The 71685-nt window shown below is 40.1% G+C and overlaps 3 protein-coding genes across 9 annotated transcripts; 1 reads left to right on the forward strand and 2 right to left on the reverse strand.

The window, feature by feature from the left end:
- Nucleotides 1-1145: 1145 nt before the first annotated feature.
- On the reverse strand, nt 1146-17157 carry MTNAP1 (mitochondrial nucleoid associated protein 1). Of its 6 annotated transcripts, none has more exons than XM_069076515.1 (5): nt 16894-17157; nt 9385-10880; nt 3082-3177; nt 2473-2586; nt 1146-1244 (listed from the first exon to the last, which is right to left on the reverse strand). In XM_069076515.1, exons 2-5 carry the CDS (start codon nt 10871-10873, stop codon nt 1216-1218), a joined length of 1728 nt encoding a protein of 575 aa, XP_068932616.1. In that variant the 5' UTR covers nt 10874-10880; nt 16894-17157; the 3' UTR covers nt 1146-1215. The 6 variants fall into 6 exon arrangements, with proteins under 6 accessions (XP_068932616.1, XP_068932614.1, XP_068932613.1 ...); XM_069076513.1 differs by having other exon boundaries at nt 9385-10877; nt 16766-17157; XM_069076512.1 differs by having other exon boundaries at nt 16766-17157.
- A 387-nt stretch (nt 17158-17544) lies between these two features.
- On the forward strand, nt 17545-41247 carry VCF1 (VCP nuclear cofactor family member 1). Its single transcript, XM_069076518.1, is given in 4 exon segments — nt 17545-17804; nt 20835-20931; nt 37353-37415; nt 38832-41247. Coding segments are annotated over 4 exon segments (651 nt in total). The 5' UTR covers nt 17545-17559; the 3' UTR covers nt 39078-41247.
- COG1 (component of oligomeric golgi complex 1) lies at nt 40120-54742 on the reverse strand. 2 transcript variants are annotated; one of them, XM_069076510.1, is made up of 14 exons: nt 54334-54741; nt 50448-50683; nt 50093-50274; nt 49769-49939; nt 48879-49035; nt 48445-48655; nt 47025-47804; nt 45231-45377; nt 44234-44395; nt 42673-42800; nt 42109-42217; nt 41512-41621; nt 41358-41436; nt 40120-40317 (listed from the first exon to the last, which is right to left on the reverse strand). In XM_069076510.1, the coding sequence occupies exons 1-14, from the start codon at nt 54676-54678 to the stop codon at nt 40180-40182; spliced, it is 2955 nt and encodes a 984-aa protein (XP_068932611.1). In that variant the 5' UTR covers nt 54679-54741; the 3' UTR covers nt 40120-40179. The 2 variants fall into 2 exon arrangements, with proteins under 2 accessions (XP_068932611.1, XP_068932612.1); XM_069076511.1 differs by lacking the exon at nt 41358-41436 and having other exon boundaries at nt 54334-54742.
- Nucleotides 54743-71685: the final 16943 nt, after the last annotated feature.

The following is a 71685-nucleotide window of genomic DNA, read 5'->3' on the forward strand; positions in this document are numbered from 1 at the left end:
ATTGAAACAAACATACTCTCTAATAGATCATATCATGTGTGAACTAGAGTATTCTGAAACAGTGATGGTCTTTTTACTATTGACATAGACTTCTATTGTAACATTCATGGCTAGGCACTTGAGTTTAGCAGTCAGTCTTTCTCTTGAAGGTTAAAAAACAACATTTACTATCCTAGCCTTTAGCTAATACAGTGGAGTTCCCTAACACAGCTGGTTATATGTTCAGGTAAATGATGTTGTGATTTTTTTTTTGAGAGGCACCTCGCTAAAACTACATTTTCTTTAGTCTTACAGTGCCAGAAATTCCCAGCATTTATCACTCCTTTGGGCCAAGGGGTTAGGTCTTGAGAAGACCTTTTTTAAAAATATAAATATTAGATCTAGAATTGTTGGATTATATAGGTCAATGGAGAGGTGCCAGAGGAAGGATGGTATAGTAGCATTATTCTAATGTGAGAAAGTAAAGGACTAGAACACATAAATTATATAGATGTGAAACTGGGGGTTCCAAAGTACTTGCCTTAAAGATTATTTCAAAAATTCCTGGTCTAGGGAGAATGGTCATAAAAATCTTCCTAATATGGAAACCCCATATAGAAATATGGAAGGGGCTGGTAGCAGTGGTCGAGGTCTAAGGGGAATTCGAGGGGAAAGCATCTATTTTCTTGGCTAAGCCCTAGTAGGAATTGTAATTACCATGATTTATCTGTTCTTCCTTTTAAAACTAAGACTCCAACACACCGGTTAACTGTAATACAGTACACCAGAGTAATAAAATGAATACTTATTACTTTTCTACTCCACACCCTCTATTCAGGTGGGCCAAGGAAGCCAATCTGTGATCAGGCACAAATTTAATTAGACTATTTTTTCTTTTCAGTAATTTCCAACTAATAAGAGCCTAGCAATTAGAATAATATTCCTATAGCACTATTTTTTTAAATTATATTTATTTTTCCAATTACATGTAAGAATAATTTTTAACATTCTTTCTTTTATTTTGAGTTCCAAATTCTCTCCCTAACCTCCTTTGTAAAGGCAAGCAGTTTGATATAGATTATACATGTAGCACTAACATTTTAATACACTTCAGGAACTTAACTGTTCCTCATCCTCTCTTCCCAATTGAAATTTTAAGTTTTACATAAATCGCAGTGTTTCTGTGTCTCTCCCCGTCTATCAGAAGAACTCTTGACGTGATACATGGTATCCAGATCAGTGGTGTTTGCGCCAACGCTGCAACTCTTTGGGTAAAGAAGAGAAAAATAAGTAAGGTTTGAGAGGCAACAATTATTTACCATAAGATGAAGTAAAGTCCTTTTGTAGAAGTTGAGACTCAAAGTCCCAGTTTTCAAGCCTAGACCCCAAACAGCTCATTAAGTCAAAAGCTCAAATGATACTTTGTTCCTGGTGCCTTCCCTTCATAGGCTACCTCCAACAAGGAAAAAAAAAAAGGAGGAGAGGAGGAATGTGTTGGCAAAGTTAGGAAGCTTTATTAGTAGGAAATACCAGGCTTACAAAGAGTGAAGTGTGTTGGATTAAATGTCAGGTTGATTTAACTAGGTCTTCAAATAGCCACTGTGTCTAACTTTTCTGACTTACCGTGTTTCCTCGAAAATAAGCCCTCTCCTTACTGTGTAAGATTCCTCTAAAATAAGCCCTCCCCCGAAAATAAGCCCTATTGAGATTGCTACTGTAGTGAAGGTGATCCCCTGTGCTACACGCTACATTATGGTACCCTCTATATGCACCGTCCCCCCCTCCCCCCCCCGGGTGAAACGCACGCCACGCTCCAAGCTGCATCCAATCAGAGCTGCAGCAGTGAGCGCATCATCCTGTTCTTCCCCAGTGATTTGCTTACTGAATAAAGGTACATTTTTTTGTTCACATTTACCTGTTTATTAAAACTGCTGTCAATGTTCATTAAAATAAGCCCTCCTCTGAAAATAAGCCCTCTGGTGTTTTTCTGTCCAAAAAAATTAATAAGACAGTGTCTTATTATCAGGGAAACACGGTATTGGTCTGAAACCATACTCAAGCCTCAAGGCATGGTTGGGTAAAGGGTTCTGCTTTTAGCCCCTCGTCTGGACTCAATCTAGATCTACAAAGGGTTCATTTATCTATGTCCAAATGTGAAGCCTGAAATGATGACTTCTTTCCTTTGGGTGGGATTACTCTTTCCTAAAGGACTCAAGGTTCATGTATCAAAGGACCTAAAAAAGTGAGTGGGCAGGTGTACCTGAGATCAAAATACTCAGCAAGTAGGAGAAGCCACATGAGCATTATTAGAATACTGAAGAATCTAAAAAGCTGCTGAGAGGCAAAGTCACCTTGTATGTGTAAACTTTGTGGAAAATAAAAGGTCAGAAGCACAGGGCATTACTTGGTAAAGCAGAAGAGGAGTCAATCCCTAATATATTTTACTGACATTTAAGGGTCTGTAATTCAAGCCCAAAAGCCAGGAAGTCTTACTTAGGTGCTTGAAACTCCAGCTGTAGCAAAGGACCCAGTATCCAGCAAACAGCATGGTGATGCCACCGACGCTACCCTTCTTCAAGTTGATATATTTTGGGTATTTAATCCAGGCTGTTTAAAAAGAAGCATGAGTCTACTTGTTAGTGAACTCCAATTCTGGGACTTTTTTTTTTCAAGGTCTTTTCTCTCAAGCTATTGGTCAGGGAGATGAAGGTGTAACTCTATAAATTTCTCTCAGAGGGACCTTAAAGAACTAATATTAAAGAACTAAACTTGAAGAATTAATTTAGCTCCTCCAAATGCCCAGAAAGGCTAAATACTTACCTTCTCCAAAGCAGTTTTTATTCTTCATTAGGAGATGAGGTCAACTATTTCATGGGGAAACATCATTATATAGTATGAGATTTTGGATTCTCAACAGGTATCAATTACACATGTTTACATGCTAATTCGTAACCAAGAGTAGATAAAAGAGATAGGGTTAGGTTCTTACACACAAAATGACAAACCCAGTGGCAGAGACACCACAGATCTATAGAGATTTCTAAAGAAAGTTTGTAAAATCATCCAAACCCAGTAAGTGAATTGTCATTAATCTAGTCTTACCTTTTTGTACTTTTCCCAGCAGTCCCATTAAAGAGAAGTTGAAGATTGTAAGCCATGATGGAAGCTTTCCAATCTTTACATCCTTCAGACTTCTTTCTAAAAGAGGAGTTATGAATGCAAATAGAATTTGCTGTTAATATGTCATCCAATTTCACCCACTTTGTCCTAACAATCTAATTTCACTCTCTCCTCCCACCAAATCTTCCTAGGAGAGGAACAATTTAGTATCTTTAGTGGTGAAAGTTCCCCAAGATGGGCTAGAGAAAAGTCATGATTCTAGGCAATAAAGAGAAGACTGACAGGCAATACTCTGCACATCTGTCATTTAAACCCTGATACAAAGCTCTTTTCAACTGGGAGAATCTTCAACAATCTGAGGTATACATATATACACACATCTATATATATATATATACATGTGTATCTACACACACACACACACACACACACACACACACACACACACACACACACACACACACACACTGAGTGATCTTGTCCACATAGGGAACTCTTTGTACTAAGTACCTACTTGCTGTTCATTCTTTCCAATATTGCCCAGACCATGCTTTATAATTTGTCTGTTCCCCATGGTCTCTTTTGCATGATCTCAATACCTACCAATGCCCAAAGCTATTCCCTTCAATTGTCCCATCCTGAAGTCACTCAGGTCTTTGTCCTCGTACTATACTGAGCCTTTTCCCTAGAGCTTCAACTGAGTATCAGGCAACCTCTACACTTCTTAGTAGTTCAAAGTTGGAAAGGACATGAACAATCATCTAGATCAACCTCTATTTTAAGGATGAAGGACTTAGGTCCAGATGTCAAATGACTTTGTGAAGTGGTCATCCAGGCAGAGCCAAGATCCCATCTTGGGTTCTCTGACCTATCAAATCCTATGAGTTGCCTGAGCCACAGAGAGATGAAGTGACCCTTGTCAGGGACATAGAGCTTGTAAGTGTCAGAGGCAAGAGATAAAATTGTTGTCAACATTTTACCTAAAACAATATTGCTCTACTGCACTACAGCATTAAGAAATACTACTGGTCATTATATTTTCCATCTGTCTGAACTATTTCACTCTCACTAGTTCTTAACTAGCAACCATTACTTTATCTTATTTTCATCTGGAACTCAAACCAACAATTACTTCCCACCCATATTTCATATGTAAATAAAATGCAGGTGTGTCAACTTTGAAAAGGGGAAGTTTATGCTTTTCCTGGACCTGTGTTCAGCCTTGTCCCACATCCTTCCTAATCACATGAAATGAGTAGAAAGTGTTCTCCGGGGTGGCTAGGTGGGGCAGTGAGTAAGAGTGCCGGCCCTGGAGTCGGGAGGAGCCCGGATTGGTTCTGGCCTCAGATACTTAACACCCACAGAAAATAACTGGCTGTGTAACCTTGAGCAAGTTACTAAACCCCAATTACTTAAAAAAAAAAGAAAAGAAAGTGTTCTCCCCCATTACTCTATGATCCAGTATTATCATCATAGTTGGAAACTGTATAAATTAACTCAATAGGGTAGAGTGTGATGTCTCTAAAAACCTTTACAGGGGAGATGAAAACTGCTAAGCAAGCATAAATTTATATAAAAAAATCATAATGAAAAGAGCTAGAGCTATCATGGACTTCAAGAAATATCACTTAAAAGCATCACAGTGATGGAAATGAAAAATAGCCAGATGAGAAAGGGATCTTAATTGGAAAGAAAAAAAAAGGGTACTCGCCAACCTGGGGAGAAAATGTTTTTTTTTGTGAGGAAGAAAAATAATGTAGGAAGAGAAACAACTACAAACTACAAACAACTACAACTTGCAAAATTCCACAAATATCCTGGCTCCCAGATTTCTTCCAACCAGGTGTGCCTGCTCAAATCCAATTGTGGATTCCATTTCCACTTTCATAATACTTTCATACTGCTAACTGGGTCTCATTTAAACTGTATTATATAGTATAACACAGATAGTCCCCCAAACTGAGCTCTGGTCTTACTCTAAACTCCTGGATGCTGTATCCTGCCTATTTACCAAGAACCTACCTTCCATCCATGCCTCCCATTTCAGCCCAAATCCTGGTGGTCTTACTTAAAACTCTGCAACATGCTCAGCCTTTTTGGACAATACAGAACTGTCACACTTTCTCATCACCAATGCATTTGGCCTGTTCCATCCCATGGCCACTCAGTCTTGGCATTTGAGTCTTTTCTGTAGATTCCATTCAAAGCAACAATACACACATTAAGTGTGTAAACCAGCACCAACATACCACTCAGCTAGCTGGCCTGCAATTGGAAATAAAGGGTTGGCTTGAACCCCTAGTTCCCCAACACTGGCCTGATTTCTAGGAGTCTTAGCAATGCCACATTGAACTAGGAATTTCTTCCCTCAAACTTTGAAGCTTGATAACCTTGTTCTGTCCATACTACCTGGACTCTAGTCTTGGTATCAGCTGGGTTCTAAGAAGTCACCTATATATCCTAAGGTCCAGAAACCTGGGCCCTCTGGACTCTAAAACTAGTCCACAGAATCCCTTTGGATCCAGGAGTCCTAAATATCACCAAAGTCCTAAAAGCATTTCCTTGATCTTTAGAAACGTATTCCTATTGAAAAATCTCAGAAACATGCACATTCCTTCTGAATTTTCCCTTTTTCCTGAGCCTCAGATGTCTGTTTTTTCCTAAAACCTGCCTTTCTATTATTTTTAAACATGTAAAAACTCCTTTTTTTTCCTGAACTTCAGAGAATGGCCCCTGGGCTCTGGCTCTTATTCCTGAAATCTAGTCTGTGCCCTTACAACAACCAAGTCCGCCGGTCTATGTCCAACTCCTATTTTTCTAGAACCAGAAGAGTCTTCTTTCATTCACCAAAAATGACCTTTTGTCATTCACCAAAACTGCAGGAACAGGTTTTGGTAATTCCTTAACCCCAGTGAGATACTGACTTGCAAGAATCACAAAATCTAAGGTTAGTCCCTTATGACCCAACAGGCTTGATTGCTCCTAAGTAGAATTATCTACTCTCTGCAGCTCTAGTTCCATCCTGAACTCACTTCCCAACCTCTTACAATTCCAACCCTACCCCTCCACAGAAAATGCTCTCTCCTTCTCCCTGACTACTCTTCACAGTGTCTTTTGCCAGTTTATCATTCATCTCCTGCTCCCTACACATGGGTATCTCTCAAAGTTCTCTTCTTATTCAACACACACTCCTTGGTTTTTTATGATTTCTGACAGTAATACCCTTTTGGAGTGACCAGGTGTCCAGAGAAGCCAGCTCTATTACCCCCCGGGAGATGTTTCTAACCCTTGCAGATATACTAAACAAAGTAACTTGGTTTATGGAGGAGACAATGATCACTATCAATAACCCCCATGGGGCAGCACTGTACTCTAAACTATAAATCAAACTGAAGTCCCAGAATCTTTGAAGATATTGGTTATTTGGGAGTAGCCCCAATGTCTGCTGCCACAGTTCCTGACCTTTCACCAGAGCTCAAGATCCCTGGAATACCCACATCTCTCAACTTTGATCCAAAAACATTAGAGCCTGCTATGATGGCACCAAAGCCAACCATAGCCATTTTGGAGCTGATATCAGAAACTACTTGAGATGACCTAAGAATCAGACATAAAAGTTCAGTTGCAGTGGAAAAACTTGATCTTTTCTCTAGAGATCAAACTATAAGCAATATCCCCACAATGAAAGTGGGCAGGAATGGATATACACATTGATGAAAAGCATCTGAAGAGTTTTCTCAAAAGTTAGTATGATATTTTAGCTCAACAGTTTTGGATATTAATAGGTCTCTAATTAGTGAAGATAAAGTATCTAGTTTTAGCCCCCTCTTTTGAGTTCTTAATAATGATCTGAACTGGGGCTTAGAGGAATAAACTTATCTGTTCATAACATGTTTAATCTCACAGTATTGGCTACTTGATCTGCTCTGGTGAATGAAGCTGATGAAAGAAGTTAAGGCATGCAAGCAAGCACTAGTTATTGTATTCATGAGCCTGAAGTAAAGGGAATTTTCTCCCTACTGAGATGTTTAACCAGGTCATCTCTATTCCAATTCAATTGTCAAAACTGGGCAGAAAGACCTTCACTTGAAAAGGAAACTAGACAATAATAATAAAATAACAGCTAACATTCATGCAGCACTTGTGTGCCAAGCATAGTGCTAAGCAGTTTACAGTTATCTCATTTCATCCTCTCGACAGCCCTGGTTGAGAACTACTACTAGGCCCTCAGAGGGTACCAGAACACAGAGAAAAGAGCCCCTTTCCCTGCTATATCATATAACATATCACACTGTATTTACTATATAGAGTTATAAAATAGAAAGGAATTGGTGGTAATGAGACCTGTGTTGTAGTCCTGACTCCAGTATCATGTGCTACATGACCTGGGGCAAATAATTTCTTTTTTCTACACTTGTTTCCTTATCTATAAAATAGGAACACAATTGGTCCTGCCTGTCTCGGAATAATTTTATGATCAAAATGGAATGATTTATGTGAAAACTGTAAAGTGCTAATCAAATGTGAGAGAATGGTATTATCCAACAATGTATTGTTTTTAGAGAGGGAAAGAGTTTGAGATCTAAGACAACTCCAAAAGACTCATGATAGAAATGCTATCCACATCCAGAGAAAGAACTCTGGAGTCTGAATGCAGATGGAAGCATACTATTTGTTCTCTTTTTGTTTTGTTTCTTCTTTCTTGTGGTTCTTCCCATTAGCTATAATTTTTCTTTACATCATGACTAATGTGAAAATAAGTTTAATATGAAGTAGAACCTATATCAGATTGCATGCCATCTTGGGGAAGGAAGAGGAAAGGGATAGGGAGAAAATTTGAAACTCAAAATCTTATGGAAGTAGATATTGAAAATTAAAAATAAATAAATATTTTTTTTGGCTTTTTTTTTTTTGGAGGGAGCAAGGCAGGGCAATAGGGGTTAAGAGACTTGCCCAAGGTCACATGGCTAGTAAGTGTTAAGTGTCTCAGGCTGGATTTGAATTCAGGTCCTCCTGACTCCAGGGCTGGTGCTCTATTCACTGTGCCACCTAGTCGCCCCAATAAATTTTTAAAAAAAGAGTTTGAGACCAAGACTTCAAGAGATGGGTTATATAAAAATCTTCAATATCAGTATGTTGAAAGAGAAAACTTCTTCAGGAAGGTGGAAAACAATGATGGTATTAGCTATTAGTCTTCCTTAATAATAAAACATCACCATGTAGACATTTGTCTTGTATTCTAAAACGTGATAACTGCTGTATACATGAGGGTGCTTTGGAGGAAGGCACAATTAAGCAAGCTCATGAGGAAAAAAAACCTTTGATATTTATAAGAAACAAGAGCAATAATGACAGCTCACATCTATATAGAATGTAAGGCGTTTCAAGTTGTTTTCCTCTCCTCACAACAACTATATGAGGGGGCAACAATGTAAATATTATCCCTATCTTATGAAGAAACTGAAGTAATGAGAAGTTATTGCCCAAGGTCTCTTGTGAAATAAGTATCAGAGCTAGGATTCTAACCCAGGTCTCCTGTCTCCAAATTCAACCCTTCCTCCCCCTCTTACACCAAGTTACAAGAGTTAACTTGAATTTCAAGCCTATTAAGGCTCCCCCCCCCCCCAAATTTCCTGACAAAATGAAACAGTGAGGTATCTGAGAACACCAATGAAGCATCTATTGAGACAATGGACAATGCTTTCAAGTTCTGATCAGGACCTGGTAGAAGGGTCCTTTTAAGGAAAACCAGGAAATTCTATTGATTACAACTAGAGTTAGGTCCCATTTCAAGATAAAGACCAATTGTAATAAGTGAGGAGTTATCATTTGCCTAGTTCATCAGTCCTATATCCTCTTCCAGTTGGCTGGGCCTATTTGTGGGTTGATCACGAAGAAGGAGAAAGCAAGAGGTCTCTGACTCAGCTGACTGAGCAAGTTCAGGTGGGATAGAAGTCCTCGGTACTTTGTTTTTTTTGCTCAAGTTCTCTATGGTTAGGTGCCTAAATCCCTGGCATCAAATTCCTATTCTAAATCCACATACTCCACATTCATATTACATACCGAGGATTAACTCTTCCTTCTCCTCATTTCCTTTGATGTTATCAAAGTCTTGGCCCTAGAAAATGGGCACAGGAGGACTACCGTTTAAGGGGCAATGATAATTCTGTCAGGTACCTAGACTATGGAAAGGGATTAAGTTAGCAAAAATACTAACAAGAATTCAAAATTTTATCAGCCATATGCATCTATAGAGACCTGCAGGAGGGTTAAATATTTGTTTACCTTTTAAGAATACTTCTTCTTCTGGGAAGTTGTGGTAAGGCTTTTGGATCTCAATATTCCCCTTCTGGGATCTCCTTGGTAACACTCCCAGATGTAGATACCCACAATAGAGTTCTGGAAACCACTCTAACCCCAAAGATGTAGGTAGGTTTTTGCTGCCAGTAGCTTCAACATGACCACTGGTCAAGATTTTAGAAGCACAATGCCAGGATGGGTTTAAAGGCTGCTGATGACAGTTAGTGTGTGTTGCCCACTTGGGTTCAGGGTCAGGCTCTGAAGATACTGGTTTCTTATTCTCCACTGGATTAGCTGGAGTGACTAGAGCCTTGTACCCATCTTTCTCTTCTTGTAGATATTGTAAAACCAAAGTAGAGAGGCTTTGGCTACCTAAATCTGCCAAAGAAAGAGCCTCTTCATAAGCTAGCTTCCCTGAAGGTAACAAAGGTTTTGTTTTGTCATGGTGAGGTGTCTTTTCTGTGGCTAAATCATTATTAACTTGTTTCCTAGGGCCATCCCTCGTGTAATCTGATTTTGATATTTCTACCTCAGGTGATTTATTGCCTTCAAATCTTTTATTCCAACTACCCTTTTCAGCTGCCTCTAACCCAAAATGAAAGTCTTTTTTCTTAGCTCTATGTTTGATGGTTTTATGGTTCTCCATTCCTCCAGTTTGAAGTGTCTTGTACAATGAAGAGTTTATATAATTAGCTGAGAAGAATGATCCTCTAATTCTTCTCTGGGTATCAGAGTTATTGACAGTGTGTAAAGCTTCTGAAATGGGGTCCCTAGCTTTGGGGCCTCTTTCATTACTTTGTAAAGTTGCATAAGGATTCTGACTCCTATCAAGATTTGGAAAATTCTCACAAATACTGAAAGGCAAGTCCAATGTTTCTGTCAACAGTTTCTGTCCTGGGTATTCAATTCTGAAATCATTTATCAAATTTGAAAAATGTTTTTTATCTTCACTGATAGAAGACTGTTTGGAAGGGCTCCCCAAAAAAATTTCTGAAGGAATTTTGCTCTTGTCTTCTCCCGATTTAGGTAAATATTTTGTAAGTTTTGCTTTGGAATTTTTTTTTGCTGCAGAAAGCATATGACCATTTTCAGCCAGAAACACAACCTTTTTTGATTTAATAGGATTCTGTGTCATTTGGAGAGTAATTTTAATTTGCTTCTTCATATCTTCACTTGTCTGCACATTGGTTCTCATTTCTGAGTCAGCACCATGTAGTCTAGCCTTCATAAGGTTAGTGTTTCTTCTTTTACTTTGACTTCTTTTATGGGTCTCTTCACCATAGGCTTTTGTCGGCTTTTTCTGTAGCTCCTTTGGTTTTGGAAGTTGGAACAAAATTGCCTTGGAATGAGTAATGTCTGAATTAAAAGGAAGAATGGGTCTTACCTTCTTACAATAAGGTAAATGAGACTTTAACCGTTTAAATTGTTTCTTACAGTAGGGACACAGCTCCATTTGGGATAAGATGTCTGCCATCTTCCTGCTAAGAAATATAAATGTGACTTATTATTACAAAGAAAACAAACTTCCTTTTCATCTGTTCAGTTAGGTGCCCATTCATACTCATCTTAAATGTCAAAGAAACGAGTTGGGATTTAATGACTCTTCATTTCAAATTTTTGTGAAGGTAGAAAATAATCCAATGGTATTGTTTTTGTTTGAAAAATAAACTCAAGGGGCGGAGCCAAGATGGCGGAGTAGAAGCACGACCTTCCCACGGCTCCGGCTTCCACCCTCCCCAATCCATGTAAAAAGGGGACTCTAAACAAACTTTGGAGCTGCAGAACCCACAAAATGACACAGAGAAGCTAACCTCCCGCTGAGGACAGCCCCGCAGGCCTGCAGGAATCGGCCAGCACAGCGCTCTGGGAGCCGAGCCAGCCCCACCGAGGCTTTAGCCCCAGGGCGGGCCTGACCAGCCCCCTGCCAGAGGGACTCCTGATCAGCAGCAGCTGTGGCCGTTTCCAGATTTATCAATACATAGATGCGAAGGACAAGGTGAGAGGCCAGTGCAGTCTGGACTTTGGGACCCAGGAAGTGGGAGTGCATGGCTTTTACCCCCGGAGCGAGAAACCGCTGAGACGCCAGCACAGCCTGCCAGCGCCACGTGGCGGCTTCAGCTCCTGGCCTGCAGAGTGTAGGGGGACCAAGCACCAGTCTGAGGGGTCATCGCTCTTGCTTTAACCTGCTTGGATCTGGATTGCAGTCTAGGGTGGAGGTCCTGGGGTGTGTGTCCAGCTTGCCAGAGCGTGTGGAGACCTCAGAGAGGGCACCCATCTAATACCTCCAGCAGCTGAGAAAACCCCAGCGTTTGGGACGAAAACTCCCCTGTCTGGTGGCTGAGTCCTACTGTGGCAAAAAGCCCAAAAGTCAAATCATTGAGTGGCAAAATGAGCAGGCAAAGGAAACAAAGCAGACAGAAGTTTCCAACGTTACACTCCTATTTTGGGGATAAGAAGGAGCAAGGCATGGAACAGGAGGAAATCAATGAAGTCAGAACTCCTGCACCAAAAGCTTCAAAGGAAAATACAAGCTGGTTACAGGCCATAGAGGACCTAAAGAAGCAGATAAGAGAAGTGGAGGAAAAATTGGGAAGAGAAATGAGAACAATGCAAGAAAATTATGAAATGAGAGTCAACAGCCTGACTGAAGAAAATAATACCTTAAAAAACAGACTGACTCAAATGGCAAAGGAGGCTCAAAAAGGCAATGAGGAGAAGAATGCCTTAAAAAGCCGAATTTGCCAGATGGAAAAAGAATCTCAAAAGCTCACTGAGGAGAATCATTGCTTCAGAATTAGATTGGAGCAAATGGAAGCTAATGACTTTATGAGAAATCAAGATGCTGTTAAACAGATTCAAACAAATGAAAGAATAGAAGGCAATGTGAAATATCTCATGGGAAAAACCACTGACCTGGAAAATAGATCCAGGAGAGATAATTTAAAAATTATTGGACTGCCTGAGAGCCATGACCAAAGTAAGAGCCTGGAAAGCATCCTCCAGGAAGTTCTCAAAGAAAACTGCCCTGATGTTTTAGAACGAGAGGGCAAAATAGAGGTTGAAAGAATCCACCGATCACCTCCTGAAAAAGACCCCAAAAAGAAAACTCCTAGGAATATTATAGCCAGGTTCTGGAATTCCCAGATTAAGGAGAGAATATTACAAGCAGCCAGGAAGAAACAATTTGAATATTGTGGAAACACAATCAGGATAACCCAGGATCTGGCACCTTCTACACTGAGGGATCGAAGGGCCTGGAATGTGATATTCCGGAGGTCAAGGGAGCTGGGATTAAAACCAAGAGTCACCTACCCAGCAAAACTTAGTATCATGCTTCAGGGGAAAATATGGTCATTCAGTGCAATAGAAGACTTTCAAGCATTCTTGCTGAAAAAACCAGAGTTGAATAGAAAATTTGACATTCAGATACAAGAAGCAAGAGAAGCATGAGAAGGTAAACAGGGAAAAGAAATCATAAGGAACTTATCAAAGTTGAACTATTTTTTTTTTAAACAATCGGGGTTGAGTGGCTTGTGCGGGGTTGCATGGCCGGTTGTTGTTTCTGGGTGTGGTGCCGAGTGTCTGGGCCCGGATTTGATCCAGGTCGTCCCGGCACTGGAGCCGGTGCTCTTGCTCGCTGAGCCACCTGGCCAAAGTTGAACTATTAACATTCCTACATGGAAAAACAATAATTGTAACCTATGAAACTTTTCTCAGTAGTTGAAGGGATTAGAAATATATATATGTCTTTATATGAGGGTATGCGGGCATATGAATACATATGTGAATGTGTGCATATACGTTTACAGGTATACATAGATAGAGGGCACGGGACCAATTTAACAGGAAGGGATGATACTTAAAAGGTGAAATTAAGAGGTGAGAGGAATATAATGAGAGGAGATGGGGAGAGACAGTGGGGCAAACTATCTCATACAGAAGAGGCAAGGGAAAATGGTTACAATGGAGGGGAAGAATAGGAAGGCAAACGGGAATAGGTCAACCTTATTCCTATTGAATCTGGCTTGAGAAGGGAGGGAAATACACACTAAATAGGGGATCTCACCCTCCAGGAGAATAGGGGGGGAAGGGGATGTGAGGGGGGATGATGGAAGGGAGGGCAGGCTGGGGGGGAGGGAAGTTGGAAGCACCCACTTTTGAAAAGGGACAGGATCAAAGTAGAGAATAGAACAAGTGTGAGGTGGGATAGGAGGGAGGGAAATATAGTCAGTCTTTTACAATACATCTACTATGTTATTGTTTTGCATTAGCCACACATGTACAACCTATACTGAACTGCTTGTCCCCCCAGTGGGAGTGGGTGGCAGGCGGGGGTAAGGGAATGAATCTGGAATTGAAAGTTTTAAAATCAAATATTCAAATATATATATATATATATGTGTGTGTGTATATATATATATATATTATTAATACCATCTTACATGTAATTAAGAAAAAAGATATACAGGCACTGAGGCATAGAGATCCACTGGAAAAGTTGAAACGGGTATGGGAGAAAATATGGGAGAGAGCAGATTGGAGTTGGGGATATCCTGTGGGACTGCTGTTTTGGGGGGACGGGTGGGGGAAAAACGGGGAGAAAATTTGTAACTCAAAATCTGGCGGAAACGAATGATGTAAATCAGCAGTTAATAAAGCATTTAAAAAAATAAACTCAAGTCTCTGTCTCTAACCTCATTGAGGAATTTCATAATTCTCTTCTCCCCATAAGGCTTTAGGAGAAATTAAGAGAATTTCATTGTCAACCTTGAGTTCTACCTTCAGGAAAATGCTAAGTGCTTTAGAGAGAAGAGGATAACAATCTTAAACTAATGAATGAATAGATTAATAAGGAAGAGAAAAAGACATTTAAAACACAAGCTAAATATGGAATTTATCATTAAGCACTGAAGCACACCAGCAGATACTAGGGAAACATTAAGGCTTTGAGAATTATTAAATATTTTATTTGAAACATTGAATGTTAACACAACCAACTAAACTTCTTTACTAACTATTCATATTTACATAAATGCACATGAAGGCTTTTTAATAAAGACCATCATTTCATCATTCAAAGGAGAAAGGAGAAGTGTCCCCTAGGATTATAAGGTAGCATGGTATAGAGTATTGGAATAGCAATGGGGAGAACTGGGTTCCACTGTTTGTTAAATAGATAGTTTTGTGATGCTGCACAAGTTAATTAACTACTATGAGTCTTAATTTCCTGATCTATATATGATATGAAAAGACTGAACCAGATCATCTCTGAGGTCTCAGTTAATTATAATATTGATTCAGGGATCCAAGGATTTGCAGATACTTATCTTTTCACATCAGTGGCTTTCTCTCCCTCACCTCCCCAGTTAGACATGAGATACTCCAAATTTCAGGTGCAAATATCTTTTTCCTATTATCCCAGTCATTCTTTTTCTCTAGGCAAAAACACATATCTAATCTATGTAAGGTTTCATGGCTGTAATTATTTGTGACTCAAAAGCAAGGATAAATGTGCCAAGGCTAGAAAATACATAGTTGGGGCAAGCAATTTACATGACACAGAATAAAACCAGATAGAATTATCAATCCATTTATCAAGGTAATACTATAACTCCTTCCTGGGTGAAGTCAGGTAAAACAAAAATATCTTTACTGCCTAGACAAATGAGGTGGGAAAGGGGGTTTAGGAATAGTCTGGGTTTTGTTGTTGCTTTTTGTTGTTGTTAAAAGTCTCTTCTTTTGGGGGAAGAAAAAAGTTTGTTTCCCTCAAGGGTAGGTTTTTTCCCAGATATTTAAAACCTCAGTAGTTCTCTATTTAAAAGCCCCACCATAAAGAGTGTTTGGTAGTTAGTAGCTTTAATAATAATAACAATAATAATGGTGATATATAATAATAATGGTTTATGTTGCACTTTAAATTTTGCAAAAATGCTTTGAAAATATTATATATTCCATTTTATCCTCACAACAATCCTGGGAGGTAGGTGCTATAGTTTTGTTGCCTAGGGGAGGATGGGTTACCTTACATACCCATTTTACAGATAAGGAAACTAAGGTAGACAGTTTAAGTAACTTACCCAGAGTCACACCACTAATGAGTGTCTTCTGTAACATTCAAACTCAGCACCTTCTCACTCCAGGCACACTATTCACTATTTCTATCCACTGTTTTCTTACTCTTTCCTCCCTAAAATATTGCCACCTAAGGCCACAGCCAATTTTCTATTATCCACCACAACCTCTTTAACAAATTTTTATCACTCACACCAGAGACTACACCCCTTAAGCAATTTCCTGTCCTTTCTGATCACTGACTGGTTCCCTCGTCGGTTATTTTCGGAAACCTCAGATGTGTTTCACTTCATTACCCTCTCCAATTCAGATACCACAAACCATGATCAAATTAACTCTTCCAATGTTCTTAAACAGAGTAGCTTAGCTCAATCTCTTCCCCCTTTGGGTGCACTCGCCATTCCTGTAACTTATCAGAGCAAAGTGTTCCTCTCTGGTCACAACTGCTCTATGTATGTAGTCATCCGCCTTAAGAATGTAAGCTTCTTGTGGGCAAGGGACTGTCCATGCTTTTGTATCTGTATCCCTAGAGCTTAGCACACAGCTCCTGTCCCACGGTAGGGGGCTTGAGATGCTAATTTTTCATTCACATGCCGCCAACTTTAAACCATTGGGATTTCTTCTCTCCTTCCCCAGTGTTCTTCCTGATGACCTTTTCCTAAATTGTTGCTCTCTTCTTGGGAAATTAAAACTAATTTTCGGTATGGCTAAGGAAATCATAATTTGGAATATTAATCTGCAATACACAGAGTAAGTATACTTATTCCAGCTAAATAGAAGTGACTTTGGATTATCAGCTTTCACTATCATCAAACAACAAACGTTTATTACGCAGCTACTTACAGTTTGCTAGGTAGTGTGCCAGGCACTGGGGATTCGAAAACCAATATATCTAACGGTACATCTAAATACTCTCAAGGATGTCAACGAATTCTACTGGTGAAGACTACCTATATCATAGCATGCTGCCAGCATGTCCATTATTAGGGAGAAGTCCTTATATTTTCCTGTTGGTTTTCTTTCCCTTCCCGACATATAAATTCCCTTATCCCCTATTTCCTTCCTCTCCTCGCCATGTGGCTTGAACTTCTTGTCGCTTTCATGGAACTCTAGCGTCCCCCTTTTCTTTTCCCTCCCCTAGGCTCCACTACATCTTCTATCGATTCTGAAGGAAGGAATGGAGTAGGAGGAATAGGTGTGATGTAGAAAACCTAGGGATTCGGAGTCCGAAAACCTGGGTTCAAGTACTGGTTCTGCGCTAACTAGCCGTGTTACATTGGGCAAGTAACATTACCTCTCTGGGCCTCGATTTTCCCAAATGTACAATGACCTCCAGAGTTCCTTCCAGTTCTAAAGCCTAAGACCCTAAGGAGCCTTCTACGGCGTCCCCGTGCTGCATGTAGGTTCACGGCTTCCACATACCCTGCTCAGGGGCTGGGGCTTTCTCTTTTAGAGCCTGGATCCGTTTCCTACCACCGCCTTTAAACTCCAAAGAGGGCGGGAGTTAAGATTCCGGGGGAGCCTGGAGATCAAGTCGGCTCCCAGCCACCCGATCTATCTCCTTCCACTACCGGCTCTCCCTTTTGGGCGACTCCTTAGACCTCAGGTTTTCACTTGGAGAAGTCCTAGTCTCTTCTCTGGGTAGTTTAGGAAACCTTACAGCACGCCCTCTTTGGGGAAACTCCATTCGCTACCTCCAGGGGCTCCTAAGAGGACTACAAAAAAGGCCACCTCCTTCGTCGTTTGTCTCTTCAACTGCCGGATGGTTATGAGCTTTCCTTTTCCAAACGCCATGCCAAATTTGACTCCAATATTTTATATCGACATTATGGATTTCTTGTCTATTTGTAACTTGGGGACGTGAACTGTGTCCGCAATTATCAGGATGAGAGCAGGCGAAAGTTGGGGACACCTACACACAAGGACCCTCATCTACACTCCTTCCCCCCCTTCCCCCACCTTTCCCGAAAGGTGAAGATCAAATTTCTCAGCTCGCCACACCCCTTCTTCCGGTGGGTGGGATTGCGGAGCCTCTCGGGTTTGCTCAATTGCGCAAGCGCGAGGGGGCGGACCTATAGAGGCAGTGGTATGGGGCCGTGGGGGCGTCGGGGAGACGCCGGAAGTCGTCGTGGTACGGGTCCGGTGGAGGGGTACTCCACACCGACTGTGTAGAGGAAGGTGGTGGTGAGGGGTAGGACCGGAGGGGGAGGGCGTGGGGGCGGCGGTCGCCGCTACCGCCGCCTGATCCGAAGACCTCCCCACCGATCTCCCCGCCTGGCGACGTGCTGTCGCTCCCCTCCATCAGCTGCCATGAGCGAACGCCTTCGCCCCAGGTGAGAAAAGGGATCCCCCCACCCCCTTTCCCCGAGAGGCCGAAGCCGCGGGAGGCGGGCGGGAGCAGTGGAGCGGGGAGTCGGGAGGGGATTGACCCTGCGGGCGCTCCGTCAGTCCGTCCGTCCGCCCTGGCGCCTAGCAGCTAGGGTCGGGGGCAGCAGAGGAGGAGGAAAGATTTGATCCTGCGGGAGTCCGGTACTTCACCCGAGGGGGACTAATTGAGAGCCTTTCGGTACCCCATTCTCTCCCCTCCTCCCCTGGGTAGGAATTCAAGTGAACTGCGGCAGGTTAGGCCCCTGGCTTCTTTAGGGAGGATGGATAGCGGTAGATACTTAGTTTTGTTGCCTAGGGGAGGATGGGGTTACCTCTTGTTCCCTTCACGTCCGAACGAGAAGTTGTGCTTTATACGGCAATGGGGAAGCACTTTGAGGGAGACTTAAGGAAGGACTTCGATAGTGAAGTTGATCTAATGTGGTAGAGAGACAGATAACGAGGGGAGGTGGTGGAGTATTTTTCTGGGACAACATTAAAAAGAGGAGAGAAATCAGCTGTCCTGGGGTAAGTAGCATTCGGAATACACTGTGCTTGTCTTTAGCTCCAGTACTTGGCTCCCTCTGTGCTGGGTTTTTATTTTTCGGTTTGTGATTAGGATAGATGGGCTCAAGGAGCAAGTTGGATTTTTTTTTTCTGTTACTTTTATATCCCTTTCCTACTGCCCTTGCTGAACTACCTTTATACAGAGAGAGTCGTTAAAAGAATCGAGAATTTTCAGTGGCCACTACAGTGCAGCACAGTCTCATGTTTATTTGGAGGTGACGGGTGATGGGAAGGTGCCACAGAATGAAATAGAAAAAGATCCAGGTGTTTTGAAATGAAGATCATTCTTTTGGTGCTGATTTTTAGAACTAAAAGAGACTTTAGAAATCATATACTCCTACTCCCTCATTTTACAGGTGAGAAAATTGAGGCTTAGAAAGGTGAAGTGCCCTAAAATCTCAATAGAAACCCTTGATAAATTAGGCTTAAAATTTCATTGAGTTATTGGCAAGTGCTGTCAAATTTAGTATTTTTGTTAAGATTTTTTTTGTCTTTCATTAACAACACAGTTAACATAAGCTGACGCTTATTAAAAAATGACTTTATCTCCCCATTCTCAACTCTCAAAACCATTTCCTAGAATTACAATGATTCTATTTGGTCCAACCTCCAGAGAAGTGAAAACCTGAAATCCTTGAATATACACGAATGATTGATCAGAAAGAGAAACTAAGAGGTCAAGGATTGAATTGGGGCCATATAGAGACTACTTATATAGAAAGAGAGCATCATTTTAGGTCTGGGATGTTATACTTTGATGCTGTCATAACTTAGAATCAAGTTACCTTCTGTTGTAAGTGATGAAAATCTATTGTGTTTCTGTAGTGCTGTTCCTAAAGGGTATCTTTATGTATTGGTATGCTGTTGGGGCACTTCCCTCTTTTTTGAAAATTCAGACTTTCTAACAAAGAGTAGTAGAGTAGTGGTAGTAGAGAAAAGATTTCTCTACTCCAACCCATTCCTGCTGCCATAAGGGAAATACATATTGTTGGTTCATACCTGAAATGTCTTTTCATTCTCAAATAAATGATTTAGGCTTACCCTACAGTTCCTTGGATTTCCCCTTACACTAGTAGTTTAATAGGTGCCAAGGGTAGCAGTTTTTCAGGACCATATATCTGACAACTAAGTTTTTCCCCTACCTACTTAATGATAATGATAATAATACCTTAGTGTGGCATCTACCTCCAAGGAGTTCAAAGTATTACTGTACTGATGTGATATTCTTCACAGCACCCTTGAGAGGAAGTAGGGAAAACAGGGATGATTATTCTATTTTTCAGCTAGATAATTGAGTCTTAGAGAGAAGACTTGGCCCACAGAATATTTAACAGCTGAAAACGTCAGTGTCCACCAGACCAGGCAGAAATTGAGATCATTATCTGTATTAACAGGGTTTACATTTAAGAGGGAGGACATAATTCAAGGACCTGAGAGATTTAGGACCCTCGGTCTCATTCCTTATTTTAAAATGTTTGTACACATTTCTAAAGTCAAGCATCCTTAGGGAGAGAGTGTGGCCAAGAGTCTTTGAAAAGACTTCACCTCTCCACCTCAGTCTTTGGTCTTCTATCTATAGAAAATGAACTTTAGATGATTCTTCGTTGCAGTAAGAAGAGACTGGATCTAGAGCAAATTTAGCTTAAACTATATGGCAAGTTTTTCCTACTATAATTTATTGTTTCTCAGCAGCTATTTAGAATCCCAGTAGAGATTCTTTTTCTAACAGTGTGGCCCATACATTGTACATACATAGTCTTGTCTCTTTTGAGTGTTTAAATACCTTGGAGAATACTTGATAAGAAGAGTCAGACCTATATTTAAAACTCTTTACCAGTGAGCCTTGGAAAACATAAATGGTTTTTCCCCCCTTCAAAATCATCCAGTGAAGTAACAACTATGTCATAATACGAACTGGTACAAGCAAACTGAGTCATTTCGAAGAGTCTAACCTTTTCAGTGTTTGTCATAGTACTGCTGTAAAGTGTTTTAAGGGTAAATAGTGATTGGTAGCCACACCTGGCTTAACTGCCATCACATGGAAGGGAGTGAAATTAGTTAACATGGAATTGTCATTTCAGGGATTGTAAAAAGATGAACTTAATTAGGTAGATATTGATAATTTTGTTATTAACAGCTTACTCTTGCAGTATTCCTGGTAGTTACTTAAAATTACTTCAGGCTTATCTTTAGAATGGAATCTGATTAACACTTACAACTTAATTTTATTCAGTACTGCTGCTTTTATACTGATACTGTTTTTGTTATCAGTGCCTAGTAGTGCTGTTCTGTTTCTTAAGTTACTCTGGTATCAGTTGAATTATTCAAGTTTTGGAGGACATTTTAGGGGGAAGATGTAAAATTTATGTCTTCTTGTTTACACTTGAGAAGTCAAAGGATCAATAGTTGGCTAATTTTTTATTTAATTTCAGGAAAAGGAGAAGGAATGGGAATGAAGAAGACAGTCATCTCCCCCAGACCAAACGGAGTAGCAGAAACCCTGTCTTTCAGGACTCCTGGGATACAGAGGTAATAACTGTCAACAGTTTCACTTTAAAATATTTGAAGTACTTCTGAGGGTTTTTAGTACCTTAAAAACCAATTTGCTTTTCACCTCTCTTTGTTGGCACATAGTAGGCACTTAAATACTGGTTTACTAATGACATATAAACATCTATTAATTGTTTAGTATAGGACTAAATCTACATAGTGCTTCTGGGGAATTTTTCTAATTAAAATTTTTTTTAAACTTAGGCAGATGTTTTCAGAACAGCTTTAAGAGTAATAAAGAAAATCCCTCAAAATATGAGGACTCAACACATACTAGAAAAGCTTTGAAGCACTAATCTGCTGGACACATATCTAAGCCCAGCTTACTGAAAGTGGTGCTTTGTGTGTGGATAATGAACCAGATTTCAGTGGAAAAGACAAGTCCATTTTGAAAAATGGAAGCTTATGTTACTGTTGTTTTAATGAAAGAGAAGGGTTTGAACTCTTGGTATTACAGATAAATCATATGAAGACAAACACAACAGCAAAAAAAAATTCTCCATATAAAGGTTTTCTAAGCCCCAGTCCATTTCTTTAAAATATATTTTGTTCAACAGAATTCTGTCACAACAGTTATTGTTTAGCTCGTCATAATTGAATTTGATTTGTTTATGGAAAGACTTCCTTACAGATGCATATTAGAAACACTGTCTAGAAACTGAGTTCCTAGAGTCTTTTAGAATTTTAGAAATTAGAATTTAGAACCTTTATGTTCACCATCTTTCCTTCTGTACCCATTCCCATTCCCTTGGCCCGCAGGACCCTATATATATCCCTTTGGATAACACTAATGCTCTTATGCTTTATTTCCTGTGTATGTGTCATATTCCCCTATTAATACCTTCCCTGAAGGCTTATCTAAACTTGCTGTTTCCCCTAGTACTTAGAGCACTGCTCTGTACATTTGAACCCAATGCTTAATACACTTGAATTTACTGAACAGAAAGTGAACAAGTGAATCGGATGAAATTAGGGTGATGTGATTTTTAGTGAAGGGGAGAAGGTCAGTTACTAGGGATTAAATTAAACCAGTCTGGTGATTGTAAAGAGCACTTGTGTTAAAAACTGGAGTAACAATAAATTCAACTTCCACTCTGAAGTTCCTTTTCAATTACATAGGGAAAAATTTGTTGGAAACCATCTGACGTGGTCAGTGGGGCTCCTCTGTTTTTGAACATCTGTTTCAATTTTGCTTCCGCTACATGTGATATGTTTACATGTATCTAAGATATAGTTTGTAGGTCTTATGGGGGAACTTAATTTTTTAAAAGTTGCATTTCTCTTTTGTTTTGTTACCATTTGTTTTCTTCATATTGTATTTTGGAGATGAGTTTATCTGATCTATAGCTTCAAGAGAAGTAGAACTGAACAAGAACTACCTTAGAAGTCAGCTTTTTGATTTTTGTTTCTGTGGAACTTAAACATTTCTTCAGTGTGTATAATTGGTATCAAGGAAGCAAAGGAGAAATTTGCCATCCACTTTTTGGCTCACATACTTAATACCTAGACACTTGAGTCTCTTGTAATTTTTCTTGTCCCCATCTATCTTGAGGCTAGGCCAGGGTTTGTTTCTTCACAAGCTGCTCAAGGCCAATTCAAATGGGACCAGGAGAGAATAGATTAAATCAATAGGTGATCCAAAATTTGGAATGTATCTATAAGATTCCCCATATTCCCTCAAACTTTTACCAGAGATCCTAAGATGGGCCAAATTACCTATTTGCTTCTTAGATGAAAAAGTATTGGCCACCGGCAAGGAGGTAGAGGAAGAAAAACTGGAGAGTGGTGAAACTCCTGTAATCACCAAACTAATTTAGTGGCTTCTATTGTAATTCATTTTTGTATTGATTGCATTAGAAGAACTGATTAGTCAGGGGTGGGGAACATTCGACCTTGAGGCCACTTCTGGCCAGGTAGGCCCTTTGGTATGGTCCTTTGACAATTTAATAAAAGGATTTGTTCTGTAAAACTTGGACTCAGTCTAAAGGCCTAACCCAAAAACCTAGAAGGCCACAAGTGGCCACAGATTCCCCACCCCTAAAAGTTAGCACTTTGGCAGGGAGAGATTGGTATTTAAAGGGGAAAAAAATATTGTGCCTTTTTTCTATTTAAGTTGTCTTCACCTAATTTTCCACTTTTAGTCAGGTATGTTTTTGGTGATAATTCTAGCAGTCTCCAATGTCTGTCTTTTATTTTCTTACTACTATACCTTATCACTTCCCATCATTGCCCTCCCTCATACAGAGAAGTATAGTTAACCAAAACAAACACATTTGTCATGGGTAACAGTGTCTGCTGAGAGGAAGGGGTATGGGTTTAACTTTTAGGCCTCTGAAGTCCAGTTTGGTCATTTCACTGATCTGAGTTCTGATCTTTTTCTGCTTATTTCCTTTTATTTAGTTAATACTGATCCTAAGAAGTTTCTCTGAATTCTTCTTATTTATTGTTATATTTGTATACCATGATTTGTTTGGGCATTCCACAATTGATAGGCTCCCACCTAGATTCCTGTTTTTTTTCCAATGGAACATGTTTGTACACATGGGACCTTTTCTTCTTGTCTGGCATAGGCCCAAGTATTGGTATTTAATGCCTCATATCTTCTTTTTTGTTTGTTTTTGCTTTTTGGAGGGGGAAGGCAGGGCAACTGGGGTTAAGTGACTTGCCCAAGGTCACACTGGTAGTAAGTGTTAAGTGTCTGAGGTCGAATTTGAACTCAGGTCCTCCTGACTCCAGGGCTGGTGCTCTATTCACTGCTGTGCTCTATTCACTGCACCACCTAGCTGCCCTATGCCTCATATCTTTTTAAAGAGGCTAAAATGTTTTTTTTTTTAAAGGTGCTTTAGCCTTTTAGCCTTAAGATTTATTTTTGAGTGATGTGTTTGCATAATAGGAAGTTTGAGGGTTATTATTCATCAAAGTTATTTGTCTTGAAAGTGTTTTAATAAATGAGTTAATAGATGTGGGGTTTTTTTTTTTGGAGGGGGGAAGACGGGGCACTTGGGGTTAAGTAATTTGCCCAAGGTCACACAGCTAGTAAGTGTTAAGTGTCTGAGGTGGGATTTGAGTCTAGGTCCTCCTGACTCTATTAACTGTGTCACCTAGCTTCCCCGACCCCCACCCCCTAACAGATGTGGATTTTAAAAAATTATTATTGGTTCAACTTCTTTGTTTCAGTATCTGCTAAAGTTTCTCCATTTGCAAAAATGATCATAGTATGTTTCTCAGGTTGGAAGAGTCAGTTTGTGAATTGCTTCACTGAAATGTTATATCTGTCTGGAGAAACTTTTAGCACCAGCAGTCCCTTTGTGTATTTTTTTCTCCTGCCCCTTCTCTCTCCCAACCCCTTCCTGCCTTTCAGCAATATTCAGTATTTCCCTAGTAACCCTTGAAGAGGTAGAGATACTTTGAAGTCTTGGAAGAGTCATACTGGTTTGAACAGAGCAGTCCTATTGGCTTAGAGAGTGCTGCTTTTTATAGGGGGTAAATTGAGTCTTTCCCACCTGTAGCAGGTGAATCACCAATTATGCTTTGTCCCCAGGGGCTGGGAGCAATCTATTCACATAATTGCTGCCCTAGCTTTCTTTTAAGGAGACATTAAAGTATCTTTGATTATGGTATACTCTTGGCTGGCTAGACCAGCTTCAGTTCCTCACTGGAAAAATGAGAAGAAATTGGGACCAAATGGTTTCTCCAGAGCTGCACTTGGGAGAACTCAGGAGTACTTTACCTTAAAGTTTTCCCATACCACTTTGGCCATGCAAAGCTTTTGTACCTGAAATATATTGACAGACAGTTGTCTTTGTGAGCATTTGGTTCTTGAGGGTTGGTTGCACAAGGCTATATATGTCAAAAAATAACTGGTATAAGAACAAAAGATAATTTTTAAAAAACTTATTTTAACAAATGAAATAAATTGACAGAACCTACAAGTGTTGATCCAAAAAATCTGGGGATATGGAATATCCTTCTAGGACAAAGCAAAATCAGGGAAATTGAGGGGGTGGAAAGGAAGGAAATTTAGGTCTATTTTCCTCAAAAAATTTGATATGTATATTTTTAATACATAAATTAGAAGGAAAAATAATAGCATCAGAATTCTTATTGAACCCCTGCTTATATTGTGAAGAACATTGCTTCAAAAACACTGCTTTTCTAGTTTGTGTGCATTAGGGAGGTCCTGATGTTTCTTCACATACCTTATTTATTATTTTAAAAATATAAATGTTATTTAGTCTTGCCTAGATTATATTTGTGCTAAACATAACTTACACTTAATATAAATTAGTCATACTATTAATTTTTAGCTTAACTTTACTTTCACAAGGGCTCCTATCTATAGTATGTATTATTTTGGAAAAATTAGAAATTTCATTCTGGAATTACATATGATCATTGATTCAGGAAACGAAAGTACTTGTTTTCCCTAGTGGATAGTTATCCTGTTTCTTAAAAACTACATTAGGTCTGGAAAACATATTAGGTGCTATATAAATGTTATATAAATCCATGTACAATGTGGATTTTTTTTAACCACCCACTGATGACACAGTTCTTTTATATCCAGATAATAAGTGACATTGATATAATGCTTTAAAGTTTCCCTAACACTTGACATTATTTCATTTGAACCTTACAGTCCTGTGAGGTATGATTGGTGTTAGGATCTCATCCAACTCATATTTTAAAAATGAGGAAACCAAGGCTTATGGAAGTGAATTGTCCACGGTTATTTAGCTAATAAGTACTGGAAGTGAAATTTGAACCCAGATCTTTTTTACTTCAGTTCCACCACTCAGTGTACCTTACTGCTCTTGGGTAGAAATCAGCTCTGTGTGATGGGTCTCACTTTATTGAGAGCTATAATAAGGAATTCTGGTATTTAAGATGTAGACAAAAAGGCTGTGTGAGTTGAGGAACTGGGACATGGATTGGGGTGGAAAAGTCTATTAATTAGATAGGCGGAGGAAGGAGGAATCAAAAACGGAGGGGGAGGCAGAATGTTGGTCCTCAGAAAACAGCCACAAGGCTCCAGAGACGTTCTGGAGTGCACTTTAAAAGAAGATAGATTGTTGCTCCAGTGGTGGTAGGAATGAAAAGAGTTTGGAGGTGGAAGTGTAGAGCAAGGAGGATGCCCAGCTCCTCCTGGTTGTCAGCACGTTTGTGAAAGTGTATGAGAGATACACAGTCTTCAGGAGAAAGCTAGGTTTCAGCCAGCTCCAGAAAGTGGAATGAATGAAAGAGAAAGGGACTACAGGATCATAAAACTTTACTTGCAAAGGATCTTGAAAATAAATTCATCTAATCCCTTCATTTTACAAGTCAAGGAACCCTAGCATAGAGAGGTGAAGTGATGGCTTGCCTTAAGGTGTCACATAAATTATGAGTGGCAGAACAAGTGGGAGGACTTGGGTACTCTGACTCTAAATCACCACAACAGACAAGTTTTCAAAGGGTACAGCAGAAAGGCAAAGAAAAGGAAAGGACAATGGAGAACTAGGGCTGACAGGTGTCCTCATATGAGTCTGCACTGATCCTGGCTTTTATGTAGCCTATGTGGGGCATGGAGTGATACAATCTGCCATTGTGGGGGGAAAAAAAAGCACTTGCAAAGGAAGCCAAAAGTGGTCATGGGGCTTGGAAAGATGGTAACCCGGTACTGGGCAAAAGAGATGGAGGACCAGTCACTTGACTGGGGCTAAGTGGAATTGAAGGTCAGGGAGGAATTGTGCCTTTTGGGCTGGTGGCCTCTGCAGCTGTGCCCCATTCACCTTCTAATAGTTGTGACTTTCCTCAACAGTACACTAGGTCAGGGCTTCTTAAACTTTACATTCTCAACCCTTTGAGCATATAACTCCATATGGGATTAAGTTTAAGAAGTACTGCCTAGGTGCTAACACCAAAGCTTAGTGGCTTGTTTTCTTTAAACCTTCATTTTAAACCAGGAATGTTCTTTCTTTACTCTGCTTTTTAATCAATCTTTGAAATAATCTGAATTTTTTAATGTAATCTTACCCCCTGATACAGAGTGACACCTAAAGATTTCTGCCCAAAAAAGGTATGAGCTATGCCTGTGGTGTGCCACATTGTAACCTGAATGTCTGTTTCTTCATCCCTGACTTGCTGAGATCTTTAATTTTGACTTAAAAGATCACATTATGTGAACAACCTGGGAGTGAAAATGAGAGGAAAAGAGGAGCATAAAGGACTCACCCCAAGCTTCTGCCTTGTCCCTTCCTTTCTCGGTAGGGAAAAACCATTGATGTCACAATCTCAACATTCTAAGGATGTTCTCACAGTAAAAGTAAAGGATGAGTAAACAATGACCAAGGAACAGCATGATTCCAAAATCCTATGAATATTTCACTGTGTGTTGGATTTGATTTTTCAAACAGCTATAGTTTTAGCTAAAGACTAACATTAATAAGAATAAAAAACCAGATTATTTTAAAGCTTCTGATGGTCTCAACCACCTCTTATGACTAGCAATGAATTTGGGAACAAGAACAATCTAGAAAACTGATAAAACCAGCAGGAGTTTTAGGTTGTTTGGTTGGTTTGTCTTTTCAGTTTTGAGCTTTCTAAGGTTTTTAAGCCCTATAACCAAATTGGAACCAGATTCAAAGAAAATATTAATTTTTTTAAAAATTGAAAAATATATATTTTCACAGGTGTTACTGATTTTATTAATTTTTTATTTTCAAACTTTGGTTATGGGTTAAGTCCTTCCAATGTTAGTAATATATATTATGTCCACTTAGAATACATTTAACTATACCAAAATTTATTTTTAATGTTTTAAATTTAGTTATTTCATGCCTTTGTTTTTACCTCATATTTTTATATATTTTATATATATTTATATATTTTTAACTCATAACCAGAGTTAGGAAATGAAGTACATAAGAAAAACCTGTTTGGCTGGACTGTAGCATGCTTGGAGGGAAGTAATATGTAAATAAGTCTGGAAAGGTAAGTAAAGATCGAATCTTTGAGGGCTTTACATGTCAAACAGAGGAGTATCTATTTGTTCTCAGAGGTATTAAGGAAACACAAGAGTATGAATAGGAGGTGTGACATTATCAGACCCGGACTTTGACCACCTTATAGAGAGTAGGTTGAAGTGGAGAGAGACTGGATATAGAGAGATCAAGTAGGGAGCTATTGCATATATTTCTGAATATATTACTTCTCCCCATCCCACTTAAATTTTCCCTTGTAAACAGAGATTGAGAAAGAAAAACAATCCAGTAAAACCAATCAAAATATTGCCTCCATTTGACATTATGTGTGATAATACACATCTGCAGTCCTCTCCCTCTGCAGTGAAGGGGAAGAAGTTCCACTTTCTCAGCCCTGCTCAGGGGCCAACCTTGGGTCATTATAATTACATGGGGTTCCATTTCAACTTATTGTTTTGTTTTCATATGTCATTTTCCTGGTTTAAAAGAACACTTATGTTTCTCGGAATTCTTCATATTTGTTATTTCCCATGGTGCACCAATTTCATTATATTTGTGTACCACAATGTGTTTGGCCATGCCTCAAACAGTTGGTACTTACTTTGAAGTTTTTTACTATGACAAAAAGTGCTGCTGTGAATATTTTTCATACAGGACCTTTAATGTTGCAACTGATTGTCACGTGCTTGATTGTTGATGGTTGCCAACATATTTGTGTAGTTGAAAATCCCAGTTCTGAAAGTTGTTACCTCCCTGCTCAGCCAGTTTAGGGAGACGAGGTGATTATGGAGATAATAGAATTTGAGAGTTTAAAAGGAGCATAGAGATCAATTATTCCAAACCACTTATTTAGTAGATAAGGAAACTAAGACCCAAATATATTCAGTTTATTTTCCCAGAGGCAAATCCCTATCCCATAAGTCACTGGTTTACAGCTTTTACTTTTATACTCTAGCTAGGTTGGGAGGAAAACTTTTGATTAAGCAACAAATTAGTTAGGGAAAGATTGATTTCATATGGTACATATTATAGTATATTTGATCTGCAATCTTGGTACCTTCTGTTTTTATCTCACCTTTATTTTCAAGTGTGTGTGTATGTATGTGTGTGTGTGTGTGTGTGTGTATGCCTCTCCACTCCAGAGGGCTACTATCCCTTATAAGAAAGGGGGAATGGACTTAGGAAAACTAATGAATACATCAGCCAGTTCTCATTCTGCATGCATTATCGCACAACTACTTCTGTAATGGGCAGAGAGTTGCCTTTCTTTTCTTTGGGGTTAAGCTTGATTTTTATTAGACACACAGCATTCAGGTTAGAGTTTGTTTTGGTTTGGAGGGTTTTGGGGGGGTTGGTTGCTAGTCTTACATTTTTACATTGTTGCAGTTCTGTATGTTTAGTAGTTTGGATGAATTTACTTTGCATCAGTATAATCAATAACCAGTAATTTATTAAATGCTAGCGGTGGACCACTGCTGTTTGTCTTGTAGTTACAAAGAGAAAAGTGAAAAAGTCTGCTTATGTTGTATGGTGGAAACAACATGCACAGTTATAGTTATATGCAAAATACAAGGCAATTTGGGGGACTAGAATTCCATAGCAGCTTGTTTGCACTTGAATTGAGGAAATGAGGGGATCTGAGTGGTAGAGGTAAGGAGGAAGATCCTTTGAGATAAGGAGGGGACTAATCTGGGCAAAAACCAGAGTTAGGAAATGAAGTACATAAGAAAAACCTGTTTGGCTGGACTGTAGCATGCTTGGAGGGAAGTAATATGTAAATAAGTCTGGAAAGGTAAGTAAAGATCAGATCTTTGAGGGCTTTACATGTCAAACAGAGGAGTATCTATTTGTCCTCAGAGGTATTAAGGAACCACTAGAGTATGAATAGGAGGTGTGACATTATCAGACCCGGACTTTGGCCACCTTATAGAGAGTGGGTTGAAGTGGAGAGAGACTGGATATAGGGAGATCAAGTAGGGAGCTATTGCAGTATTTTAGGTAACAGGTGACAAAGTTATTATTGGTAATGACTTAATAAGTGGAGAGAAAGGAACAAGTGAGGGATATTGAAGAACGAGAAACAAAACCTGACATGATTGTATATGTGTAGTAAAGGAGTAAGGGGTTGAAGATAATGCCAAAGGTTGTGAAAGTGACTAGAAGGATGATGTTGATAGAAAAATAGGGAATATGGAAAGAAATAGAAAAAGTTTTTTGCACGTGTCGAGTTTGAAATACCCCTGAGACATTAATTTTAGAATATCCAATGTGCAGTTGGTGATTCAGGTTGGATTAGAGCTTGGGATAGAAACCCTGGCTGGATATAGAAATCTGGGAGTCAGTTGCACAATGATAATTAAACCCATGAACGTTGATAAAGTCACCAAGTGTGAGTGTATATATATATATACAGAGAGAGAGAGAGAGAGAGAGAGAGAGAGAAAGGGAGCATATGACTGAGCCTTGGACATACCCAAAGGGATGTAATTGTAAATGATCATCCACCAAAGGAAGTAGTCAGTCAGTGTTTAAGTGCTTACTATGTACCGGGCACTGTGCTAAGCACTGAAGATACAAAGAGAGGCAAAAGACAGTCTCTTCTTTGAGGAACTCGCAGTCTAATGGGAGAGACAACAAGGAAACAAATATGTACAAAAAAGACCACCAAGAGAATACAGTATCAAGGAAACCCAGAAACGAGAGTATCTAGGAGAGGATGGCCCAGCAATGTCAAATATGGAAGAGAAACCAAGAGTGAGGATTGAGGAAAACTGTTAAATTTGTCAAGATACCACTGGCAAAATTAACAAAAAAGGAGAATGACAAGTGTTGGAGGGGATGCAGGAAAATAGGAATGTTAATGCACTATTGGTGGAGTTGTGAATTGATCCAACCATTCTGGAAAGTAATTGTAACTATACCCAAAAAGTTACCAAGCTGTGTGTACTTTTTTTTAACCCAGAGATAGTTTCTAATTCTATATCCCCAAATAGGTCAAAGAAAGAAGAAACGAACCTGTATATACAAAACATTTTTAGTGACAAAGAACTGGAAATTGTAGGTGGGGGAGGGATGCCCATTAATTGGAGAATGGCTGAACAAATTATAGTATGTGGATGTAAAGGAATACTACTTTGTGGTAAGAAATGAAAGGGGGTGGTTTTGGAGAAACCTGGAAGACATGTATGAATTGATGCAAAGTGAGTGTGACCAGAACAATTTATATATTAACATAGTTGTCTAACCTTGCTTTTAAGCCTCCTGTCAAAGTTGGTGGAAATCAGTTGCTTCACTTAATCCAATTTCTGTAGTTAAAGTAGAACTGAGTTCATATTATTATAACATCAGAGATATAGCATGTGTGCTGAGGTTGAGGAACTATTTTCCCTCCCGTTGAAGGCTCCACAAATAAAAATCACCTTTATTTTTTTAAGAAAAAAAAAAGTAAAATATTCCACTTTAAAAATGAGTAATGTGGGACCAAAAAAACTTTGGTAAATACGTCCAAAACTTTACTAAATACAAATATTATAAAATGACAAACAACTTTGAAAGGCTTAAAGAACTTTGATCAATGCACTGACCAACTGACCAACAACAATTCCAGAAAACTGATGAAGTATGCTGCCAACTTCCTGACAGGTGATGACCTCAAGGGACAGAATGGGACACGTTTCATTTGGATATGGCCAATATGGGAATTCATTTTGCTTGACTAGGCATATTTGTTACAAGTGTTTTGTTTTTCCAATGAAAAGGGTATATGTGAGAAGGAGAGAAAATACAATTTTAAAAAGAGATAACATAAAAAGAGAGAGCATGCTCAGACACTCTTTTCATCAAGAGTATGGAGTAAAGGAGGACAAAGTAGGGGGATGATGTCTGGAGGTTGTGAGATGTGAAGAAAAGGGAATGGAGCTCATGGTGAATGACCCTGATTTTCTCAGTAAAGTATGAGCTGAGAACATGGGGTAGGATTAGTATGGGAGACTTGAGAGAAAGAAGACTTGGGACACGGGCTGTCAAGGAGAGGTCAAAAAGGAGGGGTCAAAGCTTTGCCCTGTTAAGATTAGATAATGAACCTAGTCAACATGGTTGCCCAACTTTCTCCTGTTCCATCCAGCAGCCCATGAGTGAAAGAGGCATTTGGTAAGAGTAGCCCATAGTTGGGGTTTGGTATAGATTGAGCTGCAAAATGTTAAAGGAGCAAAGAATTTGACAAGAGGTGGAGAGAGAAATGGAGTAATAGGATATTGTGAAGAAGATAAAGGGATTTCAGCTTTTTGATCATGAAAGTGAAACACTTGTGAGTCAATAGCATCATCAAAGGTGTGACCACTTTTGTTGGTAGCTGAGGTAAAGTAGGCCATGGGAGTTGAGTAGTTTGAGGAACTAGAAAGGGTATTTGAGAGAACATCAACATATGTTTTGGTAAGTTCATATGCTTCTCTGTATTCTTCATAGTCACTTATTAATAGTGTAGTAATGTTCCTTTATATTCACATACTACATTTTGTTAAGACATTCCCTAATCGGTAGCATTTTATTTTGTTTCTAGCTAAACTATAATCTTTTTTTTTTTGGAGGGGGGGAAGGCAGGGTAGTTGGGTTTAAGTGACTTGCCCAAGGTCACATGGCTAGTAACTGTTAAGTGTCTGAGGCCAGATTTGAACTCAGGTCCTCCTGATTCCAGGGCAAGTGCTCAATTCACTGCACCACCTAGCCACCCCCTGAACTGTAACACAATGTCTATAATAATTCAAGCTTCACCACTAAAAATTTGGGAATGCCAGGAAGGGCTTTCTCAAATTCTCTATTTAGTAGTAAACAATTTGTGGGGTCCAAGCTTGCTTTAAACCCTTTCACCTAATTCAGTTTCTGTAGTTATCTTAGTACTTACTGAATTCATATTATTATATCAGAGATACAGCATGTGTACTAGGATTGGGAAACTTTTCCCTCTGAATGAAGATCACATAAAATTCACTTAATAATTTAGAGAAAAATAACATGTTCCACTTTTTAAATTAATAATAAGGAACCAAAAAAATTCTTAGTGCATAGAACAACATTTAAAAAAAATATTCAATTATTTGTTATGGGCAAATAGAGACTAAGGAATAAAGGAGAACTAGAAGTGAAGTAAAATTATTAAAGCTTGTGCTCCAAAAGCTACTGATGAAGGATTCACTATTTGATAAAACTGTTAAGAAAACCAAAAACATGATTTCTGGGTTCTTTTTTTGATCATGACTTTCAGGAAGTCCAATCATTTCTGAATTCTCACCTGGATCTATTTTCCAGGTGAGTGGTTTTTCCCATGAGATATTTCACATTGCCTTCTATTCTTTCATTTGTTTGGATCTGTTTAACAGCATCTTGATTTCTCATAAAGTCACTAGCTTCCATTTGCTCCAATCTAATTCTGAAGGAATGATTCTCCTCAGTGAGCTTTCGAGATTCTTTTTCCATCTGGCAAATTCAGCTTTTTAATACATTTCTTCTCCTCATTGCCTTTTTGAGCCTCTTTTGCCATTTGAGTTAGTCTGTTTTTTAAGATGTTATTTTCCTCAGTCAGGCTGTTGACTCTCTTTTCGTAATTTTCTTGCATCGTTCTTATTTCTCTTCCCAATTTTTCCTCCACTTCTCTTATCTGCTTCTTAAGGTCTTCTATAGCCTGTACCTAGCTCGTATTTTCCTTTGAAACTTTTGGTACAGGGGTTCTGACTTCACTGTCTTCCTCCTGTTCCATGCTTTTGATCCTTTTTTGTCCCCAAAATAGGAGTCTAATGTTGGAATCTTCTATTTGCTTTGCTTCCTTTGCCTGGTCATGTTGTCACTCAATTACTTGACTTTTGGGCTTTTTTGCCACAGTAGGACTCTGCTACCAGACAGGGGAGCTTCCATCCGAAATGCTGGGGCTTTCTCAGCTGCCGGAGGTATTAGTTGGGTGCCCTCTCTGAAGCCTCCATGCGCTCTAGCAAGCTGGTTGCTTGGTCCTCCTACAGTCTGCAGGCCAGGAGCTGAAGCTGCCACGTGGCAGCAGCTGGGCTACTCGCCCCGGGGGCAAAAGCCCACGCACTCCCAACTACTGGGTCCCAAAGTCCATACTGTACTGACCTCTCACTTTGTCTTTAGCATCTATGTGTTGATAATTCTGGATCACCACAGCTGCTGGTGATCTGGAGTCCCTCCAGTGGGCGGCTGGTCAGGCTTGCCCTGGGGCTAAAACCTCCAAGTGGAGCTAGGCTCAGCTCCCAAGTGCTGTGCTGGTGTTTGCTGCTGGCCTGCTGGGCTGTTCTCAGCAGGAAGTTAACTTCTCTGTGTCATTTTGTGGGTTCTATAGCTCCAAAGTTTGTTCAGAGTCCCCCTTTTACATAAATTGGGGAAGGTGGAAGCCGAAGCTGCAAGGAGGTCTTGCTTCTATTCTGCCATCTTGACTCCACCCAAGAGGATAATTACTCTTTCATACCTGTTTCTCATATGTATTTACAAGGGATTATTTTTCACAGTTCAGCCTCTCAGATTCTGTTTTACCATAAAGGTGACATGAAAATAACTCGTCAGGTGTTGATGGACATTAAAATTTAATCACGGTTTCAGGGAGGTGAAGACAGCTTTGGAGCAGCCAATCTTTGTATAAATATTTGTTCTTGGCAGAAACTCACAAGATGAGTCATGGAATTTGTATGGTGATTGGAATATTATTTTATGAACATCTACCGTGTTTCCCCAATAATAAGACCTATCCCGAAAATAAGCCCTATTGAGATTGCTACTGTAGTGAAGGTGATCCCCTGTGCTACATGCTACATTACGGTACCCTCTGTATGCACCGTCCACCCCCCCCCCCCCCCGTGAAACGCACGCCGCGCTCCGAGCTGCATCCAATCAGAGCTGCAGCAGTGAGCGCGTCATCCTGTTCTTTATTGAATTCATTATTGAATAAAGGTACATTTTTTTGTTCACATTTACCTGTTTATTAAAATTGCTGTCAATGTTCATTAAAATAAGCCCTCCCCTGAAAATAAGCCCTCTGGTGTTTTTCTGTCCAAAAAAAAAATAATAATAAGACAGTGCCTTATTATCGGGGAAACACGGTACCTAAAATCACTTTGCTCTTGAAGTGAGAGGATTTGTGTGCCTCTTTTCCTTCTTTTCTCTAAATATAAGTAGTTTTTTTCCTGAATGTCCATCTTAGGGCCTTTCAATTCCCTCATGCCCTTGGAACCACCCACAGGTTATAAGAAAGCTCCAACCAGTGAATTTTTACAAAATATCTTGCCTGTAATTGTTAAGATGTAATCTCACTTACTCCCAAGCCTTTAATTAACTGCCTCCCTGCAAATCACTCTTAAACCTCATATCTCTAGCCCTGCCCTCTCTGACCTTCAGATCTACATTCCCAATGCAAGGTCATTTGTCAGCACCTCACATTCAGGGTGTGAAGTGGAAAGAAAGAGTACTAGATAGGAGATCAGAAGACCTTGGGCAAGTCACTCAACCATGAGTCTGTTTCTTCTGTATAAAATGAAGAGATTCTTAGAATCCCTGGCCTCCTTCAAAGGTCACTTTTAGCAACTATGAAACCTTTCCCAACCATTAGTGTCTTCCCCATTAACTCATATTTACTTTCATATATTTTGGATCTGTTTATATATGTACATATTCTTTTCCCTGGTAGAATATAAGCTCCTTGGGGGAAGGAAATATGCCATTAATAAATGTTTGTTGATTAATTAGTTGAGACTAGGGGGCCTCTTAAGTCCCTTTTGTCTCTAAATGTATGATCTTAGATCATGGACAAAGCTTACGTTTTCCCTTACACTTTTCATTCATTCATTAATGTCACTTAGTAATTCCTCTCTCATACTTAACCATTTTGTTCTATGACAGACACTACTACTCATTCTGCCTCATTCTCCTGTTTGAACCTTTGGGGGTGAGGAGTGGGATAATTTTTTTAGTCTTCATTCCATCTTATATCTGATCATTTAATAATTTATATTTCATCATTTATATAAATGCCTTACCTCATTTGATTGTCCCAACATTGAAGTATAGGTACTGTTATCTCTTTTATAGATAAAGAAACTGAAGCTGAGACAGGTTAAGTGACTTGCCCAGGGTCACACAGCTAGGAAGTGGCAGGATTTGAACTCAAATCTTCCTGACTGTAGGACTATACTCACTGCACCATCTAGCTGTCATGACATTTACCATGTTGTGACCATTTTACCTTCATAACATCTTTCTCACATAATATGTCCTTTCTTCTTTGTTCCTTTAGCCATCACAACTATTACCACCTGCCTGGACTAGTATAACTTCTCTGCTTTTATCCATCCTTACTAACTGCTGGAAAATCTTTCTCATGCCTTGGTCATGTCATTCTATTAGTCATTAACTCTAAATTGCCTACAAAGTAAAATCTTGTGCCTTTGAGGTGTTTAACTTTACCTTTCAAGCCTTCTCTCATTCATTACCCTGTACTCTGCACCAGCCAAATTGGATACTCTCTGCCCTCCTGTTTGTTCCACCTCTATACACTTGTTCAGGATATTCTCTTTGTACAGAATGTATAGCTTCCCTTACCTTTACTGCCCATTTATTATTTCTACTTAACTTGTTTTATAAATTACATGATGGTGATATAGCATGGTGCTTTGCACATTGTGGATCCTTAATAAATATTTGTTAATTTGTACCAATTTTGGGTTAAAGGCAATTCTGAAGTAGTAAAAACTCAGAACTATATAGCACATTCCTTTTAAATCCTGAATTGGTTCCATGAAAATGTAAGATAGATGAAATAACATTATGCTTAGTTCCACAGGAATAGTGCTACAAAGGGGTGATTGAATTTGGCTATAATGTATAATATGATTCAATGGTGTACCACTGTTTCTTGGGGACAACGGGGGGTGGGGTATGTTTATAGAGAGTATTTTTTAAAAGAATGACAAAAGGTTTCATAGGATTATAGAGATCTTAGAAATAATTCTTTTCATAGATAAAAAATGTTAATTAGATGTGTTCATTTGTATATAGTGTACCTCCAGAATGCTTGTAGGAATTGAGAAGTTTGAAAGGTTAAATATTCTCCCCAATCTTATTTATGCTATTGTAATAAATTTAATTTTTTGGTAGTTTAAGAACCATTGTTATAAATTCAGAAATAGTTTATCTAAATGAATGAGATCTTTTGTCATGGGGTATTTTCAGTGGTGCTGAGTCTATGAATTGAATTTGGGTTGAAGTTTATTGAGGGGTATTTTGTTTTTGCTTATTCAAATCTTTCTTTTACAGTTTGAAATAGATATTGCCATTTCACCAAGAATTACCAAATTTGTCATTACAATTGTAGACTTTGATATATTATAATTTAAGATGAAAGCTTGATTAGAAACTGATTATAGTTCTCACCTTAATTTTCAGACAGCACCCGTAACGAAAAACAGTAAAGAAAACAGACTAAGAGGAAACAAAGTGTTCTGTGCGGTGGGTTTCTTATCCAGTGTAGCAAACTTACTTTGTGACTACTATTCATTAACGCTGGGGCCTGTTCAGATGGAGTCTTTAGCAGATACAGTCTAGAATACATATTCCTGTAGTGAAAATACTGTTTTATTTTGACTTGCTAATTTTTAAATTATGTGTAAAGTCCACATATGTATAAACTTCATTTTTACAGCTAACATTACTGTCACTTCTTATGGTGGATAAATTCTTCAGCCTGTCTTCAGATGACTTAATTACTTTCTTGTGCTTAAAAAAGAACTTTATCTTCATCTTTCTGAATTTGCTTGGCTTCTTGTAGTAAAAATTGGTGTTAACACATGTTGAATAGACACAGATGATTGTTGGAACATGAGTTTTGTTCTCTTATTAGGATATCACTTTTCCTAATAGTCATCCATGCTGTTATAAATGGTCATGCATGCATGTTGAACTTCACATATTTAAAACTTATTTTTATTATGTTAATTATACATACATAGATGACATTTCAAATTTAAATGGTAGATAGCCATTGCTTAGCAACTCTTATGAAAGAGCAGCAAAACAAGGGTTTCTTTAAATATTCTCATTTCTGCCTCTCTCTCAAGGAATTCAAAGGAATACAGATTGAAAGGAGATCATAAATTTAAATTTTCATTGTGTATAGGATCATTACTAAAACTCTAAATTTCTTAGGTTTTCTTCCCTTGCTGTGTTCATAGTATTGATATACTTTAAGGTTTCTGATATTGGTTTGTTAATTTTGAAGCTTAGGAATGGAATAAATGTTCCTAAACCTAGTTACTTGGGGTTATTTAAAAAGTATAATAACCTAATTTTGAAATGAGTTCTATTGGAAGACCTCTTTTTAGAGACCTAGTATTCAGAATAAAATCTGATAACGATGTCAGATATCGTTCCATATGACAGCAGGAGACACTGAGTCAGCTGAGTTCAGTTAAGAAAGGAGAAAGCAAGTGGCAAAATTAATGGCAAACAGGAATGCCAATTTTTTTAGACTTGAAATTAAAGACTGAGCAAAATACACTTCTTGCATTATCATATAGCATAGTGTATGTAGTTCATGATCAGGTAAGAACTACAAAATTGTGCCGAAAGTTGCTTTTTTACTCTTCACTTTTTTTTTTTTTTTTTGCTTCTTTCCCTTTCCTCCTTCCTTCCTTTTTTTGATGATGGTTAGAATTTTACTGATACTATAGCCTCTTCCCAATGATTGACATGTTCCCTGGAAGTCCAGAATTTACTTTCTACACAATAGTTGTTGGGTGGTAAAAGTAGTATGTCAGAAGTATTAAGGAGAATAATATGGGTTCTTCTAAATGTTCTGAGTATGAGGATGAACAGAGTTTACGTTATTGCCATTAACCACCTTCTCTCTTTTCTCTTGTTTTCTAGTCTTCAAGCAGTGACAGTGGTGGTAGCAGCAGCAGCAGTAGTACCAGCAGCAGCATCAATAGCCCAGACAGGGGAAGTTTTCAAGAAAGCAGCTTAAACCAGATAATTACTGGATCCAGCCCTAATACCCCTCAGTCCTTACAGGAGCAGTCTGCACTATGCCAAGGCCCTTACTTCCACATCAACCAGATTCTGAAGGAGGCACACTTTTATAGCCTACAGCACCGAGGACGGCCTCCTACATGATGAACTAGCAGTTCCTTGCCTTCTGTGAAGGGACAGCACTGTGCAGATTTGATATTTCAACTTAAAAAGTTTGTTAAAAAATTGCACAAAATATGCCTGTTGGCTTTTCAGTCTATATTTGAAATAACAGGTTAGCAGGCATTTGTTTACTTGTGGTTTTGCTGCACTATTGCAATTTCAGAGGGGCTTTGAAGCCATTTTTATGGGATTCTTTTCAGGGTGGGTGCCATCCCAGTGAAGGTGGCGATAGGAGGAAACCTGCATCTGATTGTTAAGAGTCCATACTGGCTCCATTTCAGATTTGGAAACCAATCGGAAATTTACTGTTTTGTGCAAGGAGTCCTTTTAAAACATGGGGTTCTCAAATTTTAAAGATTTTTTTTTTTAATTCAGTAAACTAGTAAAGACTAGTTTGCATGAAAAACATTAGTTTTCTTTCCCAAAGTGTAAAAGAGCTTGCTTCTGTCTGGGACTGAAGCTGGCAACTGTACTACCTCTCAGTATGCAGATGTCCTATTGAAATTAATTTCCCCTGTTACAGGGGGAGAAAAATTAGATCAGGCTTATTGATTAGACTTTATAAGATGAAAACACCCTCCCTACAATCTGTTGTCTTCTCTTCCCTATGTAAAGTGTTACCATTCCAGGGAGAAAGTCTTTTAGATACTTCCTTGAACCCTGATTATTTCTATGATATCATTAGTTCTCCAAAAGCTAGATTTCAAGTCTTAGCAAACACTGTACAGCTTTGAAAGAAAAGATGTTGTACTGTATTGGAACTTTTGTCTCAGACACAAATGCACGTTAGCTTAAATTTGATTTTGTGATAATTCCACCTGTTGTGTCTAGCAAGGCACAGTGAAAAATGGTATAGACTAAGTAACCTGAGCTGGTGTTTAAGGTAACAGGTACTGTAGAACTGTTAGCTTAGGTTCAATGTAATATTTCGAAGTACCTTTTTTGAAGTCGTTAGGGGACCACATGTCCTCATTGAAACCACAAAAATTGGTGGAACTTAGAAACAAATTAGCAGAGGCACTAATAAATACATGGTAATATTTATTTAGAGAAGGAGAGGCATGTCCAGATAAGTTGCTTCATTTTATTTAGTCATATTAGAGAGCCAACTAAGTTTGAAAAGAGATGGTGTAGATGTGTCTTCCTCCTCTGTGACAAGCTGTCTGAAGAAGGAACCAGGACGCATCATGTCATCTGTTCTGGGGAGTGTTGGAAATGCAACCTGCCATTAGATTGAAAGGAAAGTGCCTTAGATTCTACCAGGATTCTCTTACCTGCTTACCCACTCCAGTCTTCTGTTTTGAAAGTCACCCAAGCACATAAAAGCAGATCTTAAAACTACTGGGATTGCTAGTGAGAGGACATTCCCCTCTAATAGGTAAGGCTAGAAAAAGACTGGATTTAAAAGAACTACTCTTGACTGGTATTACCTTTTACTTGTGTGACAAAACTACTAAGTCAAATTTTTAAGGAAAATAAGCTTAAATATACTTCCCACTGCTGGCAACTTGAAGAGGAAGTTTTTAATGTTCTGAGAAAATTATGGCACCAGAGAAATGGGCATAATTTTGTCTAAACTGAAGTCTAATTGTTGGTGGGGAGAGGATTGTATTTTCTCTTACCATCCTTTAAAAAACATGTAAAATCTAAAAGTTTTTAGGAGGAAGGCTCTAAGGGATTAGTCTGCAGAGAATGGAAAAAGAATACAAATTTTAACACCTGCTTTTCAGTTACAGAACAGGGCATACAAATAGTATAGATACTAAGGGGAGAGAACAGGTTTGTTTTGAAATAGCCCAGTAAGATTGCTGCAGGCTTGAAAGAACAGCTTGAAAAAGCAATAAATTTCCTGTTCTCTTCCTAATATGTTGTGGAGGATAAAAACATGACTAGGACAAAACAGTTTTTTCTGTTTTCCAAATGAGTACAACCATTTTCTGGGGCTGGTTATGTAACTAGCCCCCTCCCTAGTATGCTAAATAAAACTCCATCCTATCTTTTGCAGAATTTTCTATAGTATTAGCAGCCTAAAAGACTCTCTTTTTAAGACTGCTTAATGTCTAAACACGATCATCTTTTTAAACATCTATCAACTCAATCTAGTGAGATCTTGTACTTGTATCACGCCACCATTAAATGCAGCATTAGTGCATGTTGTCATTTAGTTCTTTCTTTTTAAGAGTATTTAATCCCCCAAAGGTTCGATGGAAAGTGAGGAGGGAGAGCCACTGGATATAGGTTTCAGATGCTGTGCTCACTAACCTGGTCTTTGGGTTCTGTGCTTCGGCTAGTGGACTTAGCCTTTCTCATGCTAGTTGTGCTAAGTGGAAGAAGTCCAAACCTGAAAGGTGGAATGGAGAGGTTTCAGAAGAGTCACCAGAAAACCCCAGGGTTGAAGTCCCATGCGAAAGATTACCTGATGTGATGTGATCCCAGTGGTAGTATATTATGGGGTTCTTGGGAGTTGAAGGTGCTGCTCCGAGTGGAAAACTGACTGTCAGTACCAGTTAGCAATCCAAATAGAACCTGGGAAATTTAAAAAAAAACAAGGCAAATTAAGATGGGGGTCGTCCTGCCTTCTTAAAGTATGGAAGTGTTCTTTTCAGTTAAATTATTGCCTCTAATCAACTTCTTTTCTGCTTTGAGTTGAGAAAACAAAATCTAAAAAGGATTTCTTTTCTTACCACTGATCACAGAAAACTATTTGTATTTTGTTAAGTATTTTCTTTGCTGCAGTTTTTAAAGGTCAATCTTTATATGCAACCATTTGGGAAGGATTTTGTAATGATCATCTGAGTTGAGATTTAACTTGACCTGTCTCAAGCTTAGTATCTGCTAAGTACATGGAATTCACCTTTAACTAGAAAGAGGATTTGCTTGGCTTTTCCTCTACTCTTCATCTGAGAGGCAGCTCGTAGTGTACTGCTAAATGCTTTGACATGTTTGTTTTGCAAGCTGAGCTCCCCAACACTAGGTTTAGCTCAGACAGAAGCATGTTTCCATCTTGACTTACTGAGGTTCGTTGCACCAGTCGATTGAGGTTGCTGTTTAGGTGTGGTGTAAAGACATCTAGGTCAAAAGGATCTATGAGACCTTCTAAGAAGTCTGTTACTTTTTCGATTCTGGAAAAGAAAACACTGGAATGAGAACTGCTTTTCAGTATCCTGAAAAGAAAGTTATTATAAAAACCTACACATGTCCTAGGAAAACCCAGTACTGAGATTTGTTCTATTTTGTTTTTGCTTTTTAAATGGAAACTCACCATTTATCCCCTAGGTGGATGCCTCCACAACTGGAATTAACCTCAGGAGGTCAGACCACATTCCATGTTAATTTTGGGGGAAGAGGGCCAAACTGCACTCTAAGGTTTGCAGACTTGTGATAATATTCAGATAACCTATATTCTCTGTACACCTACCACATCCTATAACCTAGAATATAGCCATATTCCATATGACCACTATTTCATTAGTAATGTGGGCACTTAGTTTTCAAAGCAAAACTTATTAACCTCCAACAAGGCCCTTAACTCTACCCCCAAAATGGCCTGTTTAGGGGAAGGGGTAAGGCACAATACCTGGAGTCTTGTTTACTTCGACCACTCTTCACTTCTTTGCTTTTGACTGTCAGCACAATATTGAGATAACGCAGATCATAAAGTAGCTGCAGCGCCCTGTTCTGGGTTACTGGGAATGTACCTTCTTTCTGCAAATTGTTTTCCCCAAACACAAAGGAATTATGTGGGCACACTGAACATTAATTCATTAACCTAGTGGTCTCCAAAGTGGGAAGGGTGGACCCCAGGGGGACTAGGTCTGACCACTAGGGGGTCAGCAAAGACAGTTGTAGGGCTGATGTGTTTCTAGCACCATATCTTTCTACTGTGCCTCACTTATTCTCTCTACTGAGCTAGGTGCCATCTCATCAATGAGACCTGAGTCCCCCACAGCGGCAGCTACACGGATGCTAATGGGAAAATGGCAAAACTTCATTCCCCCTGTATTTCATCCCAGTGACCCCATCCATTCCTGCCGCTTAGAAGGGACAGTGAACTATACAAAATAAGCAGAAATGGATGAGTTGTGAAAGATCAAAGATCGCATTGCTTTTTCTTCCATATTTCCCTCCCTCAACATATCCAGTCATTTTGATACTTTGCTGTTTCTTCTGTCACATCTTTTTCATCCTAACCTATTCAAAAGGCCACCCACCCTAATTCATCCTCTCACCACATCACCTGGACTACTACAATAGCCTTCTAATTGTCCCAGCCTCAAATCTCTCCCCTCTCCAAGTCATCCTCCATGTAAATGCCAAAAGCCTCAGGTCTGAGCATGTCAGTCCTGACTTCTAGTAGCTCACTTGCCTCTAGGATCAAATATTTCATCTGTGTCACCCTTCTAAGATTTCTATTTTTGTGTAACTTTTATAATGTACATAATTTAGTGCAGTAGTATATGTATATACTTTTTATTTTTGATTTACTATAAGTAAATTACACATACCAGGAGTGTGTGCTCAACAATTTTTTTTTTACGAACAGGCATGTGCTATTAAAAAAGTTTAGAGATACTAATTAGAGTGCTAATCAATGCAGAATTAGGTGGCAAATTAAATTTTGATATTTCAAGAAAAAAGACTTCTAAACTGAAATTCCAAGTTTTTAGATAAAAGGTTAGACCTTGGTCTAAAAGTTAAAGCCTCCAATTTGTAACAGGCTTACAATACTGTACTGGCAGCTCAAATGAGTCCTATATGAAAATTTAAGGACTAAGGAAAAGAAAGGTATTAAGAAACTACCTACCAATGGGAATTACATAGTCACTTAGTTGGAAAGATACAGCCAAGAGCTGAATTTGATCAGCATCAAACTTGGGTATGCACAGGCTTAAAAAGGAAGAATACATGGGAGAGTGGCTTCACATTTTTTAGAATGCAAACCAGCTAGAAACTCATGGTTGGGAAAAGGTTTTGACTGGGTGAGAGAGAAAGGATATTCTATAGTAATTGGTACCTGACCCAAATGTTCCTAAAGGTATTGCCAAACATGTCAAAGCTTTAACTTAAATGTCTGAACTCCCCATCAGTTACTGAAACACAAGACATGCTTTAGGCAGAGATGAGCCCCTATGACATACCTTTGTTGTCTTCTCTTCAGAAAGCTTTTCATAGCCTGCTAATACTTGAATCAGGCACCCTTTTAGCATCTCCTGCAGGGTTGCCTTTGGCAAGGCATGGCCTCCAACCTGATTTATTTCCTGACACAGGCTGAAGAGGAAGGATTGTACATACCAGGATGGCTACAAGAATCAAATATTGTCATTTAGGAAGGAGTTGGCAAGCCATCAAAATGGGTCATGGGCAAGCAGAATGACATATATATAGCAGAAAGCAGCTATATAAGGTTTCTTGTACCTCTCAAGGGGTCTTGACTTCTCAAATCATCCATCTCTACCCTACATACCAGGGCTCTGCTTCACACACAGGACACAGACTTCAGGAAGAGAACCAGAATAGTGATATGAACATTTTCACTCAGGTACTTTTGCAAAAACCTTGTGAGGGAGCTGTCATTCTCATGGCCCATAGGTAACAAAATTCATAGACAAGGTATTCTTGTTTGTAAAGCTTGTTCCATGCTTTACAGGAGTGTGGGAAAAGTAACAACTGGGGAATACAAGTACTAGAAAAATTAAAAGAACTAGAACTAGAGCCTTAATTGATGTAACGTCCTGTTATTCCCTATATCACACTATTTTGGCTCCTACTAAAAGGTAAGGCATCAGAAAATTGGATACCTGTCTCTCAATTCCCTGTAAGTTAACTGTGTGCCCTGGCACACTCTATGCCTTACCAGTAAATTAAAACAAATCACTTGGGTTGTCATGGATAACTTTGTAATATGATTATTTACGTTTTAGGACTTCAAAGTGTTTTCACAAACTTATTCCTACAACTTTATAAGGTATTAGTGCAAGAAATTCTTTAGAAAAATAAAAACTAAATATGGCTCAGAAAGACGGTCATATGCCCAGGACTGCACCAGGACCTGAACCCAGATTTGTCCAGTTTTTTCCCTATCTCAGGAAGCAATTCTTTCTAACTAAAGCTCACATAAAAAAGTGACTATCTCACCTGTACTGGCAGTCGAATCTTGGATGTTACACTGCTCCCAGCTTCTGTCTCCTCCTGGATTTCTAGCTCATCCCAGCTGGTGGCCATAGCTAGGATAGAGCCAGCATTATCGAGAAGTAATGACTGGGTGAAATCATGAATCAGGACCTGGCAATCAAAGAAAGAGACTTAACGGAACACAGAAACATCCAGGGTGGGTACAAACAAGTGAATATACCACAGAAAGAGCATCTTGTTGAGAGATTTTTGAGTAAATGATAACCATTTTCCTTTGTTCCCTTTGTTCCTAACTTCAAAAGTGGCACATGGGATGTTCTTGTTACTTAGAGGACAGCTTTTCAAAGTTGGCACTTCAATAGAGACAAGTCAAAAACGATGTAATATTTTGGAAAAGAACAAGTTCTTTCGGAGGAGAATGGATGATGAAATCCCCAAAAAGGATCCCACATAACACTAAAAAGAAAAAATATATTGGGGAAAACGGGAGAGAGATCTTGAACTATAGAGGTCTAGTAAGAAGAAAAAACTAGTTTTTTCTAGTCCCCTCAAAGCCCCCACTCTTTCAACAAGGAAGGACTCCTTGTACTAAGAAAAATAAAGCCATTCAACAGGAGCTCCTTCAATTTCTCTTCCAAACCTGAACAACTTTATTTTGTCTTCGTCTTGTCTCAAAGAACAAGGCAGCTTCTTTAAGGCTAATTTTTCCATCCGTGCTTTTGATCCCATCCCTTCCCATTTCCAGGACCCTCCATCAATCACCCCAATGTCTTTCATCCAGTTAATCTGCAATACTCTTCTGCAGTGGCACATTCCCCTTTTCTACAGTCTCTCCTATCCTTCAAAATAGGCCCCCACCCACACCCCCTACCTTTCCACTGCTTTCACTGCAAGTAGTCTATACTGGATGCCTCAACACCAGCTCATGCCTGTTATACTTCTAACATGAACTCCTCCATGCCTCTTAGCTTCTGCCACACTGTGCTACCTGATTCTACCACCTTCTCAGATACTATTTCTGCCATAACTCACCCTCCAGCTCCCTAAATGTAGGCATTTCCCAAGGTTGGTTCTGTCCTTTTTCCTCTTCTACATTTTCCCTTAGTTGCCTCCATTGCCACAATTTAAACTTACCACCCTCTATACAGAATACCCCAAATCTATTATCCACAGCCCTGCTTTTTAGGCAACTAGGTTCACACCCCTACCCCCACTGGGAAGATTAATCTCTCCAACGAAAATAGATAGAGGGAGACTAGAGGCAGGGACACCAATTAGACTATTGCAACAGTCTTCTAAAGAGAAGGAGTTTGCAAGAAAGACTCAAAAGGATTTGGTATCCAATAAAGGGAGTGACAAAGAAAAGAACAGGTCAAGTTTTGGCAACTGAAATGTTAGTGCCACAACTGAACAGGCTTAGAGATCTGGGGAGGTGATAACCTGAATGTCTCACTGGCAGCTCAAATTCAACACCTAATTCTCCAGCCAAACTGCACTAAGTTAATCCCTTAACACCTATGCAGTTTTCTACTTTGTTCATACTGTGCCTCATGGCGGTTAATACCCACCTTCACCTGCTGAAGCCCTAAGGCCTAGTTCAAGTGCCACCTCTTCCATGCAGTCTTCCCAGATAATCCCAGCTAGAAGTGAACTGTTTGTGCTTCTAGTGAACTTAATCACATTCTCCTTTGTATTGCAATTATTTGTGTATGTCTTATTTCCTTTAACATAAGGGAAAAGTAGGTTCCTAGCTTCCCTCCGTCCTCCTCTTTTCCCCTCCCTCCCCTCTCCTCTTACATTTGTGATGGCCATGCTCCAGAGCCGGTATCCCAGTAGACTCTGCTCCAGGAGCTGGTCTTTCACTTCTTGCCACTTTGCTAGAACAGGATTCACTTCCTGAGCTTTTCCTTTCATCTGTTTCTTTGTAGACCGAGGCTCCCTTGTGGGTTTCTCTGCACAGCCTGATTTGCCCAAAATACATCGCTTAAGATGGGGACACAGTTCTCTAAGGGATTGGCAGAGCCTAGCCATGAACAGGACTGAGGAGAGTTTGGAACGACTGAGGGTATGGGCCAGCCCTTGTAGCACTGCCTCAGCCCCCTGCAGCTCAGTACGCACACACGCCACGATCTGTTCAATGCAGGCTGCACAGTGGTTTCGGAGCATTTCCTCCACGGTGCCAGCATCTGAGTACCTATCAAAAGCAGAATTCTTGGCCTGTATGCCCAAGGCCTCCTTGGGTGCATCTGAAGGAAGGTATGACGAGAGGTCATCCAGTTTGACCTTCAGTTTGGAGTCTAGGGCAAGACAAAAGCTTTGTACGTAGGGGCTGATGGCCTGGGCTTTCATGGAGAGGCCGCTGCTGGCACACTGGTTCCGGTTTGCTACATTGACCCATGCAGCATCTGAGGGCAAGTCAGAAGGACTCTCTGACCAAAGAAAGAGAGACATGTTGTGTTCAAACTGAACTTGCTTATTGGGGGAGGTGCTGGAACTGGTGTCAAGCTCCTGCAGAGCTGAAGCCAAAAGCCGTTTAGAGCTGCTGGAGATAGAGTCAAAGCCTTCTCTTGTCAGCGTCTAGGAAAGAACGGGAAAGAATCCCAGTCAGATTCCTGGGAGGAAATCTCAGAGACATCCACCAGCTTCCAGTCAAACAAGCCTACGTGTGTTCCCCAAGGTCTTCCTTCCCCACCTCCCTCCCTTAGAAACCTTGATTTCGTCGGGGCTTTCTTGAAAAGCCTTTACTGACTCCTCTAGTTATTAGCATTCTCTTACACCTCAAACACTTAACGTTGTTATTGATCTATGACACAAAAGAATATAAGCTCTTTGAGGGCAGGAACCATTTTCCATTCTGTTTTTGTATCTGCCAGGGCCTACCACAGTGCCTTCCTTACATGTAGCAAGCATTTAATTCAACTCCATGAGCATCTTCTATGTTGATGTCATTTTTCCAAGTTTAAAAAAAAAATCTTAGTTGTGGGCTTTTTAAAGCCTAGTCTCATTTTTCAACACTGGCATCTGGAACTATGATAATTTTTAAGACTTATTTACCCACAGAATAAGATGAGCAACCCTGATGAGTCATGCAAAGAAGAGACAGGAAAGGAACAGGAAAATGCCCTGGGCCAAGCAGAGATGGTGAGAGGCAAATACCTCACAGAGGCTGACCAGGCACCATGTGAGAGAGCAGTACCTATACCTGCCCTTCCTTCACCTGTAATCGGTCCAGAAACAGCTGCTGCAATAGATCTTCCCAGAAGGAGATGCGCTTATCCAGGAGGCGCCGGCACACCACCTCCCAATTGTGGCTCATGGAGTCGCTGGTGAGCAGCTCCCACACAGCATCTCGAATCCCTGCAAGGCCTTTCAGGCTCTTCACATAAACTAGCAAACTGGTGATCCCAGTTTTGATGTCTTCATGACACCTGCAACACAACCATTTTCTTGAGTCACCTATCAATAGCCTCTTTCCCATTCCTCATAGCTGTGCTGCTTTTTCCCCCTTAGGCTAAGGACAATGACATGTTTCTGAGTGGGTCACAGGCCTGAGGAGCACCATGCAGTGGCACTCAGGAGACCCAACATTACACACCCTACCTCAGAGAACCATGAAAAGCAGCCTATGGAAACCTCTCCCTCAAGGCTTACATGTTGATCCATTTCTGTAGAGTGTCTTTCAGGTACTCCTCATTGATGGGATGTGCAAGAGTCCTTAGAGTTGGCTGGAACTCCACAATGGAGGCTGGCAGGTATTTGAACCAGCTACACAACTTCATCTCTTGTAAGACACTGATGATTCCTTTCCCTAAAGAGATGAAGCCTCTTGGTCACTAACAGTTTAAACAGAATAAACAGAAGTATTAAGTCTTCCCATTCCTCTGCACAGGTATGAAAGGAATTACTGAGAGTGAATAAAATCTTCATCTCTGAAGCCAACACATGAAGTGGGGAAAAATAAAGGTACCAGAATGAGTTACAGGTCTCCCCAACAAACAAACAAAAAACACACATACACACACACACACTCTCTCTCTCTCTCTCCCCTCCCTCATACACTCCAGCTAACCCTTCTACAACTCCCTACTGCTTTGAGAAAATGGTTCCCAGTAAAGGAACAGGAAAAGAGGAAAAATTAGGAAGAAAATATTGGGGTGGGGAATGCTTTGGAGTGGTACATAATGAATTCAAATATGAAAAATCAGAATTAAAAATCTGATTTTTAAAAACATAGAAATTTTGGAAGTGTTCCCACTCCTTTGTGCTTCAGATATTCTCTGGAGATAGTCAGCAGACAACTCCTTCCTCTGGATTTAAATCATGTCTAATGGTAGGGACACAGACCAAATGACATCATAAGGTCCCTTTTGCCTTTATGATTTTTTAATGTCCTTGAGAAAAGAAGGAGGAGCCATTGTACTTAAATATTGAGAAACAGATATGATAAGGAGGCTGTGCCTGAGTGTGAAAGAGAAGTAAATCAGACTTGAAATGGGATATCATATGCCATTCTCTTAAGGAAGCTGGACTGGGGGGTTCACCTGCAAGCTGCTGGCTTGTGACAGAGTCCAGGGTAGAGAAGAGTAGGCCACATGGCAGGGACAGATCAGGCAGCACAACTTCAGGCAAGGTATAGAAGAGGGCATGGGCCTGGTACAGAGTTGTGACTAGCAGCTCCACTAATGAACAAATCTGAGCTTTGATACCAGCACCTACAAGAAGAAACCATCTTTGTTTATTGAAATTGACAGGAATTTCATTTTACATGTACATCTGTGGAAGTCTATGGTCACAAATAATCTGAAAGAAAGATTCTTTCTGAGCTTATAAGGATAAATTCTCGGAGGAAAATAAGGTAGGCCTACCATGGTGTGGCTGATTGAGAAGCTGTTGAATGGCTGCCTTTCTGGCTAACAGGAAATCTGTGAGGGCCTGGCGGGGAGAACTGTCTTCTAGGAGCATGACCGATGACAAGGCCTCTGCAACAGCCTGGTCAGATACAGTCTGACATCTGAGTATCATCTTGGTTTCATGCAGAATGGTTGACCTAGAAAGAAATAAAATGAAAGGGTAAGGGAGATGACAAAGGTAAGTAGGATTTCAAACCAATACAAGGGAATGGCAGAACCCTGAGAAACAACTGGAAAGAGTCTTAAACAAGAGAAAAGGAATAACCCACAATTTGTGAGGCTCCAAAAATCTTTTGCATCAATGACTCACCGGAAGTGGCTGGCTGCTGCCACCTGACACACAAGTATCGGAAAACGGGCGAGAACGGGGGTATAGTGGCCAGAGGTGGAGTCCAGCCGGAGCAGGCTGTGAAGCTGGCAGCACAGCAGGTAGAGCTGGGTGGCACGCAGGTACTGAGAGGCTTCCATGGAGCACCAGATCTTCTCAGGAATCTCCAAGAGGAGCCTGATTTGAGCAGCCAGGCTGTAGAACTTCTCCTGGGACGGCTGCGGGAAAAACCAAGGACATGGGAGAGCCCAAACTTTGGTCACCTGCCACTCAGCGTGAAGCCTGGGGACTGACTTTGGGCAACAAACCGGAATCATGCAGGCTATGTCCTTATCCACTCCGACGGACATGGAGGCTCTGTGGAAGATCAGCGGCCAAATGACACTGCATTCAGCTATGCAGCACTGCCCCTCACACAGACAGATGGACATGTGCACACACACACACACACACACACACACACACACACACACACACATGAAAGTGTTAAGAGTCAAGTTCCTCTCCCATCTATCTTTATGTCAAATCTCCATCATTCTCCTTGACTCAGAATTTCAATTCAACAAATACTGATCAAGCACCTATGTGCACCCATGATCAAGTGCTGTGCTAGGTGCTGGAGCTGTGAAGACAAAACCAAGTCAGCCTTTGTCCTCAAGAAGCTCACAGTCTACTGTATACTTCCAAGCAAATGCAAGGTAGAACCAGAAAGTGTAAATGCGAGGCGAGGCCTCTCAGGCAGAAGGCACTTGATCTGTGCTTTGAAGGAATCTTAGGGATTCTGACATGAAGGTGGGAAGAACAATCCAGACACGGGGGACAGCAAAGGGGGGAGATGGAATCCCATGCACAGCCAGCAGGCCAGTTTGACTAATGAAGAGGGAGTCAATGAAATAAAAATGGAAAGGCAGGGAGCAGTCAGATTGTGGAAGGTTTTAGATGTCAGGCTGAGAATTTTATATTTTCTCCTAGAGGCAATCAAGACTCATGAAAATTCTCAAGTAAGAAATTAGGAATATAAATTTGGCTGCTGTGTCAACATTCCTCCTCCTCCTCCTCCTCTGGTTTTCTTGGGAAATACCTTGGCTTTTTTTCCTACCTCTGAATATTCTTGTCTTCCTCAATAGTTTTTTTTCCTCCTCCAATCCCTTACATGTGGATGACCCCAAAGGGTCAGGCCTCTTGGGTCCACTACAAATTTGTCTTCTAATCTCAACTGGGTACTCACTCCCAGCAAAACAATCCTTTTATTTCTCCCCAACAGATGACCTATCTCACTCTCCACAACAGCTGCTCCAAACCTCTCCTCAAACTTCCCATAACACCCCTCTCTATTCCACTCTGTTGAGGTTCTCTCCTTTATACTGTATCGAGAGAAATCAAGGTCATTTTCAAGGAGCTCACCCTTCTCATCTTGGTATCATCCCCCACTATTTCTTCTCTTGTTCTAGTCCAGACCTGCACAACTAGGCAGTAGGCAGGGGCCAAAATATATGCTAAACTTCAGGCCATAGATAGGTTAGACTAGAGACAGACTGAAGATGGTTGGTAGCTGTAGATCACATGACAAACAAGAGAGTGCACAGTGGCAACCCTATATTTTTTGCTAGCTGCCCAAAATCCTTTCGTGGGTTGAAAGCACTGGAAGGCCCTATGTTGTGCAGGCCTGCTCTGGTCTCTGAGGAAGAGGCCAACCCTTCTACATATGCCCTTCCCATCTTTCCCAGCAGACTGCCCCCACTATCATTCTGTATCTCTCACACCCTTAAAAAAGCCTCACTAAATCCCACCATCCCTGCAAACTATCATCATATATTTTTCCTCACTTTCTCAAATTACTTGAAAGAACTTCAAAAGTTTTTGCTGGTTACCTTTACTTCCTCTTTTCCCACTTATTCTCAGTCCTTTGCAATCTGGCTTCTGACCTCAATATTCAACCTAAGCTGCTCTCTCCAAAGTTACCAATTATCCCTTAATTGCCAAACCTAATGACATTTTCCCCATCCTTCTCATGCTCCTTGTTCCCTTTTCAGCATTTGGCTACCTTCTCCTTCCTCTAATGCTCTTTCTTCCCTGGGTTCTTGTGACATCATTTTCTCCAGGTTATTCTCTTATCTGCCTGACTGCTCCATCTTAAGTCTCCTTTACTGGTTCATCATCCACATCATGCCTATGAACTGTGTCTAAAACTTCTCTTTTCTTTCTATATTCTCTCACCTGGCAACTCATCAGCTTTCATAGGTTCAATGAACATATAAAGATAATTATATCCAAGCCCATTTTCCTAATCTAACATCAACAATAGCCTACTAGATGTTTCAAACTGAAAGAGACATCACAAACTCAAGAGGTGAATTCCATTAGTGGTCCCTTCAAATTCACCCCTCTTCTGAATGAACTTCCAGATTACTCTACAGGGCATCACCATCTCTCCAGGCACCCAGGTGCTCAACCCAGAGGTCTGCCTAGACCAGAGGTGGGGGACCTGTGGCACTGAAGTAGCATGTGGCCTTCTAGGTCCTTGGGTGCTGCCCTTTGACTGAGTTCAAGTTTTACAGAACAAATCCTTTTATTATGGGGATTTGTTCTGTGAAGTTTGGATTCAGTCAAAGGGTCCCACTTGAGGACCTAGAGGGCCTACACTCTTTACATTCTCTTAGCCCACAGTCAACTATTTGCCAAAAACTTGTCATTTCTACCTCTATCTTCTTCCTACTTCCCTCATTTTATCTACTGCCTAAGCTACTGCAATGGTCTCCTCACTGTCCTCCCTACTTACAGAGTTTCAGCCCTCATATTAATTCTCCACACTGCTGATAAATTGATATTCCTAAAACACAGATCTGCCCATGTCATTCCCCCTACTCAAAAATCTCCATGTGACTTCCCTTTGCTTCTAGGATTCCTCTGCTTGGCATTTAAAGTGCTCCACAACGACCCCCACCTCCTTCCTCCAGCCTTAATTCATGACTTCTTTTCACACAACTCTCCATCCAGTCAAATTATCCCACATACCCTCTGCCTTTTTGCAAACACTTGCTCCTCACCTCAGGGTCCCAGAATCCCAAGCTTCCTCCAGGGCACCTCCTACCAGGTCTTTCCTGATTTTAGGGCTTATCAGCCCTCTCTCCTCCTTGCTTTCTTTGTCATTATATATTGGCTTTTCGGTTAGGCTAGTATAGTGTGGAGAGAGCACTGGACCTAGAGTCTGGAAGACCTGAGTTCAAATGCAGCCTCAGACATTAATATTAGCAGGGTGCCCCTGATTAAATCACTTTAACATCTGCCAGTCTCCTCACTACCTCCCAGGGTGTGGTGAGGGCAATATTTGTAAAGAGCCCTTTAAAAACTCTAGCTAATAGGAATCCCTCCGCAAGAGGTAACTTCCCGAAGGCAGGGCAATCCTTCCAGATTTTTCCTCTTCATTCCCTTAACCTAACCCAAAGCCTTAAACATCCCTTTTTTTTGGCCCAGACCTGGAATTTCAATCATGTTCGGAATCCGACTCAAAGGAAACTCCTTTCTTCCACCATTGCGGACTGGCGACTGTCCTGCGCTTAATAATCTGGGGCCTTTGCTTGAAGGCCAGGACTGAGGCTGGCCCTCCCTGCTCTATCCCTCCGGCTGCCTCTTCCTAAGCCTGGCACAGAGCAGGTGTTGGTGGAACAGAATGGAATCCCCGGATGAAAAGTGGTCCCCATGCGGGTGTCCAGTGTGGTGGTCCCTCCCGCACAATGAGGGCTCACGGAGGGGGTGCAGGGGGGGGATGGGGATAGGGGCTAGGCGGCGGGCATGCCCAGTGCGGGTCAATTGCAGGGAGCCCTGGGCTGAGACACTAGGCGGCGGGGCTCGCGGAAAGGGGCGAGACCTGGGGGGCGCGCGCGGGGCGCGACGTCGCAGTGGCTGCAGCTGTAGCCGTAGCGCTGCTCTCCAGGCGGAGACGTGCGCAGCACTGGTCTGTTGCCTTCACGGCCTCCAGCAGTCCCTCGGCGCAGCTGCGCATCTGTCCGATGGTGTCGGCCGCCTCGATCAGGTCGCGGTAGCGCTCACCCACCATCTGCCGCAGCTCCTCCTTCTTGTGCTCGATCTCCGCTCGTACCTGTCGCTCCAGCCCGCGGATCTCCTCCGTTCCATGTGCTTCGAACAGCGCTGCGGCATCCCTCAGCTCCAGCCTCTTGAGGGGCTGCGGCCCGGCCATCGCTGCGGCTGTCATGGCGTTACTTCTGCTGCAGGACTGGGGCGGGACGGGACGGGACGGGACGGTGGTGGGACGTAACTTCCGCCAAGCTGTTGGACCGCCTTCTCCACCTTTGTTTGGGCTGACAGCTTCCGTTCTCCATGGAAGCCATGGTTTTTAGGTGGTGTTACCGTGTTAGGGGCACCCTTGCCTCCTGAAAATTGTATTTTATTATAGAGGAGTAATTAAAAAGGCAGATAATAAGGTATATTTATTAACTAACTCATCTCACCTAATACTCTGAAACTGAAAGAATCATTCACAAGGCCTCCAGCCTAGTTCAGACCCTGTCAACCAACATTTCTTAAATACCTGTGCTGTGCTAAATGGGCAGCTAGGTGGCGCAGTGAATAGAATGCTGGGCCTGAGGTCAAGAACTCATCTTCCTGAGCTCAAATTCGGCCTCTGACACTATCTGTGTGACACTGGGCAAATCACTTAAACCTGTTTGCCTTAGTTTCCCCATCTGGGAAATGAACTGGAGAAGGAAACGGCAAACCATTATTTTGCCAGAAAACTTCAAATGGGATCAGGAAGAGTTGGGCAAAATACTGTGCTAAGCTGAGAATACAAAGGAAAGCAAAAACAGTTCCTATTCCAAAGGAGCTCACGGTCCAACAGTACAGACAACGTGCAAACAAGACATGCACTTTGGCATATACACATGTATAATGTGTAAACTGTACATATATACACACATTGCTTATGAAACATGCAAATAAGGCAAACAACATGCAAAGCACACACACATATATAACATGCAAACAAGACATACATATATACATGTATAATGTACCAAGACATATGGGGGTTTTTTTGGCAAGCAAACCTTTTGCATTCAAACAACATGACCAACCCATCAGAGTTGTACTCTCTGAAGCAGAGTTTGAATGCTTGGCAGTTTAGTTCAAGTAAGGATCTCAGTGGCTGGTACCTTATGCTGCCAGGTGATCTTCAAGATCTTCCTAAGACAATTCAAATGAAAATGATTCAGTTTCCTGGCATGGCGCTGGCAGACTGTCCAGATTTCACCGTCATACAACAATGAGGTCATCATGATGGCTCTGTAGACCTTCAGTCTGGTAGTCAGTCTAATACCTCTTCTCTCCCATACTTCCCTTCGGAGCCTCCCAACACTGAGCTAGCTCTGGCAGTACCTGAGTCAACCTCATTATCAACGTGTACATCCCTGGAAACTACACTACCAAGGTAAGTGAATTTATCCACAGCATTCAAAACTTCTCCATTTGCTGTAACCAATGGTTCCACATATGGATGGTGGCTGATGGGGCAACTGTGTCAGAGAACTCATACAGGGCAAGTGTTCACGTGGTGGCCAGAAGAAACAATATAAGGACACTCTCAAGGTCTCTCTCAAGAACTTTGGAATTGTGTGACTGGTACAGGACTGCTCAGCATGGGGTGCCCACTTCAGAGAAGGTGCTGTGCTCTATGAGCAAAGCAGAATTGAAACAGCACAAAGGAAGCACAGGATGTGCAAATTTAGAGAATCCACCCCAAATTTTCACATGAACTGTTTTGTGCCCAACCTGTAGTAGAACATTCTGAGTTCATATTGTTCTGATCAGTCATAGTCAGACACACTGAAACCTGACTTTAGCATAGTGATGTCATTTTGGGTCCTCTTCAAGAACGGACAACAAACGAACAGCCAAGACATATACATGTGTATATAATAATACCATTTATATAGTGCTTTAAGGTTTTCAAAGCACCTCATAAATAGGATTTTATCTTCACGTCAAACCTGGGAGCTAAATACTATTGTCTTCATTTTACAGATGAGGAAACTGAGGAAGACATGGTACTTGCCAGTGTCTGAGGATGGATTTGTTCTGTCTCCACTGCACCATCTAGCTACATCTACTTGTATATATATATATATATATATATATATATATATGCAAGATAAATACAGTATAAATTTGAGATAATCTCAATAGAAGGCACTAACCTTAAAGCTTCTCCAAGACAATGAGATGTTAGCTGAAAAGCTGTTGTTCATCATTTATTCCCAATAGGACTAATGACATCACAAGGGTGATGTCCTGACTTGTAAGTGAATTGGATTTAAGTGAGACAGAGCTGCACAAAGTCATCCGTGTCACTCTTGACCAGAGTCATCAGAGGCCAGTGCACTGCAAGACAAATGTCAGGAATACTGGCCGTGGCCCACTGCTGAAAGTTGAAGGAAGCCTAGGACATTTATCCCTTCTTGCCAGAAAGTGATGAGAGCCTCCCTGGCTTTAAGGCTTTCTTCTCTAATCCATTCTCCTCAGTTGCCAAATTGATACTTTTTAAGCCCTGGAGACTCTCCATCCATGAAACTCTAGGACTGGGATTCTTAACATCTCCTGTGTCATGGACCCCCTTTGAACATCTTGTGAAGCCTTAGGGACCTCCTTCTCAGAAGGAATCAATAGAATTACAAAGGAAATCAACTATATTAAAATGTAGTCATTAAAATATTATGGAAACACATTTAGAGACCCAAGATGAAGAATTCCTGCTTAAACAGTAGCTTAAATACAGACCCTTGTAAAGCCTGTAAAAATCTGCTCAAGCCTATCTTTTCAACTTACTGTATATTACTCTTTCTCTAGTTCTGAATATTCCAGTCGAATTAATCTAGTTGTAGGATCTCTGTATATGACTAGAGGACATCCTACTCCCTTTTTTGCAAGTATGCAATATCCTCTATAATGTTAGAAGACCTACATTCATTAAAAGCTCAATTCAAGTGCCATGAGCTATATGAATCCTTACCTGAATGAGTCCCACCCCCAAATGCTAGTGTCCTGCCCCCAACATTCCCCATTACTTTGTGAATGTGGTCACATGCTGAAACTCAGAATGAACTGAGGCTTACAAGGGAAGCTAAAGACAACAAAAAGTGGTTTGTTTGTTTGTTTTTGCCCCCTCTTATTAAAAGCTATGTTGAAGGGAAAAGGGGGATCCAAGAAGGGATGGGGCCTTGGTTTGGGATGAATGGGACAGTGATTGCTGATGACAACCTGTAGCCCTTTCCAGAGAAGAGCTCCCTATAGGTCAGTCAGATTCAGTCCTGAGAGGAGTCTGACCTTAAAGAGAGGGGATTCAAGCTTTTTTTCAAATTCTCTTGCTTATGCCCCCCACCAGAGAGTCTTGGGGAAAATATCTTTAACAATACTGGGGTGTGATTCATGTCCAGAGTCTCCCCAAAAGGGTTTAATAGGGTCCCTTCTGAAAAAGTTGCTAATGTACAAAATAGTAGATAAGTATAGGACAGCTATTTTCTCTACCAAAAAAAATGCTTAAAACACTAAACACTTCTATATATGCATTAATACATACTTAAACATAAACTGTAATCTATAACACATACTCAAAACATAAACTATAATCTATCACATTTTTCATACCCTGCTAGGAGCTAAAAAAATTTCTGGAGAGACTTATGGGACTGCTAAACATATTTGATGTTCCTCTCAATCTGCAGTCTGAAGTCCTTATGCTCTGACCAACCAAGAATGCAAAGCTCATCCTCCTGACTTTGGTCAGCTTTTCCAAGGAGAATGTAGCTGGAAAGAATCCCCACAGAGCAACCAGCAGCTGATTCAATGACTCCCAATCCTTTGAAATGATGAGGTAGCCACATATCCCTTTCTCAGGATCTGTATCCAGTGACCTGTGCTCAAGACAAGAAATCCATCTGTCAGGCACATACTCAGCAAGCACCTGTTCTTCCTCCCATGCCAAAACACAGGGGTCTTTGCTTGGATGGATGAGTCAGCGATAACTGACAATGTGAGGACAGAGATACTCTTTTTATTTTGCTTCTGTCTGATCTGCTTTGGAGAATGACCTTTGCATTGGGGAAAGGGAATAGGAATTTAAGTAATACCTACTACATGTCAGGCACTGTGCTAAATATTTTAATAATAATACCTAATTATAGTAACTATAATGTGCCAGGCACTGTGCTAAGTACTTTACAAATATTATTTCAATACATCGTCACAACAACCCTGGGAAGTATGTGTTATTATCATCCTTACTTTATAGTTGAGGAAACAGATTAAGTGACTTGTCCAAGCCCACAGCTAGTAAGTGTCTGAGGCTGGATTTGAACTTAGGTTCTCCTGACTCCAGTGCTGTAACCACTTTGCCATCTCATTGTCCCTATACACAGGAAATAAAACGAAAATGACTAACCAGGAGTTGATGCCTAAAGAGAAAATAGAACACCTAATTGCCCTCAATGAATTCAAGGCAGCTGGCCCAAAGGAACTAAATCCTTGAGTAATGTAAGAACTGGATAATGTACTTGCTAAGCCCCTGTCAAGGATATTTTAAAGAAAAGGGAGAGGTGCCATGAGATTGGAAAAGGGCAAAAGTCCCTATTTTACAAAAAAAAGAAAGAGATCAGAATCTGTAAACTTGTCAGTGAGTTTGATTTTGATTCCTGGGAATAGATCATTAAACAGATGGTTAGTGAACACATATAAAGAGAAGCAGCAATTACAAAGAGCCAGCATGACTCCATCAAGAACAGCTCACAGAAGATTCATCAAATTTCCTTTTTGGACATTTTAAACTAGTAGATGAGAGGAACGCCATGAATACAGATGGCATGCTCTTCCACTCCAAAGATAACACAAAGCTGGAAGAAATAACTAACACACTGAAGAGATTTAGTCAGTATCCAAAAAGATCCTAGCCAACTTAGTACTGGGCCAAATCTAATAAGATGAAATTCAATAGGAATAAATGAAAAATCTTATACTTGGGTACAAAAAATCGATTTTACAAATACAAAGTGGAGAAGGCAAAGTTAGACAGCAATTCTCCTGAAAAAAGACCTGGAAGGTCTTAGGGGACTACAAGCTCAATACAAATAAGTAGTATGATATGGCAGCAAAAAAACTAATGTGGTCTTGGACTACATCCAAAGAGGCATAGCTCCAGGGAGTGAGGTGCTTAGTCCCCCTGTAATCTGCTCTCTGTGATGTATAAAAAATTTGAGATAGGAGCAGCTAGGTGGAGCAGTGAATAGAGCACCTGCCCTGAAGTCAGGAGGATCTGAGTTCAAATGTGACCTCAGACACTTGACACACTTACTAGCTGTGTGACCTTGGGCAAGTAACTTAACCCCAATTGCCTTGCCTTCCCCACTCCAAAAAAAAAAAAGTTTGAGACATAATTTATGGGTAATTAGTCATTTTGTTAATTATGGCTAGCAAATTATTAATAAAAGAATTGGTTATTTGGCCCTCTCTTGTGAACCAAAGATGGATTATGGTGGTCTATTGATGCTTATATATCCTTGGAAGAGCTGGTGTTCTGATAGATGGCAATCAACTCTGATTGTTTAACAATAAAAAGAATGAATATTATAATGAGAAGTAGAACTATTCTAATGAGGGGCTGGGGGATGTCACTGATTCCCACTCTTACTCCCAGACCACCCCAGCCTTGGACAATTTAGACAAAAGATTTATCCCACTCCCCACCCCAACCCAAACCTGAGTAGAACACAATGGGCTTCCCCATTTGAGTGGGGTCTGAAAAAGATTGAAGAGAAAGTTAATCCAATCTAAGTATCAACAACTCTTTCAGAATGCAAGGCCCAGATTTGACCTAGGAGAACATGAGGAAATAGGAAGAAAAAAATACCTTAGTCCTAATTCAGTAATTGGTTATTAATGTAAGAGAGAAATAATAATTTCCCTGATCTGCTAAGACCTTATCTGTAGTATTGTGTTTAGTTTTGACTGCCACAGTTTAAGAAGAATATTATTATGTTAGACAGTATCCTGAGAAAGACAGCTATATCAGTCTTGAGGCCATGTCATATAAAGATCTGCTAAAAGAATTTAAGAGATGGTTAGCCTGGAGAATCAATCAATCAATCAACATTTATTTATTTAGTCTTTTTGGAGGGGGAAAGGCTGGGCAATTGGGGTTAAGTGACTTGTCCAAGGTCACACAGCTAGTAAGTGTTAAGGGTCTGAGGTCACATTTGAACTCAGGTCCTCCTGACTCCAGGGCCAGTACTCTATTCACTTTGTCAATCAACATTTATTAAGCAGCTACTATGTGTCAGGCATTGTGCTTTTCACCTTCAGGAGGGATACCTCTCCAGGATCAATAAAGAGTGCCAGTAGCCTTGTGACCATCGTATCTTGAGCAAACTGGACTCTGTGGTTTTGTAGTGTTAGTATACTACAGTTACTTTTTTAGTACAAGTCAGACAGACAGATCTTCCTAATTTCTTCTGTAAAGGAAACATTTGTGTTTCATGTAGTATTCAGATTTTGCTACAATGTAAGATAGTTGGGATGCTTTTCTGATCAATTAAACAGATAAGGGAGACCTGGGTGCAAGATTGGAATAAATCCTCTCCAGGTCATCTGCACAGCCCTGCTAAGAAGTTCTTATTTCTAAGGACAAAGTGGCAACAAGCTGTCAGATCTCTGGTCCCTGGGCTAAATGGGCTGGCAGGAAGTATCTCTAAGGTCAAAGAAAAGGAAACTGGGTAACTCTGGGAACCTGCCTTGCTCCCGCCACTTCCCCAGTGGCTCACCAGTCTATTCTTCATTGTCAGCCACTTCATTGTAAGGTGGAGGTGGGAAAGCAACTGTGAAAATCTGTATTCTCTTTCACTCTTTAAATCATTATTGAAATTCCTGAGCACGTGGGGAAAGCAGGGATAAAGACCAAATCTGTGATTTTATTGGTACAAGGAACCTGCTAGTGAGGAAATTCCAGGGTTTGCACATTCTTTATAATGTAAAATCCTAGAGAGTTGCCCAGAGCACTGGGAGATTGGGTTTAAACTCACCCAGTCACACAGCCCATATGTGTCAGAGATAGGACTTAAACCTAGGTTCCCCTTGCTTCAAGGCCCGCCCACTCTATCTGCTATGCTTAACTGCTTCTTCAAATAGGCAAGAGACAAGAAAAACATTATATTCTAGTTGCATGTATACAAACACATACAAATATAGCGTGTGCGTGTTTGTGTATGTGTTTAGAGACAGCATGATATAATGGATAGAATGCTAGGCTTTGAGTCAGGAAAAACCTGGGTTTTAATATTGCCTCAGACACTTATTAGGTGTGTGACCTTGGGCAAGTGGGTGACTTAGCTTTGCTGAGACTCAAGTTTCTTGCCTCAGTACCCATTTCACAGGGTTGTTGTGAGACTCAAATGAGGAAATGAATATAAAGTATTCTGCAAACCTTAAAGTGCTATATAGATGTTTGTTAATTAATATTGCAATAAAACAAGTCATATGAATTATTTGTTTTTTAGTGCATGTAAAAGTTATATATACACTATACTGTAGTCTATTAAGTGTGCAATAGTATTAGGTCTAAAAACAATAGCGTATATACCTTAATTTAAAAAATACTTTATTACGGAAAAAAACCGCTAACCATCATCTGAGTCTCCAGTGGTGGAAAACTTTTTGCTGGTGGGGGGTCTTGCCTTGATGTTGTTAGCTTCTGACAGATCAGGGTGATGATTGCTGAAGGTTGGGGTGACTGTGGCACACCAGTGAAGTTTGCCTGATTGATTGACTCTTCCTTTCACTTGAACTCTTAGAGGCCATTGTAGGTCTATCAATTGGCCTATTTTCAATATTGCTGTGATTCAAGGAATAGGGAGGTTCCAAAAGAGGGTGAAAGAGATGGGGAACTGCTGGTTGCTGGAGCAGTCAGAACACCCACAATTAAGTTCACTGTCTTATATGGGCATGGTTCATTCATCCTCAAACTGTTTCAACGGTAACATCAAAGATATTCTGATCACAGATCACCATAACAGACAGAATAATAATGAAAAACTTTGAAATATTGTGAGAATCACCCAAACATAACATGAGCTCATGCTGTTAGAAAAATGGCACCTGTAGACTTGCTTGATGCAGAGTTGCCAACAAACCTCCAATTTATTAAAAAAAAAAAAACAAAAAACCCAACACGCAATATCTTTGAAGTATAATAAAACAAAATATGCCTCTACTTTCTTCTGTTCTGTGTCAGAGGTATCAAATCCTCTGACCACTGGCTGTTTGATCAGAACCAGATTAAAATGTAATTAGAAAACATTTAACAGAATAAATAAAAACACAACAAAATATAGACATTATTACATTTTGAAACTGTCAATATTTAGCCCACAGGTACAACTTAAGTAAAGTTTAGTGGTCCCTTTTTCTACTTGAGTTTGATACAACTGCTGTAAATCATTCTTTTTTTCTTTCCTTTTTTTTTTGTCCCCCTCAAGCCTTGATTTGATAAAAGAGCTCATTGATGCAGGAAATATGTTAAGACTGTATGTTTTCTCCTATGGGGGAAGCACCATCTTCCTCCTACTTGTTGCCTGTATTCAAACTTACCTCTTTTAAATTTTACAATGTTCCCATCATTTTATATTTGCAGGAAACAAAAGCCTTAGAAAGTGAAGTGACCTTTCTGTCCAAAGTCATAAAGACCATCAGTTATAGTCAGATGAAAATCACTGTCTGGGGCTTAGGATCTATCCCTTTTGTTCTTTTATATCATAGACATCATCATTCTTTTCAGGCCTCCTCTCTTTCTGATGGTTTCCACAAAGCCTCCGCAGAAGTTGTGAGAAAGGCAGAATGACTCTTGGTCTCTTTATGAGAGTCTGAGGCACAATGAGCTTGGTTTCCAAGTTGAATGGCAGATGAACTTTCTGAACCACCTCAGAGGCCTGATTCTTCTAATGATCACCAGTCAGGCACAGCTCAGTCATCTTAGAGGCATTTTAAAAGTAATCCTTCACCCTGGAACTCTGCTTCCCTGGCTGAGTTCATCAGGCTGCATGAAGATGCCGCTGTTGCTCCTTTATTCAGTTAAACCAACAGAACAAGGATTTTGGTACTTGAGGAATACAGTCTGCGCCTCTTCTAGGGGTAAATCATCATTGAAATCTATGTAGACTGCTTTCCCCAATTTGTCTCCTTTCCCTCAGCCTCCTAGGGTCCAGGGACTTCAGGGACTCTTCTCTCTTCTGAGCTCACCCTTCCTTTATTAGAATAATATGCAAGAGCATTGAAATTTGGAGCTTGGAGACTGGAAGAATCCCACCCAGGTATTTACTATGTGCACAAATGTAATCTTCTTAGAACATCTAGAAAACTCAGGAAAGGCCCCCAACACTTGGGTGACTCCTCCTGTGGTGAATTTATGGGAGATTAAAGACAAGAGTCCAACAGAATGGGAAGGCATGCTTGGGTTGCAATCTGCCTCTTTGATGGGGAATTTCAAATGAGTGAGAGCACAGGTTCATGTGATGATTTGAGTGATCTTGGGCAGGTTGTTTTACATCTCTGTGGTTCAGTCTCATCATCAGTAAAAAGATGGAACTAGGACAGCATGGTGTAATGGAAAAGGTATTGAATTAGAAATCGAGAGACCTGGGTTTGAATCTCAACTTTGCTATTTACTAGTTTTGTGACCTTGGCATTTCATTTAACTTCTCTCTGGGCCTTTGTGTCCTCATCCATAAAAAAAGAAAAAAGCTGGACTAAATGGTCTCTAAGGTCCTTTCCCATGGACAAAATCCTTCAAGGTTGATTAGTTCCTTTTGGGGACAAAGTTCCAGAGTGGGAAGGTATATAAATGGGGAAAAGGGAGGTGGATGACAAAAGGAAAAGGGTGGCAAATCCTTATTAAATCCATGAGTGATAGGCAGAGGGATAAGGACTCCTATAGTTTCAGAAAAAAAGGTGTATGGGGGGAGCTGCAGAAGAACAGGAGAGGTAACAGAAGGGAGTAATTTCAACATGACTAATGTGGAAATATGCTTTACATGATTGCACATATATAACCTATATCAGATCGCTTGCTGTCTTGGGGAGGGAGAGGGAAGGAAGTGAGAAAAATTTGGAATTCAAAAATCTTATAAAAAATGAATGTTGGAAATTGTCTTTACATATCATTGGAAAAAATAAAATACTATTTAGAAGGGAAAAAAGAAAGGAGTGATTTAATGCAGAAGCATGAAGGGGGAGCCTGGTTTAACTCAATGAGAGGGGTCCTTTTGAAATGAATTCTCATTAGAAAAAAGGTATGCCTGCACTCAGAGATGGAGATCTCAAGATGAGTTTAATCTGGGAAGACTTGATACATTGGGAAACTACCCTTTAAGAGAGTGTTGTGTTTTCATGGATAACATTCTAACCTGGGAGAAGTCCCTAGGGGAAGCTTGCTCTCAAAAGGAATGGGGGGAAGGGAGAAGGACATGAGCTTTGAGAAAATAATAATAGCTAGCATTTCCATAATGCTTGAAGGTTTATGAAGTGCTTTACAAATATTATATATCCCATGTTACCTTCACAAGAACCTTGGTAGGCAAGTACTGTATTATCCCCACTTTACAGCTGAGAAAATAGACATTGGTTAAGTGTCTTTCTCAAAGTCATGCAGCAAGTGTCTGAGTTTAGGTTTGAACTCAGGTCTTTTTGAAGCCAGGTCCCATACTTGATCCTTTGTACACCTAGTTGAGATGAGATGGAATGGCCAATGGGAAGGAGAATGATCGTGGAGATGATGGGGATAGAACTGAATTGCATAATTTGGGACGTGGCAATTTCTATCATGGGGTGCCTCTATTCATACTTAGGTTTCTTCCCCTCACAAAATAATGCTTCTAAGAATAAAGCATCAAAGGAAAAAGGAACAATGGTTAGGAGAGAGAACTCAAACCCAGTATTTTAGAAGTTTTATCTCCGTGAGGAACATGGATTAGAGAAGAAATAAAGATGTGGAACATGTATCAGAGGGGAAAAATATTCAGACTAGATTGATAGGGGAGGGAACAGAAAGCAAAGTAAAACTTCTTAAGAAAAGAGGCCTAACAAACTTAAAGAATTGGAAAGAAACAGAGAAATTGAACTAATCACTTAGATAGGGGAGGTAAGGAAAAGAAATAAAGAAAAATAAATAATTTAAATCAAACCCCTAAACTAGGAAAAAAATTGACTAATGGGAGTGGGGGGGATGAGGAGGAAAGGAAGAGAGTCTGTGGGACTAGGGTTATATCAAAGTGGAATTTGTTTAAAAGTCAACATGAAGTATTTTATTACAATAATAAACTTGAATCTCCTATGTGGAGGATGGGGAGGTGAGTGGGTTTTCTCTTACCCAATCACTATACAACACAGGAAAAAGGGGAGATGAGGGTAGGATGAGAAGGAAAGTTAGGAGAGAAAGGATATCAGCAACAGGGGACCTGAGCTTTAAAAACAGATGATGTTCAAGTTGGGGTGATGAGTAACAGTTTGTTTTTGTGGAAAACACGTAGCAATTTGTTGTGACAGTGATTGGGCTTTCACTGTGTTGAAAATGTCGAAAAACAGCACTTTCAATTTAACAATCAATTCAACTTCTTAGAATTCAAGTATTTACAGCATTTTGATAGTTATTGGGTATTTTAAAAATGAATCCACTAGAAAATCACAAGATGGAGGGGTGGGTGGAGGACAGGGAAAGTTGGACACCAATAAAGTCATTTTAAATTGTCCTTGTTATAAGACACCAAATGGAGACTGCCCAATCCTGAACCCAGAAGAGCTCCTTTCAAAAGGCAGAGGTTGAGTTGAGAAGGGAGGGTTGAGGACTGCAAACATTTTCTCCTTCCCCACCAGGTGATAGAGTGGAGGGATTGTTGAACTTGGAATCAGAAAGGTCTGAATTCAGATCTTGGCTCAGACACTTAGCTGTGTGACCTTGGTCAACTCTCTTGACCTCTGAAATCTGCAACAAATCTGGCTGGTTTATTACTTTGTTGATTGTTTGTACTTAAGTGTTGTTGTTCATCCTTCATTTTGAAGAGGACCAATGACATCTCATGCCATGTCTTGACTCATGCAGTGAATTAGATTTAAATGAAGCAATGTTGTACATTGGTGTCAGCCTCATTCTCTCATCCAGAGTCATTGAAGTCCTGTGGCAAGACAAAAGTCATGATGACTGGTAATGGCCAAGGATATGGTGGATAACCTTAATGTTTTTGATGTTCCACCAATCTCTAAGTGCTTCACAGTATCTGCTTCAGCAGCCTTCATGGCTTTTGGGACAAATTATTCTCAACAACCCATTCTACCAGAAGAAGTCTACACATGCTTGCATGCTTGGGATAGACATCCCCTAATTCAGTGATGAGTTTAAGGCTTGTCAGTTGCCCTCAACCTTGTTTAGCCTGTCTGCCAAGACAGTTTTACAAGGATGTGGCCATTGACTATGCTACAGCTTCTTGGAGAATATACTATAAGCATAATGAAGGCAGCTAGGTGGCTCAGTATAAAGAGTCCCCAGCCTGGAATCCATAATACCTGAGTGCAAATCTGACCTCAGACACTTACTAGGTATATGAATACTTACCCTCTGTTTGTCTTAATCCACTGGAAGAAGAAATGGCAAAGTACTCCAGAATCTTTGCCAAGGAAACCCCATGAACAGCATTGGTGTGCTCCATGGGACCATGAAGAGTTGGACACAACTGAATAAAAAACAACACAAATAAACACATCAACAGTGTTATATAATAATCAGAAAAGCTAATGAAATCACAGGGAGATAAAGCATCCAAGACATCATTCCTAATAAGTGATCTTCCAACTGTTGCTTGAAGACATTCAATGAGAGGGAACCCACTCCCTCCCAAGGCAATCTGCTCTGCTCCTTCTGGTTATAGATAGCCCAAAATGTTGTTGACTTTTTCCTTAAATCAAGCTTCAATTGTCCATTCGGTAGTTTGTATTGTGTACCCTCTGGGTCAAACATAACAAGTCTAAGCTCTCTTCCATGTGGATATACTTTTCTTCTACAGAATGAATATCCCCAGTTCCATCAATCATGATGATGATGATGGTGATATATTAGATAACATTTATATAGTACTTAGGATGTTCCTAGAACTCAAGAACATTTGCCTGCTTGCTTTCCTCTTTGAATTCTCTCCAACTTGTCAATATGCTTCCTAAAATGGGCATCGTGGACTTGGTCCGAACAGTGTTGAGGACAGCGGAATTGCCACCTATGCTTAATAAAGTGATGGATAAAATAATGATAATGTAGATGAAAATTTAAATATGTCATGCATATGTACTTTGATAATGTGTTGCTAAATATTTACCAGCACACCCCTGAGGAGAGCTTTCATTCCAATAGTGAACTTAAATTAACTGTGGGCCTGCCTGAGTCAGTGTAGTGTGAATATCTTATTCACATTATGAATTCATAATTTCAATGTGAAATAACTAATGTGAATTTGGGATGAGCAAGTCCATTTTTTAAGCCTCCATTTTGTGACTAAGTAGTCATTACATAAGTTGCTTTTCTGTAATAAGGTAAAGATTTGAGTAGTACAGTTTGTAAATTACATGTATGCCCAACACATTTGGCAAGCAACTTATAGTGACATTTGTATGTTTCCCAAATTTTGCAAGCTAGTATCCCCCAAATTTTGGAAACTACTAATGACATGTTTATATCTTCAATCTGGAAAATAATTGATAAACACTTGCAAAAGATGTTGGAAAACTAATACTGTTTCATTATAAGCTTAGGTAATTGATCACCAATCACAACTCAGAGGCATTTTGTAAACATCCTTAGCCAAGATCATAAAAGCCAGTGGAGGCCCCAGCCTTCAGTCTGCTTCTAAGTGGCCATGAGAACTGACTACTGTATTTCCCTCCCTGAGATATGACCATTTTGTGTTCTCTTGATAGCAATGCTAATTGTCAGAAATTTGCCAGAATGATATCTTGTAGTAGTGTATGTAAGGTGGATTTTGTTATTCTTTTTTAGATAATAGTTCCCAGGATCAATAAGTATTAGTTCTCAGGGTCCATGGCCATAACAATATATTAGTTCCTAGGTTCATGACTTGTAAACAATCTCACTATGCTTGAACATCATATTATAATCTTGAAATAATGTAAACATTTTAGTTTAGCTGGTAAACATCTACCGTGTATGCACTATGCTAAACTACCATGATACTGTTAAAGTTAATGTAAACTATGTGAGGCTCTTGCTGGCAAATTGCCTTCTTTGTCTGTTACCCTATAAATCAAGTGAGTAGCTGTTGCTGTTTCTAACTCCATTCCTCCAAATGACTCCCTGCCATTACTGGTAGTCTGAGCCTACTCTAGCATTAAAATCAGAATTAAAAGTTTGTCATCTTTTGGCACATTGATAATAAAAGTTTCCATGTCTTCATAAATTTTTTCTTTGACCTCATCAGGCTTTGTCATTGTGGGAGCATAGGCATTGATGATGGTGGTATGGGGCTTTTCTGCCCCACATCACGTTGTCATAAGACTGTCATTCACTCCTTTTGGTAGGCATAGAAACTTGTTGAAGGAATTAGTTTTGATTGCAAAACTTACAGCAGCTTCATAGCACCACTCCAGAAAAACATGTATCCAACTCTGAATTTAGTAAGCTGGCCTTCATTTGCCAATCTTGTTTCATTCAGGTCTGCTATTTGGATGCATTATTTGCTGAGTTCTCTTGCAACAAGAGTTGTCCATCTTTCAGGTCAACATGATTTTGTGTTGCATATAAGTCTGCACACATTCCATGTGACAATGGTGAATAGAATCATCTTTGCAGAAGTACATTTTTTGTGTTACAACCTGGGGGTGGGATCCCTACCTGCTGTGATAATCAGGCCAGAGTTGGGCAAGAAGAAAATTTTTAGGGCCCCTTTTCTAGCCCCTCCCTCATGCCATGAGGTGAGCAATGAGATCCTTAAAAGGCTCCTCAGACACTCAGGGAACTGCTGAATCCCACTGCTGCTTCCACTGAGAAGATGACCACAGTCCAGTGGCAGGACAGAGTCAAGATGACTGGTGGGGCTCAAGATGCAGTGGATGACCTTGTGTAGCAGCAGCACCCCAGCGTCCCCAGGGTGGCTGCCGACACAGGTTCTTGGATCTGCTTTGATAAAGGAAAGCAACTCAAAATGGGTTAACAAGCTTAATTTAATCAGTCAAACATATATCGTTTACCTAGTTCAGGGGAAAAAGGTCAGCACCCTGAACTTCAGAGTATACAGACAGAATTATCAAGACAGAGAAACAGATCAAGCAGACACATTTCCAAACTGTCCAACCATTACATCCATACCAAATCACAGTTACCATCAACATATGGGTTTTTCAAAGCCAGGGGGGGCTCTTAATAATGGCTTCCCAGAGTCTCATCTGATCAAATCACAGAACACTTCTCAAAGTGAGCCCCAAAGCAAAGCCTCACATCAGGGATTATATAGCCTACTCCTGGGTCAGAGAATGTAACCACCCTCTTGACCCACTGCCCAATCACACAGCATCAAGGTGTGGGCATTCCTGAAAACCAAGCCTCCTGCCACAGGCTCCATGTGACCACATTCAGCCTCTTAGGAGGCAGAGTACATTTTCAAATCAAGGAAGGTTCTCAGAGTCTCTAAAGCCTATCAAAGGGCCTAGGGGCAGGGAAGAACTTTAAATTTGCATTTCCGTTACACCTTGGCATCTTCCCTGTCTAACCAAGCACAAAGTGTTCCATAGAACCCACTTGAGCTGCTTTCATGGCCATTGGAGCAAATTGTTCTCATTCACCCATTCCACCAGGGTAAGTCTTCACATGCTTGGGGTAGATACCTCCTTAACTCACCAACAAATTTGAGACCCCTCAACCTGGTTTAACTCATTTCCCAAAATGATTTACTGGAGTGTGGCTGCTGTGCATTGCTACAAGTTCTTGGAGTCACAAGTGAGAGTTAGGTGGATCAGGTGGAAACTAAAGGTGGAAAGCAGCCTTGAAAGGGGCTTGGAAGCCCTCACACCAGAAGTACTAGTCTTCCCTGAACACGCCCTACACCCCATCTGGATGCTATTAGGTAAAGAATTGGACTTGTAAAAGGATGTGATAAAAATTGATGTTTGAAAACTGTTTAACCTTTAATGAGGTATATATTTTTTAAAAACAGGTAATACTTCTACTACTAATAATGATATTTACTACAGTAGCAAATTTTCATTTGAAAATCTTGGCTATTGTGAAAAGTATATGGAGCAGTTTAAAGATATAGCTTCAACATATTAATGATGAGTCAACTATCAGGTACTTGCTGTATGTCTGAAGTCCCAGAATATGGGTAGTTTTAATTTACAAGTAAAAGATTAATGAAATGTTGACTGTTAGGGAAACATCAGAAAAGAAATTTCATCCCAGTTTGTGGATAGTGAAAGTTTACTATTCAAAGTAAAAATTTCAAGCATTGTAAATGCTTTATAATTATAAAATATTTTGAGCTTTGACTACAGGGATAGTTGTCTGAATTTTCATGAAGCCAATAGTACAAAATAGCACATTCTGTAGTCTGGGATCTGCTAAAAGTAGTTTGGAAAGGTTCTAGGGATGACCTCAGACATGGTCTAGGTGGGATCCTTTTGCTTCTATTTACTTTCTAAAAAGGAAAATTCCCACCTGGTTAATCCTGAGTCTTGCTTTTGATACACTGTGACTACATGATTGGCTGTCAGATATGACTCATGACTGGAATCAAACAGAACTTGAGGAATTTTTTCCCTTCTTTCAGTATCTGCTCCATTCAACTCCAGTCATTTGCAGGTTAGACACTGGTTACAGACTGGTTGGCACATTTCAGACTAAGAAAGAAAAAAAAAAGAAAAGGATGTGCTTTGGTCTATATTTAGACTCCATCAGTTATTTCTCTGAAGGGTGATAGCATTTAATCATCATGAGTCCTTTGGGATTATCTTGGATCATTTTATTACTGAGAATAGTTAAATCATTCACAGTTGTTAATTATACATTGATGTTACTCTGTACAATGTTTTGCTGTTTCTGTTCACATCTCTCTGCATCAGTTCATGTAAGTCTTTCCAAGTTTTTTCTGAAAGCAACCTGCTCATAATTTCTTATAGC

The sequence above is a fragment of the Petaurus breviceps genome, unplaced genomic scaffold (assembly GCF_028583685.1).
Source record: "Petaurus breviceps papuanus isolate PSGF00001 unplaced genomic scaffold, PetGlider_PUasm1.0 90925, whole genome shotgun sequence".
NCBI lineage: Eukaryota > Metazoa > Chordata > Mammalia > Diprotodontia > Petauridae > Petaurus > Petaurus breviceps.

Excerpts from the sequence above, each read along its gene's own strand:
- MTNAP1 (XM_069076515.1), bottom strand. The coding sequence starts at position 10,873 with ATGGCAGACATCTTATCCCAAATGGAGCTGTGTCCCTACTGTAAGAAA. Across the intron at positions 2,587-3,081 it reads GCTGGGAAAAGTACAAAAAG|CCTGGATTAAATACCCAAAA; the intron begins GTAAGACTAGAT and ends CTTTTTAAACAG. Across the intron at positions 1,245-2,472 it reads CTGGAGTTTCAAGCACCTAA|AGTTGCAGCGTTGGCGCAAA; the intron begins GTAAGACTTCCT and ends CTTTACCCAAAG.
- COG1 (XM_069076510.1), bottom strand. The coding sequence starts at position 54,678 with ATGACAGCCGCAGCGATGGCCGGGCCGCAGCCCCTCAAGAGGCTGGAG. Across the intron at positions 50,275-50,447 it reads GCAGCAGCCAGCCACTTCCG|GTCAACCATTCTGCATGAAA; the intron begins GTGAGTCATTGA and ends ATTTCTTTCTAG. Across the intron at positions 44,396-45,230 it reads AGATTCGACTGCCAGTACAG|CCATCCTGGTATGTACAATC; the intron begins GTGAGATAGTCA and ends TGATTCTTGTAG.